Source organism: Salmo trutta, chromosome 16, assembly GCF_901001165.1.
Source record: "Salmo trutta chromosome 16, fSalTru1.1, whole genome shotgun sequence".
NCBI lineage: Eukaryota > Metazoa > Chordata > Actinopteri > Salmoniformes > Salmonidae > Salmo > Salmo trutta.
Genome location: NC_042972.1, coordinates 39,971,755 through 40,043,392, shown reverse-complemented (window position 1 = coordinate 40,043,392; position 71,638 = coordinate 39,971,755). Strand labels below are relative to the sequence as shown.

At 42.3% G+C, this 71,638-nt stretch overlaps 1 protein-coding gene across 6 annotated transcripts; it reads left to right on the top strand.

Moving 5' to 3' along the window:
* The first annotated feature begins 24,966 nt into the window (after window positions 1–24,966).
* LOC115150751 (ankyrin repeat and SAM domain-containing protein 1A) lies at window positions 24,967–70,933 on the top strand. Of its 6 annotated transcripts, XM_029694373.1 has the most exons (16): window positions 24,967–25,260; window positions 26,808–27,273; window positions 33,119–33,188; window positions 48,196–48,311; window positions 55,603–55,701; window positions 56,017–56,163; window positions 56,471–56,587; window positions 59,772–59,945; window positions 60,638–60,775; window positions 61,036–61,107; window positions 61,206–61,292; window positions 61,488–61,625; window positions 62,085–62,267; window positions 66,546–66,644; window positions 67,566–67,663; window positions 70,335–70,933. In XM_029694373.1, exons 2-16 carry the CDS (start codon window positions 26,983–26,985, stop codon window positions 70,459–70,461), a joined length of 1,956 nt encoding a protein of 651 aa, XP_029550233.1. In that variant the 5' UTR covers window positions 24,967–25,260; window positions 26,808–26,982; the 3' UTR covers window positions 70,462–70,933. The 6 variants fall into 6 exon arrangements, with proteins under 6 accessions (XP_029550233.1, XP_029550232.1, XP_029550231.1 ...); XM_029694372.1 differs by lacking the exon at window positions 24,967–25,260 and having other exon boundaries at window positions 26,641–27,273; XM_029694371.1 differs by lacking the exons at window positions 24,967–25,260; window positions 26,808–27,273; window positions 33,119–33,188 and having other exon boundaries at window positions 47,684–48,311.
* The last annotated feature ends 705 nt before the right edge of the window (window positions 70,934–71,638 follow it).

Genomic DNA, 71,638 nt, shown 5'->3' with positions numbered 1-71,638 from the left:
AGGAGTATGTTTGTCACTGGGGGTTGTGGGGAATTGTGGTGAGCACTGCTTTTTTTTGGTTTAGCATGCTACCCTGTCGTATCGTGAGTACTGTTCATTGTTTTGTTTATTGTTTTTTTTCCAGTGGATACTTTACTTGTTTTGTTAATTAAAGAAACATGAGTGTCCACACTTCTGCTGCGCCTTGGTCCTCCTTTCAAATCCACGATGGATACTGTGACACTTAGACTACCAGTTGTGTGCAAATGTATATTTTATGGATTTAGCATGGCAGTATTGCCCAAAAAATGTATACTATTTTCTTGCATCAAAGGAAGTAATAAAACCACTTCAGTTTTCCTTATAGTACTCATGGAGTGAGTACTTAACTGTCAATCTAAGGACCCGTGATGCACTCTCTTCCTCAAAGGGATTTGAACATCACTGCACTGAAATGGACAGTGTTTTAATGTACATTTACATACAGTGGGGGTCCAGAATTATTGGATACCTTGATAAAAATTAGCAAATAATCCTGTATAAAATAAATACAAATACTGAGCTATATTGTATGCAATGTTTTGGGGGGGAAAGTATATTATTTTATACTAATACAATTGCTCAGAGAAATAGATTTTGTTTAACAAGTAATACATAGAAAATCTCAAAAAGGCTCCCGAGTGGCGCAGTGGTCAAAGGCACTGCATCGCAGTGCTTGAGGCATCACTACAGACCTGGGTTCAATCCCAGGCTGTGCTGCAGCCGGCTGCGACCGGAAGACCCATGAGGCAGCGCACAATTGGCATCGTTAGGGGAGGATTTGGACGGCTGGGATGTCCTTGTCCCATTGCACTCTAGCGACTACTTATGGAGGCCCGGGCGCATGCAGTCTGACTTCGGTTGCCAGTTGTACAGTGCTTCCTCTGACACATTGGTGCAGCTGGCTTCCGGGTTAAGCAAGCAGTGTGTCAAGAAGCACTGCAGGGTTGTGTTTCGGAGGATGCATGGCTCTCGACCTTCACCTCTCCTGAGTCCGTACAGGAGTTGCAGCGATGGGACAAGACTAACTACCAATTGGGGAGAAAAAGGGGGTAAAAAGTAACAAACAAAATTCTCAAAAAGATAGGGGTCAAAATGATTGGATCCCTGCCCCTTTTTTCAATAGTCCAGCACACTCCATTTGCAAGAATATTGACTGAGCATTTTTCAAAAATGTTTTATGAAACTGGAGAACACATTGGTAGGGACTTTAAACATAATCTTTCCACATCCTTGATATCCTTCATCTGCACTTATGGATTGCCCTCTTCAATTCATATAACAGCTTTTGGGTTGAAATGGGTTCAAGTCTGGAGACTGAGATTGCCATTGCAAAATGTTGATTTTGTGGTCAATTAACCATTTCTTTGTGGATTTTGATATGTGCTTGGGGTTATTGTCTTGCTGGAAGATCCACTTGCAGCCAAGTTTCAGCCTTCTGGCAGAGGCAACCAGGTTTTTGGCTGAAATGTCCTGGTACTTGGTAAAAGTTCATGATGCTGTTGACCTGACAAGGGCCCCAGGACCATTGGAAGCAAAATTGCCCCATTACATGAAAGATCCACCACCATATTTTACAGTAGAGATTAGGTAATTTCTGCATACAGTAAGCATTGTTCTTTCAAAGGCCAAACCCACCGTTGGTGTGCATGGCCAAAGAGCTCTATTTTTGTGTCATATGACCATCGTTGTGCCTGGGAAACCGTCCATAAAAGATTTAAGGGGCCAAACCATAAGGCTATGGGCCCAAAAGTATGACAGAGCTACCCTTGAGCACTCCACTCTTTGGTATTCCTGTCATGGCATTGGACACATTAATATGCAGAATATTAAAGCTTAGAACATGCAGGGAAAGTATTCTGTTAGATATCCTCTCCACTCAGACCCTTCTCCCTCTCTTCTCTTCAAGCCATGAACAAAAAGGGTGTGAATGAGACAGAGGGGTGAAGACCCTGGAGTACTCCATGCACAGATCACTGCTCATACAAGACGACTAGTGACTGTAGGTTAGTGAATGACTTCTCCCACCCAGCTTTACCCACTAACGTTGACACAGTGTTAGTCAAGTCTCCCCTAATGTGTCTGTGATGTATCTTCTCCCTCCAATATATAGTCGATACCTTCGTCACACTTTCACACTCAGTCTCAATCAAATGTTATAGAGACTGAGCAAGTTCTAGGAACTGTTTTCATGCAGGAGGAAGTTGGAGGGAACGATTGATTATAGTATTGATTACAGGGAGAAGAGGGAGTGAGCTGTCTACCATTGCCAGACATGGGCAGCCAAAGCCTTGGCAGAGTCCCCTCCAATCCCCCCACACCCCCCTTCCTCCGTATCTCTCTCCCCTCCCTCCCTCCTTCTCCATCCCTCCCTCTCCATCCCTGCTACTACCAGCACTACTCTGTAATTTAATCCATTTTGTCATGGCTCAGGATCAATATCCATTTTCCTGGGCCTTGGGGAGGGCCTCTTGATTTGCTGTTCTCTCACAGTGGCAGGATTATCAGCCAATGAGCCGGCAGCATCCGTCGCCCCTGGGCCAGCAAGGCTACACAGAGCATGAGAGGAGAACACATAGCTTACATTTGACGCTCATGCACTCTGCGTTGTGTGACCTCTCATATGTGTTACTGGATTACACAAACATGGATATGAAGTTGTCTGAACTCTGGAGCCGGTTTATAATGTGTATATAATCACATTTGAATGCCACATACTGGTATTCTTCATATAATAATGTAATTCAGTGAGTTGGTATTTGTATTTACTATGGATCTCCATTAGCTGCAGCCAAGGCCGCAGCTACTCTTCCTGGGGTCCGGAAAAATTAAGGCAGTTATACAATTTTAAAAACATTACAATACATTAATTACAGAATTCACAACACACTAAGTGTGTGACCTCAGGCCCATACTCCACTACCACATATCTACAATGCAATAGCATGTGTACGTGTGTGTAGGGTGCGTATGTTATCATGTGTTTGTATGCATGTGTCTGTGCCTATGTTTGTGTTATTTCACAGTCCCCGCTGTTCTATAAGGTGTATTTTTCCATGCAAGCAGTAGAATGAGATTAAAAAGCATCAGTTACCTGTAGTCATGGCTCTGTGTAGTACTGTACGCCTCCCATAGTCTATTCTGGGCTTGGGGACTGTGAAGAGACCTCTGGTGGAATGTCTTGTGGGTATGCATGGGTGTTTGAGCTGTGTGCTAGTATTTTAAAACAGACAGCTCGGAACCTACAACTTGTCAACACCTCTTACAAAAATAAGTAACGAGGAAGTCAATCTCTTCCACTTTGAGCCATGAGAGATTGACATGCATGTCATTAAGGTTAGCTCTCCATGTAGTTTTAAGGGCCAGACATGCTGCCCTGTTCTGAGCCAACTGTAATTTTCCCAAGTCCCTCTTTGTGGCACCTGACCACACGAACAAACAGAAGTCCAGGTGCAACAAAACCAAGGCCTGTAGGACCTGCCTTGTTGATTGTGTTGTTAAGAAGGAAGAGCTGCGCTTTATTATGGACAGACTTCTCCCCATCTTAGCTACTGTTGTATCAATATGTTTTGACCATAACAGTTTACAATCCAGGCTAACTCCAAGCAGTTTAGTCACCTCAAGTTGCTCAATTTCCACATTATTCATTACGAGATGTAGTTGAGGTTTAGGGTTTAGTGAATGATTTGTTCCCAATACAATGCTTTTAGTTTTGGAAATATTTAGGACTAACTTATTCCTTGCTACCATTCCGAAACTAACTGCAGCTCTTCAGTGTTTCAGTCATTTCAATTGCAGTAGTAGCTGTGTAACATCTGCTTCCAACTCACACTCTCAAACACATCGATCCCCTGAACGCAACTCACTTTCCAGCCCACACTCTCAAACACATAGATTCCCTCACTCTCCAGATCCCAATCACCTGAATTCTGATCACCTGTATGTCATTTACACACACTATTTAGTTCAGTTCTTTGCACCCCATCATTGTGAGGTATTGTTTGTTTTGATACACTTTCTATTCGGAGCTCTGTTTATTTCCATATTAGTCCTCCCATGTATCGTAGTTTTTTTGCCATCCTCAATAACAATGCTTTTTTGCCTATTCCTAGCTTGTACTCAGATTTCCTGTCAACCTCTTGCCTGATCTCCCGGACTACATTATTAGCCTTTTCCCTGCCTGTACTGTTACCTTTTTGGAGTCCCTGTGTATGACCTTCTGCCTGCCCCTGGACCCAGCTACCTGCCTCCTCCTGTGGTCCTTTACTAATAAACACCTGCTGCGCCCTGCGCTTGAAACCAGCACTCTGTCTCCCATCATACTCATTACAAGCTGAGGTGTATAGTGTTGAGTCATCTGCATACATAGTCACGCTGGCCTTACTCAAAGCCAGTGGCATGTCATTAGTAAAGATTGAAAAAAGCAAGGGGCCTAAACAGCTACCCTGGGGAATTCCTGCTTCTACCTGGATTATGTTTGAGAGGCTTCCATTAAAGAACACCTGTGCTCTGTTAGACAAGTAACTCTTTGTCCACATTATAGCAGGGGATGTAAAGCCATAACACGTACATCTTTCCAGCAGCAGACTATGATTGATAATGTCAAAAGCTGCACTGAAGTCTAACAATCATTTTATCATCAATTTCTCTCAGCCATTCATCAGTCATTTGTGTAAGTGCCGTGCTTGTGGATTGTCTTTCCCTTTATGTGTGCTGAAAGTCTGTTGTCAATTTGTTTACTGTGAAATAGCATTGTATCTGGTCAAACACAATTGTTTCCAAAGGTTTACATAGGGCTGGGCATTCGATTACAGCAGGATCTCTTTTACGTAGATGTCCAATGCATATAGGCCTTTCCACTTGTATTGTATCCATTTAGCATTTGAATGACATCAAGGTTGATTTGATTAAGGCAGATCAAATTAGTAGTGGGCCATTAAAAACAGATTTTTCTCATCTTCCGCTCTCATTGATTCAAAATCAGAATGCATAAACAGTATCTGATCATCAAAGGGGGAACAATCAATGTCACCCAGTAAAGTGATGACGGCACTTTGCTAGCTCTCCTCTTTCGGAGTTGATGGAATAGACGTGTGCACCGACAGTACCACGTTATGGGGAAAGTGATTCTCTTACACCTGCTCCTCTGCCTTGTGTATCTCCATGTATTATAGATGGGCTTATTAAACATACAGTGTCAAAATTTGCATGAAACTGATTTTCTACCTCAGCCCTGTTTTTAGAAAAGTCAAAGGGACAGGTAAACAGTTTGCTTTTATAGCACAAATATTTAACAACTGTAACTACCTAAAGAGGTAGATTAAATGGGTTGTGCCTGATATGGTCGGGTTTAGTTTAGTTTATTAGTGTCACGACTTCCGCCGAAGTCGGGTCCTCTCCTTGTTCGGAGTCGCCGGTCTTCTAGCCATCATCAATTCACTTTTCATTTTCCATGTGTTTTGTCTTGTTTTTCCTCACACCTGGTTTCAATTCCCTCAATCATTTGTTGTATATTTAACCCTCTGTTCCCCCCATGTCTTTGTGTGGGATTGTTTATTGTAAGTGCTTGTGCACGTGTTGATTGGTGCGCGACGGGTTTTTGTACCCAAATGTCTTGTTATTTTTATGCAGTGGGTTTTGCTATTAAACTGCTCCGGCTATTACCAAGTTCTGCTCTCCTGCGTCTGACTTCCCTGCCACCGATTACTCACCCCTTACAATTAGGATCCACATTAGCTACTGCACATGCAGCAGCTACTCTTTCCTGGGGTCCACATAAAATGTACAAATACATGACAAAGTACAGAACCGTTATAGACAAGGACAAATTCCCCCACAAAACATGTTAACATAAAAAAAAAATTAAAAATAAGAGTTATATTGGAAAGACACCGAGACAACTAAAATTATATTTACACACTATTCATATATATATATATTTCACTATATAATGTTACATTTGATCTTTAGAAAGATGAGAAGCACTGTGATAAAGAAATATATTGTATCTGTTTTTTAAAGCTAAACTTGCTTTTTGCCTGAGTCACCTCTGGTGGCAGAGCATTCCACGATGACATGGCTCTATACATTACTGAGCGACAAATTTTTTGGGGTTTGGGTACATGAAGAAACCCATAATGGTGTGTATGGTGGGGTATGCATGTCTGTTTGAAGTGTACGTAAATAGATTATACAAGTGGTTAGGCATGTTCAACACACAAATGTTTCTTAAAACATGTTTGTTGATGTTAGTTCTATGTGTGCTGTTAAGGGCAAGGCATGCTGCTTTGTTTTGAGCCAACTGCAACTTTGCTAGGTCTTTCTATACTGCACATTGCCTAGTTAACCTTCATTAAATATTTTTTTATTTTCAATTTAAACAGGATTTTTAGGCCATATTGCCCAGCCCCATCTCGATTTTTTCTAACTTATGGGCAATTCACGATATACAGTACTAGTCAAACGTTTTTCTATATTGTAGAATAATAGCGAAGACATCAAAACTATGAAATCAAATCAAACTTAATTTGTCACCTCCACATCCGACGAGCATCAGAGCCGGTGTAGTAGGATTCAATCATAATCCTTTATTGATGCTTTGCTTGTTTGATGGTTCGTCGAAGGGCATAGCAGGATTCTTATAAGCATCCGGATTAGTGTCCCGCTCCCTGAAAGCAGCAGCTCTAGCCTTTAGCTTGATGCGGATGTTGCCTGTAATCCATGGCTTTTGGTTGGGATATGTGCTAGCAAAACAGTCTGTATCGTAGCATCCACGTCATCTGACCACTTCCGTAATGAGCGAGTCACTGGTACTTCATGCTTTAGTTTTTGCTTGTTAGCAGGAATCAGGAGGATAGAGTTACGGTCAGATTTGCCAAATGGAGGGCGAGGGAGAGCTTTGTATGCATCTCTGTGTGTGGAGTAAAGGTGGTCTAGAGTTTTTTTTTCCTCTGGTGCACATGTGACATGCCGGTAGAAATGAGGTAAAACGGATTTAAGTTTGCCTGCATTAAAGTCCCCGGCCACTAGGAGCGCCGCTTCTGGATGAGCATGTTCTTGTTTGCTTATCCTCTCTGGGCCAGTGGGACGCTTGCGTCCCACCCTAATCAACAGCCAGTGGAATCGCGTCGCGCTAAATGCAAAACCTCATAAATGCTATAACTTCAATTTCTCAAACATATGACTATTTTACACCGTTTTATAGATACACCTCTCCTGAATCGAACCACGTTGTCCGATTTCAAAAAGGCTTTACAGCAAAAGCAAAACATTAGATTATGTCAGCAGAGTACCCCGCCAGAAATAATCACACAGCCATTTTCAAAGCAACTAGCATGCATCACAAATACCCAAAACACAGCTAAATGCAGCACTAACCTTTGACAACCTTCATCAGATGACACTCCTAGGACATCATGTTACACAACACATGCATTTTTTGTTTGATAAAGTTCATATTTGTATATAAAAACAGCATTTTACATCGGAGCATGACGTTCAGAAAATCTTTTGCCTCAAATGCTTCCGGTTTACTAGCGCTACAATTTACAAAATTACTATTCGAAAACATTGTTAAAATGTAATATTGTCATTCAAAGACTTATAGATTAACATGTCTTGAATGCCATCTCTTTGCCAGATTTAAAAATAACTTTACTGGGAAATCACACTTTGCAATAAACGACGTGGTATGCCCAGAAAAAAAGTCTAGGCTATAATGTTGGAGCCATCTTGGAACGATCAACCATCAAAAGTACTATTGTAAATAATTATCTTTATCAGAGGGCACTTCTAGGAATCCCAGGTCCATAACAAATGTAGTTTTGTTCAAAAACTTTATAATTTATGTCCCAATAGTTGTCGTCAGGAATGAGCAAAAAATATATATTTCAGTTCGTTCAAACATGTCAAACGTTGTATAACATAAATCTTTAGGGGCTTTTTCAACCAGGGCTTCAATAATATTCCATTGGGATGGTTGCATTGTCTTTCAAAACGTTTCGAAAAGGGAGAGTACCCATGGGCGCCGACGTCACAATGGTAATGGCCCATCCCCTGTGACCAAGATTAACAGGCTCTCTTTCAGTCAATTTTGATAGTAGGAGACTCAAACCACTTTGTAAAGACTGGGGACATCTAGTGGAAGCCATAGGAAGTGCTAAATGATCCACAAGCCCCTGTGTGTTTCAATGGCAAATGTTTGAAGTGATATCCACACATCAGATTTCAGTTTCCTGTCAGGATTTGTCTCAGGGTTTTGCCTGCCATATGAGTTCTGTTATACTCACAGACACCATTCAAACAGTTTTAGAAACTTTAGGGTGTAATAATTATATGCATATTCTAGTTACTGGGCAGGAGTAGTAACCAGATTAAATCGGGTACGTTTTTTTATCCGGCCGTGTCAATACTGCCCCCTAGCCCTAACAGGTTTTAAGGCTTTATACATTTGAGTGCGGTCTTAGTGCCAGCATCGGTTTGTGGTGGTAAATAGATGGCTATGAATAATATAGAAGAGAACTCTTGGTAGATAGTGTGGTCTACATCTTATCATAAGGTACTCTACCTCAGGTGAGCAATAACTTGAGACTTCTTTATTATTAGACATCATGCACCAGCTGTTATTGACAAATAGACACACACCCCCACCCCTCGTCTTACCAGACGTAGCTTCTCTGTCCTGCCGGTGCATGGAAAATCCCGCCAGCTCTATATTATCCATGTTGTCGTTCATTCACGACTCTGAAATATAAGATATTAAGTTGTTAATGTCCCATTGGTAGTATAATCTTAATCGTAGGTCATCCATTTTAGTTTCCAATGATTGCACGTTGGCCAATAGAACGGATGGCAGTGGGAGTTCTCACTCGCCTACGAATTCTCAGAAGGCAGTCCAACCTCCGCCCCCTTTTTCTCAGTCTTTTCTTCACCCAAATGACCAGGATTTGGGCCCATTCCCAAGGGTAATCGCTGTTCTGATGTCCAGAAGATATTTTCGGTCGTAAGAGACGGTAGCAGGAACATTGTGTACAAAATAAGTTAAAAATAAGTTACAAACAATGCAAAAAAACTAACATAACACAGTTGGTTAGGAGCACGTAAAACGTCAGCCATCCCCTCCTGTGCCATTCTACACATATGGAATCATGCAGTAACCAAAAAAGTGTTAAACAAATCAAAATATATTTTATATCTGAGTTTCTTCAAAGTAGCCAACCTTTGCCTTGATGACAGCTTTGTACACTCTTGGCATTCTCTTAAACCAGCTTCATGAGGTAGTCCCCTGGAATGCATTTCAAGAAATCTAAATATATTTGCCAAGAGTGTGCAAAGCTGTCAAGGCAAAGGGTGGCTACTTTGAAGAAACTCAAATATAAAATATATTTTGATTTGTTTAACACTTTTTTGGTTACTACATGATTCCATATGTGTTATTTCATAGTTTTGATATCTTCACTATTATTCTACAATGTATAAAATAGTAAAAATAAAGAAAAACCCTTTTGACTGGTATCGTATATCTTAGTTTTACACAGATTTTCAAACTGTCAGCAAAAGTCTATTTAATTCAGGGCTTGTGAAGTTATACCTAGGCTAAATATAAGCCTTCTGCAACCACAAGACCCACTAATGATGAAATAATTTTATCAAAATAGTTTAACCTGCTTTTTCCCAGTAATCACTGATCTGGCTTTCAAGTTTATGAAAATGCCCTTTTTTGTTGCAAGTTTTACTAGAACCATTCATAATGCACAGTCACTAATAATGACTAAGTTCTTGTAGCAGGCATTAGGCTATATAAATCGCGTGCTAGTGCGTCGCCAGCTAATCTTTATATTTCAAGTTTAGCCAATTTGGATCTATTTTCTAACTAACAAGTTTGAACAGTTGAACTGTTATGAACACAGAAACCCAGCCTAAAACCCCAAACAGCAAGCAACTGTTTGACTTTCTCCAACTGTTTGAAAAGCATGTTAGCCTGTCCATTTGTTCAGATGTTGAAATCAAGTGGCCTACCTTATTTCACTGAATGACAACGCGTTGCCAATTCCTTATATAATTGTGTTATGCTTATAGCACATAGACTACATAGCTAGTATATTGCTACTAGGGGCACATCAATGTTCATTGAAACTCTCGTTTTAGTAGTGTCTGCTCTGCGTGCAATTTGAGTAGCTGAGACATCAGAAAAGTTAACTTCTCTATTACAGTAAAATAATGTCTCAATGTGTTTGTGTCCATATGACCGATTGTTGGACCAAACCTCAAATGCAAATTGCGAGTAGAAACCGCTTGTCAGAGAGGAAGATGTGATCTCTCAACTGTGTTGGTGTGAGAGGCAGGGGGAGTGGTTTGGTGTGTGTGAACCATAGAGGAAGAGGCGAAGTGAGAGGTTTCACTCTAGCAAAACTCTTTCCAAAATAAGGGAAATTTGTTTCTGTGGGTTTATTTTGGACCTAAGCTTGTCGCCTGCCTTCCCACCTTTGGGTCAAAGACTCCTATTATTAGGGTGGAGACATGCATTTCGTCACCATATGGAGATCTCTGGTGTAAATGGGAAGGATTGTCATGCAACTTTAACATGCAGGAGGGGTGAAGTCAGGCGCAGGAGACTAAGGTACGTGGAAAAAACATGTTTAATAAACACCAGTCCAAAAGTGCCATAAATACAAGGCAGGGTACAATAATTCCAGCAACAGGCAAGAACCCTCAAACCGAGTCGGGACGCAGCCCAGCAAACCCGTATGCCTAAACAACCGAACGGCAGAGGAAAACCCAAATCCCCAAGCTACAAAAATGACACAAATAATCCCGCACAATCCCAAACCAAAACAGACAGACTAAATACCCCCACTAATGAACTAACTCAAAACAGGTGCTAACATAAAACAGACATCACCAAATGAAAATGAAAAGGAGATCGGTGGCAGCTAGTAGGCCGGCGACAACGACCGCCGAGCGCCGCCCGAATGGGGAGAGGCGCCACCTTCTGTAGACGTTGTGACAAGGATACGCAAAGCACAGAGGAGCGAAGGAGACGAGACCAAAAGTACATGAGAACAAGCTGACAAACGTTCATAAAAATGAAAAAAATAAAATAAAATTTGATTCTTGCGATACAGATTTTGGAATATCGAAAAAAAAACATACATTTTAATTAATCGAATGAATTCGATATTTCGCCCAGCCCTAGATGCACCGGATCATATTACTGGACAGTAATCAAGATGGGACAAGATCAGCGCCTGAACTAGTACAGTTGAGTCAAAACACAAAACGCATTTTTATAACAGACATCTTCACAACAATTGTGTCAATATGGCCATTCTTCAATGGTCACACCCTTTCTGCACAATTCCAGTTGTTTAGGTCTAAGAGAATGCTTTGAACCAAATACAATGCTTTTGGTTTTAGATATATTTATGACCAGTTTATTGTTAATTACCCATTCTGACACTGACTGTAAAGCTTTGCTAAGAGTCTGTGAGCTCACTGGCTGTGGGTATGCAATCATCAGCATACATTGTCATTATACCTTCTTGTATGACATGTAGCAAATAATTTGTAAAAATAAAGAAGAGTAACAGCCCAAGTCAACTGCCCTGAGGAATACTGTACATATCTGATGTTAGAGAAACTTCCATTGAAGAATAGTCAATGAGTTCTATTGGACAAGTAACTCACCAATCATGTTATGGCAGGTGATGTAACAAGTGAGTTTTTTCGATAACAAATTATGACCAAATTCAAGAAATCAATCCTTCTCTTTCAGTATTAGATCTTCAATACATAAATATGATGGTTCACTGTTCAATATTTTCATTTCACTTCTCAGTTTGTCCACTTTACCAGTGAAATAGTCATTGAAATGATTGGCTATGTCAAAAGCTTTTGGTTTCAATTACCCATAACTTCTATGAATGATGTGTGACATGGTGAGATTGGACCCAGGTGCAGAGAAGAGACCAGACGAGGAATCAGCGGTTAATGATAAACATAATATTTTACTGAGAAACGGTAACGGAAAGATCACAGTAACACTGGGAAAACAACAAACACTAAGTCTCAAACGCACCCAGGAGAGAAACACGCACGGCACAAGCTTCAGCAAAGGACAACAGAAAACACACCTCTTTTAACAGGGAAATCATAATGCGTAAATAGGACACATCTGAGTGTCGGTAATGTCTCTAGGACGGTCTCTGCCGCCCTCTGGTGACAGGTGGAACTATGACACGATGGACATGAATTGGGTCTTTTTCCACAGTTTTTTATGTAATTCATCTTGTTTTGGTAAGATTTTTTTTGGGTTTAGTCACAACAATTCTTCATTTACAGTGTGTCAACCAATCAGCAGAGCAGCCTGACTTGTTTGCCACCTCTTTTGGTTCATATCTTTGAACCACACCATTTTTAAATACAACATCAATCAAGGGTGCTCTAACTGTTCTCAAAGTTAGTTTCTTAACAGGTGCATGTTTGTCAACAATCGGCAAGAATCATTTGACAAATACTCCAAGTTCTGCATCTGGATTCTCCTCCTTAAACACATCAGACCGACATACATTTTTCTTCAACAAAAGAGTCCAGAGAAAACACTTTGTATGATAACTTTAGGCCCTGCCTTTGGTACTTCGGCTTTCCTTCTTATTGCCACAATGCTATGGTCACTACAGCCAATGGGAACTCATAGTGCTTTGGAGCAGTGCTCTGCAGCGTTAGGGAAGATATGGTCAATACAAATGGATGTCACAGATCCAACACTATTGGTCTACACTCTACTTGGTTGAGTTATAACCTGGGTCATGTTACTGGCATTGGTCACAGTAAGAAGCTTCCTCTTGAGAGGAGAACTAGATGATAACCAGTAAATGTTCAGGTCACCAAGAAAATTATTTTCTCTGTTAGTATCTAACATCAGACACATATACTCCAGATACTGACAGTTTGCACTTGGTGGCCTATAGCAGCACCATAAAAGAAGAGGCTTCAGATGAGGCAGGTGAACCTGCAACCACAGCACTTATATTTCTTTTGTCATGAGATCCTCTCTGAGCTTTACAAAAATATGGCTCTGAATATATACAGCAACACATCCAACGTAAACATTCCTGTTGTCACGTCCTGACCAGTAAAGGGGTCATTTGTCATTGTAGTATGGTCAGGGCGTGGCAGGGGGTGTTGTTTTTGTGTGTTTTGGGGTTGGTTTATTTAGAGGGGATTTGTTCTAGTTTTCATTTTCTATGTTCGTTTTCTATGTGTGGCCGAGTATGGTTTCCAATCAGAGGCAGGTGTTTTTTGTTGTCTCTGATTGGAAGCCATACTTAGGCAGCCCTTTTTTCCTTTGGGTTTGTGGGTGGTTGTTTTCCGTTACAGTCTTTGTACCTTACGGAACTGTCGTTTTGTTGTTTATTAGTTTTTGTTTAAGTGTTCACTTTAATCTAAATAAAAGAAGATGAGCACTCAACACGCTGCGCCTTGGTCTGTCCCTTACGAAGCCTGTGACACCTGTCTTTTCTATCGATCTTATATCCTTGTATTCCTACAGATTACTAATCTCATTAACTTTCTGAGGCTACATATTTATGTTGATATGAGCTAATTTTGTCCCTTTCCTGGGTCTTATTTAAAACTGAACTCATAATGATAATAGGTTGTATTTCTAATAATTATATATCTGATATTAACAAAGACTTAATTTTTTAGCAGATTATGTTCAGCGGAAGCCTTATCTTATTCAGCTCGGCTGCAGCAGGGTGCTCTGCATAGCTGTCTTGCTGGACTGTTGGTCTCAATGGTGCAGTGGGGTGCTGTCCTGTCAGCATGGGGGGTAACGGGGTGGGGGGTGCTGTCCTGTCAGCATGATGGGTAGTGGGGTGCCGTATTGAGTGGGGGCCAATGGAGTGGGGGGATGCTGGCTTCTCTGTGCAGAGTTCTGGTCTCTCTGGGTGGAGAGCTGGGCTCCCTGGTTGAGGGGATGGTCTTTCTGGGTGAGGTGATGGTATCTCTGGGCGGAGTACTGGCCACTCTGGGTGAGGTGATGGTCTCTCTGGGCGGAGTACTGGCCACTCTGGGTGAGGTGATGGTATCTCTGGGCGGAGTATTGGCCACTTTGGGTGTAGTGATGGACACTTTAGGTGGAGTGTTGGGCTCTCTGGGTGAGGTGATGGGCTCTCTGGGAGAAGTGCTGAGCTCTCTGGGTGGAGTGCTGAGCTCTATGGGTGGAGTTCTGAGCTCTATGGGTGGATTGCTGGACTCTCTGGGTGAGGTGATGGGCTCGCTGGGAGGAGTGCTGGGCTCTGGGTGGAGTGTTGGACTCTGGGTGGAGTGCTGGATTCTCTGGGTGGAGTGCTGAGCTCTATGGGTGGATTGCTGGACTCTCTGGGTGGAGTGCTGGTTTCTCTGGGTGGAGTGCTGAGCTCTATGGGTGGATTGCTGGACTCTCTGGGTGAGGTGATGGGCTCTCTGGGAGGAGTGCTGGATGCTCTGGGTGGAGAGCTGGACACTCTGGATGTGAGGCTGTGGTGTTTCTTATTTGCTGGCTTCTTTCTTCCCATATTGGCTGTGTACTTTAGCACCCTTGCAAAGACTTTTGGTGGATGTGGTCTTGCATGTGCCTAGGGTAGATGTCTTTGAGGTGTGCCAAAAATACTTTCGGCCTTAGTGCACATTTTCTTTAGAGCTGTGCATTGTTTTCTAAAATAATATTGAATGGTACATCGCAGCGCGGGTAATGTGATGAAATTATAATTCTTCCAAGTGGCGCAGCGATCTAAGGTAATGCATCTCAGTGCTAGAGGCATCACTACAGACCCTGGTTTGATTCCAGGCTGTGTCACAACCGACTGTGATTGGGAGTCCCATAGGGAGGTGCACAATTGGCCCAGCGTCATCTGGGTTAGGGTTGGTCGGGGTAGGTCGTCATTGTAAATAAGAATTTGTTCTTAACTGACTTGCCTAGTTAAATAAAGGTTCAATAAAAATAAATAAAATAAAATACATCTCTGTAGCCATAATGGCTACTTCTGCCAAGGCTGGTGCCACACTTTCTCTCGTGTTCTTAGGTTGTTTGTTCCAGTGTGTATTATTATTGTCTTTGCTCCTATTAGTGTCATTTGAAATTACTTTGATGGCACTCTAAGTCATGGGGGACCATATTTTTCTTACCTCCATGCCAGGTAGTAGTACTCTTTCACGTAGATGTTTGCCATTGGAGTCACAGAGAATGACTCGAATCCCAGGTTGTTCTTGGAGCTGAGCTGAGGTGAGGTGGGAGTATTGGTTGAGCTAGCAGAGGTGGTAGGGAGGTTATTATTTGTTGGAGTGGGATTTTCTGGAGGAGGGTTGGTGTTGGTTGGAGAAGGATCTTCTGAAGGAGACTGGTTGGTGTTGGTTGGAGAGGAATTGGGTGAGGCGGGATCTCCTGGAGAGCTGGTGGGGGTGAGTGGGTGGAAAACAGGCGGAAGTGGGCTGGGGTTAGTGACTCTGGGTAGCTGCTCCTTCAGGGCCTGTGTGGTTTCCTATTTCCTCTCTGTTTTTCAGGGCCTGTATGATGTCCTCTCTGTTCTTCAGGGCCTGTATGGTTTCCTCTCTGTTCTCCAGGGCCTGAATGGTGTCCTCTCTGTTTTTCAGGGCCTGTATGGTGTCCTCTCTGTTTTTCAGGGCCTGTATGGTGTCCTCTCTGTTTTTCAGGGCCTGAATGGTGTCCTCTCTGTTTTTCAGGGCCTGTATGGTGTCCTCTCTGTTTTTCAGGGCCTGTATGGTGTCCTCTCTGATGGTATGTTGGTGGTTGGAGATATCCCTCCAGTGGTGTGGAGGCTGTGCTTTGGCAAAGTGGGTGGGGTTATATCCTACCTGTTTGGCCCTGTCCGGGGGTTTCATCGGATGGGGCCACAGTGTCTCCTGATCCCTCCTGTCTCAGCCTCCAGTATTTATGCTGCAGTAGTTTAAGTGTCAGGGGGCTAGGGTCAGTCTGTTACATCTGGAGTATTTCTCTTGTCTTATCCGGTGTCCTGTGTGAATTTAAATATGCTCTCTCTAATTCTCTCTTTCTCTCTTTCTTTCTCTCGGAGGACCTGAGCCCTAGGACCATGCCTCAGGACTACCTGGCATGATGACTCCTTGCTGTCCCCAGTCCACCTGGCCGTGCTGCTGCTCCAGTTTCAACTGTTCTGCCTGCGGCTATGGAACCCTGACCTGTTCACCGGACGTGCTACCTGTCCCCGACCTGCTGTTCTCAACTCTCTAGAGACAGCAGGAGCGGTAGAGATACTCTCAAAGATCGGCTATGAAAAAGCCAACTGACACTTACTCTTGAGTTGCTGACTTGTTGCACCCTCGACAACTACTGTGATTATTATTATTTGACCATGCTGGTCATTTATGAACATTTTAACATCTTGACCATGTTCTGTTATAATATCCACCTGGCACAGCCAGAAGAGGACTGGCCACCCCTCATAGCCTGGTTCCTCTCTAGGTTTCTTCCTAGGTTTTGGCCTTTCTAGGGAGTTTTTCCTAGGGAGTTTTTCCTAGCCACCGTGCTTCTTTCACATACATTGCTTGCTGTTTGGGGTTTCAGGCTGGGTTTCTGTACAGCACTTTGAGATATCAGCTGATGTACGAAGGGCTATATAAATAAATTTGATTTGATTTTGATTTGATTAAAGAATAATGATGGTGATTTATAATTTTGATACTTTTCATTGAATATGTAAGCCTAGTATAGTGTGTAATGATCTGTGATTGCTATAAACAGCCAGTGGGCATCCAAAAGGCAAATGTATTGTAGGGTAATTGACTTCTCTTTAGGATGGGTGGTATCCAGATTTTCATACCTTCATACAGTTCCTGTACCATACCGGGGTACTGTATACTGTATTACCATCAGTGCACGCAAGGGGCGCTATTTCTTTAGAAATGTAAGAAATTAAATTAATGTAGGCAGCAAGGATCTTGATCCCTGTAACCAAGAAGCTTGATCTTGACATCTAGCAACTCAGCTAGCAAGTTAGCAAACCAAATGCATAGCTGGAGACCTGAGCTGGAGATAATTTATTTGCCACATCTTAGATAGTTAGCTTATGCAGTGGTGTAGCAAGCACCCCCCTAGCTTTATTGCACCCCAAACCATAATATTTTTTTGTAACAAAATTGACGGTATTGAAAATCATACCGTCGGTATTCAAAAATAACCTGGTATATGGTATGTATGGTATACCCCCCAAGCCTGCTTCTCATACAATTGTATAGTGCTTTGTAAGTGTTTTGCTGTCCTCAATTCAAAAGTGTCACTGTTATTTTGAACAACTTAACTGAATAAAATTTTCATATGAACTCACGTCATGGAAGGACCTGAATTTTTTATCAAGGTCCTTATCACATCGTGCCGTATGTTTTTTAGTCCTCTCTGTATACAAGTAGCTATGACGAGTTTCTTCCTGTGAGTGAATTCCTGCCTTGCGAAATGGCCAGCCTGAGCCATCACACAGATACTTCCTATTCACTCTTATCACATTCTTACCAGCAAATCCAGGAAATGGTTGTTTTTAAGTTTTCAACCCCATCCTTCCTCTCCTGTGCTCTCTTCACCATCTATTCTGAACCATTCTTTCCTTTTGAACTTGGCCTGTATTTCAAGACTTTTCATGACTTCACATGTAGGTTTTCCTCAGCGGAAATGCATTGAAATGGCCACAATGACAAGCACACAATCCAATTGATTGTGATCATAGTCACGCACACATATACTGCTTTTTTTAGCCTAGCCCACAGCGCCTGGGACTGGGGGGTTAGAGTGTGAGTGCAGTGGGATTTGGGCCTCTTCCCTCTGACCCAGTTCACATGCTCTCAATGTCTCCTAGCTCCTCTCTTCAGAAGCATTAGAGAGGATCTGGTTAGCCCTACCCTTCTCACTCATGCATGGATCAACAGGGATACTGTTCCTTCACATCATCTCTTGATGGTACACTTTTCATTATGATGGTTGTTACTGGTTATGAAATTCCAACCCTCTATCACATTAGCATTGACCAGATAAAAAGAAAAGAAAAACGCATCGTTAACAGCATTTTTGCCAGAGATTTTGAATGAGTTTCCCTGTTAAATGACTGACACTTATTCTCAGTCAAGCGACATTTATTCTCTGTTCTACAGAGCATGTACATTTCTACTTCTCTGTCAATCAATACCCGTTTGGAGTGAAATTGAAAATACAAGCACTTTGCTCATCGAAATGTGTGAAACTACTTTTATCGAGCTGTGCAAGCGAGAGGATCTGTGCAGCAATATGTAGCAGCCACCTTAGTGATAGTGATGCAAGGTGGCCAATATCATTATCACCATTTTAATATCTCCTCCAGGCACTTGATCAATGACATGTTGTCATGGGCATCTATCACTGTAAAGTGACCTCGCCGTCAACCGTCAGCAATATGTATGGATTAATTACCCTGCTTTATCACTCATACCTTCAAGCGCTTCATTTTGTCTCTTCACTTGTTTCGCTCCATCTCTCTTTACTTCTATCTGGATTTAGATCTGTCCTCTCTATCTCAAATATACCACCAATGAAACTACCACTAAACTAAATTGGGATTGTGCGGTGCAGTTTGCTCAATATAGATTTCAGCAGAATGTGTTGAGGGTGGAACTGGCATTGTTCTGAAAAAAAGCTCAGAGGAAGAGCATTTGACAGGACAACAAAGAGAATAGTTAATCAGATTTGTTTCTCTTTTTCATTTTTACATTTTTCACTGTTTTAGATTTCTTTCATTTTTGTGGTGTTGATCCTCAAATCCTGCGCCAAGTGCAATATAAAAGGGAATGTGTTTAATCCAGGGATCTCCAACCCTGTTCCTGGAAAGCTGCCTTTCTCTAGGTTTTCGCTCCAACCCCAGCTTTTACTAACCCGATTCAGCTTATCAACCAGCTAATTTTTAGAATCAGGTGTGCTAGATTAGGGTTAGAGTGAAAACCTACAGAACAGTAGCTTTCCAGGAACAGGGTTGGAGAGCCCTGGAATCTGTCACTAGCCATTGTCATCACTGGCTCCTAATGGGAAATCCACAAACAAGAAACTGTGCCTAGTATTGTTTTCATAGGGCACAGAATCAAGCATGCATTTACACTGGAAACTCTGCTCTTTGCTGGCCCTTTCACACATTAACACAAACACACAGTCACAGTCATCCATTCACATAGAATACACTGAGAATACAAACAATTAAGAACACCTGCTCTTTCTATGACATAGACTAACCAGGTGAATCCAGGTCATAGCTATGATCTCTTATGGATGTCACATGTTAAATCCACTTCAATCAGTGTAGATGAAAGGTTAAAGAAGGATTTTTAAGCCTTGAGACAATTGAGACATGGATTGTGTATGTGTGCCATTCAGAGGGTGAATGGGCAAGACAAAAGATTGAAGTGCCTTTGAATGGGGTATGGCAGTTGGTGCCAGGCGCAAAGGTTTGTGTCAAGAACTGTAATGCTGCTGGGTTTTTCACGCTCAACAGTTTCCCGCGTATTTCAAGAATGGTCCACAACCCAAAGGACATCCAACCAACTTGACACAACTGTATAAAGCATTGGAGTCAACATGGGCCAGCAATCCCTGTGGAATGCTTTCGACACCTTGTAGAGTTCATGCCCCTCAATATTAGGAAGTTAGGAAGTTCCTAATGTTTACTATACTCAATCAATCAAATCAATCAAAATAAAGCCCTTTTTACATTAGCCGATGTCACAAAGTGCTGTACAGAAAACCAGTCTAAATCCCCAAACAGCAAGCAATGCAGATGTAGAAGCTTGGTGGCTAGGAAAAACTCCCTAGAAAGGCAGGAACCTAGGAAGAAACCTAGAGAGGAACCAGGCACTGAGGGGTGGCCAACCCTCTTCTGGCTGTGCCGGGTAGAGATTATAACAGTGGCCAAGATGTTCAAACATTCATAGATGACCAGCAGGGTCAAATAATAATAATCACAGAGGGTGCAACAGAGGGTGCAACAGGTCAGCACCTCAGTAGTAAATGTCAGCTGGATTTTCATAGCCGATCATTCAGAGTTAGAGACAGCAGGTGCGGTAGAGAGAGAGAGTTGAAAACAGCAGGTCCGGGACAAGGTAGCACGTCCGGTTAACATGTCAAGGTTCCATAGCCGCAGGCAGGACAGTTGAAACTGGAGCAGCAGCACGACCAGGTGGACTGCGGACAGCAAGGAGTCATCAGGCTAGGTAGTCCTGAGGCATGGTCCTAGGGCTCATGTCCTCAGAGAGAAGAGAGAAAGAAAGAGAGAAAGAAAGAGAGCGAGAGAGAGAGAGAGGAAGCAAACTTAATTCACACAGGACATCAGATAAGACAGGAGAAATACTCCATATATAACAGACTGACCCTAGCCCCCCGACACATGCACTATTGCAGCATAAATACTGGAGGCTGAGACAGGAGGGGTCGGGAGACACTGTGGCCCCTTCTGACGATTCCCCAGGACAGGGCCAACCAGGCAGGATATAACCCCACCCACCTTGCCAAAGCACAGCACCCACACCACTAGAAGGATATCGTCAACCACCAACTTACTACCCTGAGACAAGGCCGAGTATAGCCCATGAAGATCTCCCCCTCAGCAGTGTATTTATCCCTCTCATTCCCTTTCTGCATGATGGTATGGTGCCATGCTGTGCTTTGAGTTCCATTTTGCTGTAGAAGCTGCATGCTAACTCTACAAACTGGACAGTTTTATCTCAATCTCTTCATTCAAAGACTCAATCATCGACACTCTTACTGACAGTTGTGGCTGCTTTGCGTGATGTATTGTTGTCTCTACCTTCTTGCCCTTTGCACTGTTGTCTGTGACCAATAATGTTTCTACCATGTTTTGTGCTGCTACCATGTTGTGTTGCTACCATGTTGTTGTCATGTTGTGTTGCTACCATGCTGTGTTGTCATGTGTTGCTGCCTTGCTATGTTGTTGTCTTATAGGTCTCTCTTTATGTAGTGTTGTGTTGTCTCTCTTGTCGTGATGTGTGTTTTGTCCTATATTTATGTATTTAAAATGTTACAATTTGAAATCCCAGCCCCCGTCCCCGCAGGAGGCCTTTTGCCTTTTGGTAGGCATCATTGTAAATATAAAAAAAATCCTTAACTGACTTGCCTAGTTAAATAAAGGTTAAATAAAAAATGCATAAAATAAAGATTGGTATTTGGCCAGAAGCAATAACAGCAGTACATGAATCCAAGTCGATTAAAATTAAAGTAGTTAGTGTGACTAAAATAGTGGCTATGATCTCATTGTCTGAGACTGATACAGTATTTGGTGTAGTTTCCAGGCATGCCAGTCTGATGGGCCATCTGGCTTTACTGTACAGTTTGAATGAAAGAGATTGCTTCCAATACCTGTCCAGTTAAGCCACTTAAACAGGATCCCTATCAGGTTCTGATGACTGGAAGGAGGAATAAACCAAAGGTTTACAAACCCTTGTCAAGATCAGTGTGTGTCCACCTTTACATCGGATATCATTTTCTCTTGTACTGTATGTCTCTTCCACAGTTCCACAGTTTACTTCTCTTTGTTTATGAACATATTCACAAGTTTTTCAGAGGTGACCAGCCCCTTTTTGTAGAAGAAAGACATTTGTGGCATGGTATACAGTCTCGGTCTGTTAGGTTGTCGCCTCTCGTCTCTACCCTGGGATGAAAGGACACTGATAGATATCCTGTGCTGGGTCTTCAGTCAGCCATGCGTGCTCTCCTTCACATTCCTCTGCTGGGAGGTCAGGTCCATTTGTGACGGTTATGAGCCTTTCAGGACTGCCTGTCCATCTTGAACGAGCTCTGTGAGCTGGTAGATGTCTTTTGTTTTGTATTTGTGCCGACCTCCGACTTCATAGTCTTAGTGTCAGTTACCATTATCTTTTATGTTTTGTGTGTGTCTGAGTTTCTATAGATTAGAGTCATTTGATCTTGTTGTCCGATGGACAATAGGCCTACTATTTTCCTTACAATGTTGAATCATTTAACATTATTTGAAAAATGTGTTTCAGTTCAAACAGTAATTATAAGCCTACAGAACTCTTACAGATCATAATTTAATTACTGCTTCACATTTGAACGTGTATTTTCAACCGCACCACATTCAGGGCTATAAATGAATGTGCTGAGATAGAGTACATGTGACAGGTTGACTTTGTAAGAGCTTCTACGTTCTAAGAGGCTGAGAGTCAGTGTCATGGCCCAGGCAAATTCTCCAAATCCCTATTGAGGCTTGATGTGAGTTCATGGAATTCTCTCATTATTCAAAAGGATGGACTTCTCATCCTTAGCATACAGGCATAATAACCATCTAATAAACTGCAATGAAATGTATGGTTTCATTTTATACAAAGCGTCTCTTAGAGGTAGGCATTAGGCAGTGTTTTTCCTGTTTGTCCCCCTTATTTCACTAGTATGAATTAGCTTGGTTCTAAGATTCGTATTCAAGCCAAACAGCTTGCTTCACAGAAGGCAATAACATCTCTGGTTGAATATCTTTATAACACAATGGCACCCTTTCACTTCTTAGAATGAATGCAGGTCATCTGGGGCCTGTCCAGATGATGTAAAGCACGAGGTTTGCAGAGAGAAGTAATGATTTCAAGCACAAGGGAAGTAATGGAATTTCTGCAGTGTTATGAAAATGTAAATTGAGGGCCTGGGGATACATGGGTGCAAAGTACCTTCGAGACCAAATGCCCTAGGAACCCCAAAATCTAAAATGCCATTGTGAGTCAGAGCATACACAACAAACTGAAACACGGAGAGGTGCTTGCATTGCATGTGTTTACAACATGGTGCTGCTGTGTTTGCTGGCAGTGCTTTGCTTGGTTGGAGGACCGTGTTCATGAGTCATCATCTCTGCCCTGGGGTTCTGCAGCCAGATGATGGAGCAGATGTATTTCTTCTTGTTGTAGTTCCTCTAATATACCGTTAAGGCATCATTACATCTCTGTAAACATTTATTATACATCCAGAACCTTTCTAAATTCGTATAATGGTTATGAATTCTTTGTTTTTTTACACCTCAGATTTTTTTGTCATTAGTCTGAAGTTGTCATTTACAGTTGAAGTCGGAAGTTTACATACACCAATGTTGGAGTCATTAAAACTCGTTTTTCAACCACTCCACAAATTTCTTGTTAACAAACTATAGTTTTGGCAAGTCGGTTAGGACATCTACTTTGGGCATGACACAAGTCATTTTTCCCACAATTGTTTACAGACAGATTATTTCACTTATAATTCACTGTATCACAATTCCAGTGGGTCAGAAGTTTACATACACTAAGTTGACTGTGCCTTTAAACAGCTTGGAAATGTCCATAAAATGATGTTATGGCTTTAGAAGCTTCTGATAGGCTAATTGACATAATTTGAGTCAATTGGAGGTGTACCTGTGGATGTATTTCAAGGCCTACCTTCAAATTCAGTGCCTCTTTGCTTGACATCATGGGAAAATCAAAATACCTCAGAAAAAACATTGTAGACATCCACAAGTTTGGTTCATCCTTGGGAGCAATTTCCAAACGCCTGAAGGTACCACGTTCATTTGTACAAACAATAGTACGCAAGTATAAACACAATGGGACCACGCAGCCATCATACAGCTCAGGAAGGAGATGCTTTCTGTCTCCTAGAGATGAACGTACTTTGGTGTGAACAGTGCTAACCAATCCCAGAACAACAACAAAGGACCGTGTGAAGATGCTGGCAGAAACAGGTACAAAAGTATCTATATCCACAGTAAAACGAGTCCTATATTGACATAACCTGAAAGGCAGCTCAGCAAGGAAGAAGCCACTGCTCCAAAACCGGAATAAAAAAGCCAGACTACGGTTTGCAACTGCACATGGGGCCAAAGATCGTACTTTTTGGAGAAATATCCTCTGGTCTGATGAAATAAAAATAGGACTGTTTGGATATAATGACCATTGTTATGTTTGGGGGGAAAAGGGGGAGGCTTGCAAGCCAAATACCTCCATCCCAACCGTGAAGCACGGGGGTAGCAGCATCATGTTGTGGGGATGCTTTGCTGCAGGAGGGACTGGTGCACTTCACAAAATAGATGGCATCATGAGGCAGGAAAATTATGTGGATATATTGAAGCAACATCTCAAGACATCAGTCAGGAAGTTAAAGCTTGGTCTTCCAAATGGACAATGACCCCAAGCATACTTCCAAAGTTGTGGCAAAATGGCTTAAGGACAACAAAGTCAAGGTATTGGAGTGGCCATCACAAAGCCCTGACCTCAATCCAATATAACATTTGTGGGCAGAACTGAAAAAGTGTGTGCGAGCAAGGAGGCCTACAGACCTGACTCAGTTATACCAGCTATGTCAGGAGGAATGGCCTAAAATTCACCCAATTTATTGTGGGAAGGTTGTGGAATGCTCAACGAAACATTTGACCCAAGTTAAACAATTTAAAGGCAATGCTACCAAATACTAATTGAGTGTATGTAAACTTCTGACCCACTGGGAAAGTGATGAAAGAAATAAAAGCTGAAATAAATCATTCTCTCTACTATTATTCTGACATTTCACATTCTTAAAATAAAGTGGTGATCCTAACTGACTTAAGACAGGGACTTTTTACTAGGATTAAATGTCAGCAATTGTGAAAAACTGTATTTGGCTAAGGTGTATGTAAACTTCCGACTTCAACTGTACTGTACATACCAGCCCTACCCAAAGGGAAGAGGTGGGCAGGCCAGGGACTTGGCTGGCTGAGGGTACTACAGGGCAGGCGTACACAGTGCAGAACAGTGGGCACTGCTGAATGCTAAGCACGCCTTAAAAGAGAGCCCTTTGTCAGAATCCACCCCTGATGAATAGACTGCTCAGTATTTGAGAGTGTGTGGGATCTGTACAGCATTCTTCTCAAGTCATCAAGTCTGTTTGTCCATTTTAACCATTGCAATGCCTAATGGAGCAAATATCTTGACTAGAAAATATACTCTACTAATTCATGCAGGGGCTTATCCAAGACCCAGTGGAACAGCACACATTGTGGTGGAGGAATACTCCCAGACAACCCTCCCTCTGAACAGGCAGGCACCCCAGCTGTCAGTCTGAATTAGGCCAGGCCTTAGATCCCCACCACGGATCAGGACAGGACAGACTAAGTCCTCCGATAGGGAGTCAGAGTACAGGCGAAGAACGGGACGGCAGCTCCTCTCAGGATACAGTCAAGACAAAGTTTGCAGGTATGGGAAAGCTTATGAATGGGGATTTCACATGGTCTTTTGAAAGCTATTACAGTTCCTGTAAGCAGCTGTTTTTTAATGAAGTACTAACTGTCAAATTACTTACTAACTGTCGCTGTGTTTGATGAGTTTTAGAATAACAAGCACAGAGAGAGCATCCATTTTAGAACAGTCAAAAGCAGCTCGATTCTTGAAAAATTTGAAATCTGATTCTATTCTAGTGCCTTATTGGGATCCTTTTCTTTCTTTCTTTCTTTCTTTCTTTCTTTCTTTCTTTATCTCTCTCTCTGTGTCTGTATGTATATGTGTGTGTGTGTATGTGTGTGTGTGTGTGTGGTCTAACTTTACTATCATTTTGGGTTCCAAAAGACCTCACAAGGATAGTAAAACAAGGAAGATTCTGACAAGGTTATTTTAGGCATAGGGGTTAGGTTTAGGGTTAGGAGTTAGGGTTAGGGTTAGCTTTAGTTTAAGGGTTAGGGTTAGGGGTTTGGGGTTAGGGTTAGGGTTAGGTTAAGGGTTATGGTTAGGGGTTAGGGAAAATAAGATTTTGAATGGGAATAAATGTTTTCTTGCCCACTTGGATAGTAAAACCAATGTGTGTGTGTGCGTGTGTGTTTTGGGATTTTCCTCCTGTTTTTTCACTCTAGTGTCTACTTTCAGTCATACACTGAGAATACAAACATTAAGAACACCTGCCATAGATTGACCAGGTGAATCTAAGTGAACGTTATCATCCCTTATTGATGTCACTTGTTTAATCCACTTTAATCAGTGTAGATGAAGGGGAGGAGACAGGTTAAATAAGGATTTTTAAGCCTTGACACAATTGAGACATGGATTGTGTACAGTATGTGTGTCATTCAGAGGGTGGATGGGCAAGACAAAAAGACTGCAACGCTACAGGCTTTTTCTCGCTCAACAGTTTCCTGTGTGTATCAAGAATGGTCCACCACCCAAAGGACATCCAGACAACTTGACACATCTGTGGGAAGCATTGGAGTCAACATGGGCCAGCATCCCTGTGGAATGCTTTCAACACCTTGTAGAGTCCATGCCCTGATGAATTGAGGCTGTTCTGAGGGCAAAAGGGGGTGCAACTCAATATTAGGAAAGTGTTCCTAATGTTTTGTAAACTCTGTGTATGTCCTGTCGGGAATAGTCTCTCTAGCCATGTTTGTTTAAAATCCATTTGAACAATACTATGTTAGTTAAGAATAAGAAAGGAGGAAGAGAGAGAGCAAAATCAAGAGAGAGACATGCAGGGAGGGGAAGGAAAACATGAAAAAAAAGACTCTTTGAGGCAGCAGTCACTAAGGGGAGGGCAGCCGGATACAACTAGTGGGTGGCGCCTGATGATTGTATCTGAGCCATGGACACACATAGCAGCAAGCCTCTCTTTTACATACTCCCTTTCCCTAAACAGGAATAGATGTCATGTTTTAAACAGGAATAGATTTTATATATTTTAAACAGGAATGGATGTAGTAGGTGATTTTCTGTCACACAGTTTCTTACATCATCCCTTCTGTCTGGCTTTTTCTCAGAATTCACCCAGAAAACAACAATTCGGCACAGACTGAGACTCCTGGATCCTGCAGTGTTTTACAGGACTTTCTACTCTTACCAGTGGCCGCTGGAATAGGAGGAGAAACTGCTGCCTGAGGCCTGAGAACAGGGAGGCTAAGATTCTAACACTGCCACACAGGCAGCTCAACAGTCATGTCAGCCTCCCTCTTGGACGCTGATCCCATCTATGCCACGGTTGTCCACACTGCCAAGGCAAAGGCATGGGAGTCACCAGGTGCTGTAGCTGTACCTCCAGTCAGGCTGAGGCCTCCGGTGGACCTGAAGCTGACTCGCAGCCTCTCCAAGTCAGACTCAGACCTTTTTGTATCTTCCCTGAGTGAGGAGGATGGGGGTCTGAATGGCCACTGTGAGTCTGTGACCAACTGCAGCTCTGGGAAAAAACGGATGGAGAGATCACCCTCCTTCGCCTCAGAGTGGGATGAGGTAATACTCTGGGCTCTCTGGGTGGGAGGAGAGGCAGGGATTGACACTGGGAGAGTTAATGCATAGATAGGCTACCAATAGAGCTTTTTAACTCCTATAGGGGCTCGAGGTAAAGGAGGGGGAGTATTGTAATGAGGGATAAAGAGAGGAAGGAAGAAGAGTGAGAGGCAGGAGGGGAAGGGGCAGCAGTGGCGCTGACTTTACCTATACAGTCACTGCAGAATGCCTGCAGGCAAATGCTGAACGCATGAGTGGCCTGATCACTCCCACCAATACCCCATACCCCATAGCAGCCCTGGCACAAAAGGCTAATTGGGCTTGGACTGTCACTCTAGATACAGCCAGACTGCTTTCCAGGGGTCAGCCCATGCATGGTTCAATGTCTCCCCTGTTCCCACTGTTTCTCCTGCTCTCTGGAAGGCTAATGCAGGCCGCAGCCCCAGCCTCAGCACTTACTGTATGTATACAGATTCCATCCTGGTCTAAAGATGCATTGTGCTGAACTCTAGTCTAGATAGAGGTTATTGCCTCTTTTGGCTCAGCAGTCTCCCCCCTTGGCCATTCCCCCTGTTATTCCCTAGTTCCCCGGCCCTCTCTCTGCTCTCCCCTCTCTTCTCTGCTCCCTGACAGTACTGTTTACTCAGGCCCTGCTGGGTGGGGTGTCCTGTTCTCAAGGGCATCCTGTTTTGCAGCTGCCCCCGTGTGTCTGTTTCTCGTGTAGATTTTAGGGATTCATTTGGAGCAGGATGGGGGATAGGACGGAGGAACAAATACTTACTCAGACATACTCATAAGGAGCTTAACAACGGCCCGTCCCCCTCAGACAGTCCAGAGCCCGGGTCTATTACACACACACACGCACGCACACACACACACACACAGGGAGAGACAAAGCCAGCGGTCGACACACACACACACACACACACACACACACACACACACACACACACACACACACACACACACACACACACACACACACACACACACACACACACACTGTTCATAATTGTCTGAAGTCATTTATCGGTATATTTGTAATTTCTTGTCATTAGCCCGCCCTATGCTTGTCCCATTTATTTGATTTGATGTAAGGGTTATATTGAGGACATTTAAGCATAAGAGTGGTCCTCCATGCGGGAAAGCACTCTAGCAAGCAAGGGATCATCACACGGTATGCTAATGACAGGTATGATGACATCTATTATCAACAGCTTTACATCTTGAGTACATTTGTTAAATTCTTTAAAGGCACAAGTGTCCAAACCAGACATGTTAAAGATTGCATATCTCCATACCTCCACTCATTAGTGATACTCTGAATATCTCCATTCATTAGTGATACTTTGAATATCTCCATTCATTAGTGAGCGTACTTCAAATTACCTTTTTATATCAGAGAGATGATTGTGGTTGTAGTGTATGTTTGCTCATGCGTGCGTATAAGTGTATTGTGGCATGTTCTCGTCCATTTCCCTCATTGTGTTAACATTGCTCTAGTCTATTGGGAAGCTGGCTGAAAGTAATTTCAGCTTGGAAAGACTAACATGTTCAGCACATATGCTGGTTTAAGTCATTTCATAATTTATGTGGCTAGCTGGGGCAGTGATCTATTTATAATATCTAGTTTGACAAACTCACCTGACAGATTGGGTCTGCATTGGCTCACCCAGCGAAACACATCCACCTGATGTCCCCATCCCACTGCGCCAGACTGACAGAGAGCAGACTGTGTCGGGCATGTGAGCAAACATGCTTGATTGAACATCTGAATAAAAGTCTCTCCTCTCGTCATCTAGGCATGGAGCCAATGGGCAGTTCAGCTGTGAACATATTCCAAAGGTGAAACAGGAATGACAATGAGATCCATAAAAAAACTCGTCTTTGAGGTGTCCTCTTGGTTCCACCATCAGTCTATTAGTCTGTACTGTGGCCTGTCCTGAGTTAGTGATCCTGTTACATACCAATCTGGTTTAATCCCTGCCTCATATTACCTCCTGATGGCTAAACTTCACCATTCATGTGTAATATACACTACAGTTCAAAAGTTTGGGGTCACTTAGAAATGTCCTTATTTTTTAAAGAAAAGCAAAAAAAAATTGTCCATTAAAATAACATCAAATTGATTAGAAATACAGTGTAGACAATGTTAATGTTCTAAATTAATATTGTTGCTGGAAACGTCTGAATTTTTATGGAATATCTACATAGGCGTACAGAGGCCCATTATCAGCAACCATCAGTCCTGTGTTCCAATGGCACATTGTGCAATCCAAGTTTATCATTTTAAAAGGCTAATTGATCATTAGAAAACCCTTTTGCAATTATGTTAGCACAGATGAAAACTGTTGTCCTGATTAAAGAAGCAATAAAACTGGCCTTCTTTAGACTAGTTGAGTATCTGGAGCATCAGCATTTGTGGGTTCGATTACAGGCTCAAAATGGCCAGAAACAAAGAACTTTCATCTGAAACTCGTCAGTCTATTCTTGATCTGAGAAATGAAGGCTATTCCATGCGAGAAATTGCCAAGAAACTGAAGATCTCTTACAATGCTGTGTACTACTCTCTTCACAGAACAGCGCAAACTGTCTCTAACCAGAATAGAAAGCGGACTGGGAGGCTCCGGTGCACAACTGAGTAAGAGGACAAGTACATTAGAGTGTCTAGTTTGAGAAACAGATGCCTCACAAGTCCTCAACTGGCAGCTTCATTAAATAGTACCCGCAAAACACCAGTCTCAACGTCAACAGTGAAGAGGCAACTCCGGGATGCTGGCCTTCTAGGCAGAGTTGCAAAGAAAAAGCCATATCTCAGACCGGCCAATAAAAAGAAAAGATTAAGATAGGCAGAAGAACACAGACACTGGACAGAGGAACACAGGAGTGATGATAGCTGACAATGGGCCTCTGTACGCCTTTGTAGATATTCCATAAAAAATCTGCCGTTTCCAGCTACAATAGTCATTTACAACATTAGCAATGTCTACACTGTATTTCTGATCAATTTGATGTTATTTTAATGGACAAAAAATAGCTTTTCTTTCAAAAACAAGGACATTTCTAAGTGACCTCAAACTTTTGAACGGTAGTGTACCTGCAGTGAAAAGGCAATACTTATGGACCACACATTGTTATTGTGCCTAGATACTGAGAAAGGCAGGAGAAAAGTTCCATAAAGAGCGGTTGCTATTCAATCTGGCAAAGGGATTTACAGTCCAGGCTCCTAATTGCAAATTGGTAAAGTAGTTTAATGGCTATCCAGCTCAAAGCTTATAGCTGACAGTGATTCGTCATGATCTACACAGATGAGTGTATAATTAACTAATTAACTTTTGTTCATATGGGGACTTAGCTAAATTAATGGCTGTGTCTTGACTGTCTTAAATGAGTTGAATTCCCATTAAAAATAATGTGGACACTATACATTACTATACAGATTTAATCCTGAGCGATAGACCCATGAGAGGCCCTGGTTAGGGTAAGCTTCCCAACAGGTCTTCTCCCTGGGTCGTTGATGTGGGTAACAGAACACTGTGACAGCAGCATGGCATCAGCAGCAGAGATTGAAGTGCCCAGTAAGAGGATTAGCATATAGATCCCATCTGAATACAGTCTGATCACTTTTAAGAAGAGAACAATTGATTTAACAGAGTCCATCAACAGGCCCTTGACTTCATAACTGTGCTATAATATATATTTCTTTGTGGTCACCATACTTGATTATTCCCACTCACTGTCGTACTAATCAAAGGCTTGCCACTCAAGAGCTTACTGGAAAATAGTGCATATGTGCATTCTACTGTAAGACAATTCACAATTCAGTTTGAAACATCATCTATTATGTGATGCATTATGATGGTTACACTGACTAGTTTTTTGTACACATTTTCCACCGATTTGTTCTCAACTGATGTCCTGTACATCTGGAAAGTGTGATGATGTGGGACAGTTATGTAGCCTTCATTGTATTACTCTCAGGCTGAAATAATCTACCTCTTTAATTGTAATGAGATGGAATTCCTCAAAAAGCAGCTTTTGGGACGAGATAAGGTGCACTATGGGCAATGTGGTGCTGGTAAGTGTGTGATATAGAATGTAACTGGGTTAATTCAAAGTGGAATATGGGAGGTCTGTATCGCTGGAGGGAGCTGCCATGCTTCCCACGTGTCTGACTTCTAAATGAATCAAGGCTTTTCCTGAGTGTTGATGCCACTAGCAAAATGCATAGGACTTCTCAAATACTAAATATTGCATTAAATAGCCCTTTCTTTGTCTTCAGTGTAATTAGTGAAAGCAAATTCAGATTTTCATCCTCTCATAGTTGTAGAAAATACAGATTTAATCACAGGATAGAACTGTATTATGGCATTAGCTACCACTTGAACAGTTAGTGTACAGTTAGCTCCCTCCATGGCTCTGAGAAGCTCTCTTCCCATAATCCCAGTCTGTCAAGAGGAAAGGGTGCTGGAGAATGTCACACCAATTCTCACGCAAAAATACAAGGCTGAATTGTACAATATTACTGCAATATTCTTCTTGACTTTGCTTTTATAAGATACTTTTTGATCCATTCTTTTCCAAGAGAGAAGAGGTTTTAGGTCCATGATGTGCTGTATTGTTCTGTGTTAACCTCCAGGCAGGCTTGTTGTTTCTCTCTGTATACTGCATGTTTTCCCTTTCTGTTCAGAGATGGGGCAGAGAGCCTTATTTAATCTCATAAAGGTCATTTTGCAGAGAGCTTAAGCTATTTGGCCTGCCACTTTCCCCTGGGCTTCGTGCACACAAGGTTCAAATGCTTTAAATTGTGAGTGACCCTATTACCCTGCTGTGTTTTTGCTGAGTGGTGGAGGGAGTGTGAATGACCATTAAAACGCTACCAACATTTTTGTGTAAATGCTGACCAGACCGCTTGCGCACGTGCGTCCGCGTGCACCATCACGCGCATGTTGATTTTGTCCACCCACACCAGACGCAATCAGGACACGCAGGTTGGAATATCAAAATGAACTCTGAACCAACTATATTAATTTGGTGGCAGGTTGAAAAGCATTAAACATTTATGGCAATTTAACTAGCTACTTGCTGTTGCTAGCTAATTTGTCCTGGGATATAAACATTGGGTTGTTATTTTACCTGAAATGCACAAGGTCCTCTACCCTGACAATTAATCCACAGATAAAGAGTAAACCGAGTTTGTTTCTAGTAATCTCTCCTTTAGGATTCTTCTTCTTCATTGGACTTTGTATGGCAGTTGGCAACCAACTTTAAGGTGCATTACCACCACCAGCTGGACTGGAGTGTGGACCTCAGTTCATTTTTCAATCACCCATGTGGGAATATGCTCATAAAAACCAATGAGGAGATGGGTGAGGCGGGACTTGCAGCACGTCAAGTGCCACAAATAGAAAAAAGTTATATTTTAGCGCCTGGCTACATAGACACTTGTTGATGCGCGCGAGCAGTGTGGGAGCAATGATTGAATAACATGTTTGTGTACATTTATTTTGTAACGCTCGCACATGAGACACGAGCGGTGTGGTCAGCATGTTACTCTTAAACAACCCTCCTCCATTTTCAGCCCTCCTCCTCAGTCAGCCTCCATGTTCAATCAACATTATACTGTCTGTAAACAGACAGACACAAGATGTATGAGCAAATGTTGAAGCTTATTAATCAATGATTTGGCCTGTCTTAAGAAATGTTAGCAGTAAAGGGTAAGGTTACAGACACTGAAAATATACTATATTATGTTTACTTGTGTTATGGAAAGGATGAATACGTTTAATACTGCTATTGTTGAATCTTGGGGTAACCATATCTGGTTTGTTCTGCTCCTCCTCCTCAGATTGACAAGATAATGAACCTGATTGGAGCAGGCATCGAATCGTCCAATGACAAGCAGTGCGTATCCCCAGGTAAATGTTATTTATTTGCATTGTCTTGTAGGTAAATGCTGCAGTAAGCTATATGTCAGCCTTGTGATAGAGTTTTCTGGTAAAGGGTTAACCTTTACATCATTACAGGTAGAATGTGTCTTCGCTGTACAGTCTCACTAACAGCCAACAACCCTATTATCTAAGACATAAATGATAGCCGGTGGGAATTGTGGTGGAGTACCCCACCAAGGTAATGGCAGTGCTGGCAACACTGGCTGCAGTAACCCTTTGGGGGATGGTCACACTCTGACAATCAGGGAGGGGGCAGAATACTGTGGCCTTGGCGGCACAGCATCATAATGGTCTGACTGCACAGGGGGTGCCGCGGTAAAAGGGTCTCCACAGGGGACCAGCATGAGTGTGTGTTGGGGGAAGGGGGGTATCCAAGCTCCATCAGCCAGGAATATACATTGCTTATCAAATCTTCCCATCCCTGCTCAATTTTGTTAAGCCTCTCAAACAACTACAATGGTATATGCATTCACATAGCAAGTCTACTCTTGAGCTAGGCTCTGGGGATGGAACAACTGTTTGTGTATGTGTGTGCGTGAGGGCCTGTGTGAGTGTGTAGGTGGGAGTATTGGTGGAAGGGGAGAGGTGTAGATGTGTATGTGTGGATGGGGCGTGTGCTTGTATCCATCAAACAGCCGTTTCTATAGGGTAATGATGTTAGGGACCATAAAGGATGGAATCACAAGCTGTTATATAAAATAAATAATATCTGCATGCCTAAATATTGATTTTCTACTGCTTGTCCTTGATAAAGATAACAATCCTTTGTAGGAAGTGCCTACATTATTATTTTTCAATTATGGAAAGGAATTAATGTATGCGTATAAAAATTATATAATTACAGACAGTATAACCGAGGCGAAAGGGTTAGACATGCTTATGGCTACTAAACTGGTTTTGTTCTGTAAGTGGCACTTTGTGCTCTTCTCAAGTGTCCCAACCTCTTAAGGGCTCTAGGATCCATGTGTAGGGGGTGGGGGGGTCTGTCAGTCACAGGGACGACATCTCTACAGAGAGGGAAAAAAGTATTTGATCCCCTGCTGATTTTGTACGTTTGCCCACTGACAAAGAAAGGACCAGTCTATAATTTTAATGGTAGGTTTATTTGAACAGTGAGAGACAGAATAACAACAAAAATATCCAGAAAAACGCATGCCAGAAATGTTATAAATTGATTTGCATTTTAATGAGGGAAATAAGTATTTGACCCCCTCTCAATCAGAAAGATTTCTGGCTCCCAGGTGTCTTTTATACAGGTAACGAGCTGAGATTAGGACCACACTCTTAAAGGGAGCGCTCCTAATCTCAGTTTGTTACTTGTATAAAAGACACCTGTCCACAGAAGCAATCAATCAATCAGATTCCAAACTCTCCACCATGGCCAAGACCAAAGAGCTCTCCAAGGATGTCAGGGACAAGATTGTAGACCTACACAAGGCTGGAATGGGCTACAAGACCATCGCCAAGCAGCTTGGTGAGAAGGTGACAACATTTGGTGTGATTATTCGCAAATGGAAGAAACACAAAAGAACTGTCAATATCCCTCGACCTGGGGCTCCATGCAAGATCTCACCTCGTGGAGTTGCAATGATCATGAGAACGGTGAGGAATCAGCCCAGAACTACACGGGAGGATCTTGTCAATGATCTCAAGGCAGCTGGGACCATAGTCACCAAGAAAACAATTGGTAACACACTACGCCGTGAAGAACTGAAATCCTGCAGCGCCCGCAAGCTCCCCCTGCTCAAGAATACATATACAGGCCCGTCTGAAGTCTGCCAATGAACATCTGAATGACTCAGAGGACAACTGGTGAAAGTGTTGTGGTCAGATGAGACCAAAATGGAGCTCTTTGGCATCAACTCAACTCGCCGTGTTTGGAGGAGGAGGAATGCTGCCTATGACCCCAAGAACACCATCTCCACCGTCAAACATGGAGGTGGAAACATTATGCTTTGGGGGTGTTTTTCTGCTAAGGGGACAGGACAACTTCACAGCATCAAAGGGCGGATGGATGGGGCCATGTACCGTCAAATCTTGGGTGAGAACCTCCTTCCCTCAGCCAGGGCATTGACAACGGGTCGTGGATGGGTATTCCAGCATTACAATGACCCAAAACACACGGCCAAGGCAACAAAGGAGTGGCTCAAGAAGAAGCACATTAAGGTCCTAGAGTGGCCTAGCCAGTCTCCAGACCTTAATCCCATAGAAAATCTGTGGAGGGAGCTGAAGGTTCGAGTTGCCAAATGTCAGCCTCGAAACCTTAATGACTTGGAGAAGATCTGCAAAGAGGAGTGGGACAAAATCCCTGAGATGTGTGCAAACCTGGTGGCCAACTACAAGAAACATCTGACCTCTGTGATTGCCAACAAGGGTTTTGCCACCAAGTACTAAACCATGTTTTGCAGAGGGGTCAAATACTTATTTCCCTCATTAAAATGTAAATCATTTTATCACATTTTTGACATGCGTTTTTCTGGATTTTTTTGTTGTTATTCTGTCTCTCACTGTTCAAATAAACCTACTATTAAAATGATAGACTGATCATTTCTTTGTAAGTGGGCAAACGTACAAAATCAGCAGGGGATCAAATACTTTTCCCCCCCGCTGTATACAGACTTTCTTTTTTTCTACTGTGTCATTGACTTGTTTATTGTGTTATTGGCTTGTTTATTGTTTATTCCATGTGTAACTCTGTGTTGTTGTCTGTCTCACACTGCTTTGCTTTATCTTGGCCAGGTCGCAGTTGTAAATGAGAACTTGTTCTCAACTAGCCTACCTGGTTAAATAAAGGTGAAATAAAAAATTACAATTAAATTGGTGGATGTGCTTGGTGTACATATCCTGGAAAAGTTGAGCGAAGTTGCATCAATACATTTTGATAGAAAAATTAGCAAAATGGATAGAATCTTGAAACCGTGGTGAGGGAAACACCTATCCATTTACAGCAAGATTACCCTGATTAATTCTCTAGTGATATCACAGTTTACATATTTCTTCATGGCTCTAATGACTCCAGGAGAGTCCTTTTCAAACCATGCGAGAACAAAAAAAAAATTCACTTTACTTGGAATGGCAAACCAGATTAAGTTAAACGAGCATATTTACATAATGAAAAGGAGTTTTGATATTAAGGCTTTAAATCTCTCTCATAAAGCCTCCATTGTACCAACATTGTATCTAAATCCAAACTGGTTTTCGACTAAGAGAGGCCCATCCATTGTTTAAGATTGGGCTCTTTGCCTTTTTGCAGATGAAAACTTACATTTTTAGGTGGATTGACAATGGATCCCTGTTTAAAGTATCGTCCTTTTAAAAATAAGTCATACAGAGTTGGGTACAATTTCAATTTCATCCTCCAGAAAAGGCATATCTAATATTACAGCTAATAATATAGCTAAACTCCAATCTATTGATAGAAAAAATATATATATATTTTTTTTTTCACCTTTATTTAACCAGGTAGACTAGTTGAGAACAAGTTCTGATTTACAATTGCGACCTGGCCAAGATAAAGCAAAGCAGTTTGACACATACAACAACACAGAGTTACACATGGAGTAAAACAAACATACAGTCAATAACACAGTGGAAAAATAAGTCTATATACAATGTGAGCAAATGAGGTGAGATAAGGGAGGTAAAGGCAAAAACGGCCATCGTGGCGAAGTGCATACAATATAGCAAGTAAAACACTGGAATGGTAGATTTGCAGTGGAAGAAAGTGCAATTCAGAAATAGAAATAATGGGGTGCAAAGGAGCTAAATAAATAAATAAATACAGTAGGGAAAGAGGTAGTTGTTTGGGCTAAATTATAGATGGGCTATGTACAGGTGCAGTAATCTGTGAGCTGCTCTGACAGCTGGTGCTTAAAGCTAGTGAGGGAGATAAGTGTTTCCAGTTTCAGAGATTTTTGTAGTTCGTTCCAGTCATTGGCAGCAGAGAACTGGAAGGAGAGGCGGCCGAAGGAGGAATTGGCTTTGGGGGTGACCAGTGAGATATACCTGCTGGAGCGCGTGCTACAGGTGGGTGCTGCTATGGTGACCAGCGAGCTGAGATAAGGGGGGACTTTACCTAGCAGGGTCTTGTAGATGACCTGGAGCCAGTGGGTTTGGCGACGAGTTTGAAGCGAGGGCCAGCCAACGAGAGCGTACAGGTCGCAGTGGTGGGTAGTATATGGGGCTTTGGTGAAAATCAGAACAACAGTTTTCAGCTGTGCTAACATAATTGCAAAATGGTTTTCTAATGATCAATTAGCCTTTTAAAATGATAAACTTGGAGTAGCTAACACAACGTGCCATTGGAACACAGGAGTGATGGTTGCTGATAATGGGCCTCTGTTCGCCTATGTAGATATTCCATAAAAAACTGCCGTTTCTAGGTACAATGGTCATTTACAACATTAACAATGCCTACACTGTATTTCTGATCAATTTGATGTTATTTTAATGACCAAAAATGTCGATATTTCTTTCAAAAACAAGGACATTTCTAAGTGACCCCGAACTTTTGAATGGTATTGTACACTGTTCAAAAAAATAAAGGGAACACTTAAACAACACAAAGTAACTCCAAGTCAATCACACTTCTGTGAAATCAAACTGTCCACTTAGGAAGCAACACTGATTGACAATAAATTTCACATGCTGTTGTGCAAATGGAATAGACAACAGGTGGAAATTATAGGCAATTATCAAGACACCCCCAATAAAGGAGTGGTTCTGCAGGTGGGGACCACAGACCACAGACCACTTCTCAGTTCTTATGCTTCCTGGCTGATGTTTTGGTCACTTTTGAATGCTGGCGGTGCTTTCACTCTAGTGGTAGCATAAGACAGAGTCTTACAACCCACACAAGTGGCTCAGGTACTGCAGCTCATCCAGGATGGCACATCAATGCGAGCTGTGGCAAGAAGGTTTGCTGTGTCTGTCAGCGTAGTGTCCAGGGCATGGAGGCGCTACCAGGAGACAGGCCAGTACATCAGGAGACATGGAGGAGGCCGTAGGAGGGCAACAACCCAGCAGCAGGACAGCTACCTCCGCCTTTGTGCAAGGAGGAGCAGGAGAAGCACTGCCAGAGCCCTGCAAAATGACCTCCAGCAGGCCACAAATGTGCATGTTTCTGCTGAAACGGTCAGAAACAGACTCCATGAGGGTGGTATGAGGGCCCGACATCCACAGGTGGGGGGTTGTGCTTACAGCCAACACCGTGCAGGACGTTTGGCATTTGCCAGAGAACACCAAGATTGGCAAATTCGCCACTGGCGCCCTGTGCTCTTCACAGATGAAAGCAGGTTCACACTGAGCACGTGACAGACGTGACAGAGTCTGGAGATGCCGTGGAGAACGTTCTGCTGCCTGCAACATCCTCCAGCATGACCGGTTTGGCGGTGGGTAAGTCATGGTGTGGGGTGGCATTTCTTTGGGGGGCCGCACAGCCCTCCATGTGCTCGCCAGAGGTAGCCTGACTGCCATTAGGTACCGAGATGAGATCCTCAGACCCCTTGTGAGACCATATGCTGGTGCGGTTGACCCTGGGTTCCTCCTAATGCAAGACAATGCTAGACCTCATGTGGCTGGAGTGTGTCAGCAGTTCCTGCAAGAGGAAGGCATTGATGCTATGGACTGGCCCGCCCGTTCCCCAGACCTGAATCCAATTGAGCACATCTGGGACATCATGTCTCACTCCATCCACCAACGCCACGTTGCACCACAGACTGTCCAGGAGTTGGCGGATGCTTTAGTCCAGGTCTGGGAGGAGATCCCTCAGGAGACCATCCGCCACCTCATCAGGAGCATGCCCAGGCATTGTAGGGAGGTCATACAGGCACGTGGAGGCCACAAACACTACTGAGCCTCATTTTGACTTGTTTTAAGGACATTACATCAAAGTTGGATCAGCCTGTAGTGTGGTTTTCCACTTTAATTTTGAGTGTGACTCCAAATCCAGACCTCCATGGGTTGATAAATTGGATTTCCATTGATTATTTTTGTGTGATTTTGTTGTCAGCACATTCAACTATGTAAAGAAAAAAGTATTTAATAAGATTATTTATTTCATTCAGATCTAGGATGTGTTGTTTAAGTGTTCCCTTTATTTTTTTGAGCAGTATATATATTGGGAAAAAATGTACAAGAGGGTATAATATTTATGAAGAACAGTGTAAACAAGGATGGTAAAATTATGTCACACAAGCAACTAACAACAGTGTATGAAGGTATAAGACAAAATTCTAATCAACTCATCGCGGCTCTTCCACAAAATTGGAAGAGACAATTTCTTCAAGAAGAAATTAAAGAATTTGTTTTTCTGCCACCCATTAAAAGTCATAAAAGGCTTAAAATGATTAGTATAAATCGAAAAATGTATCAGTTTCACTTAAAATGTTTTATACCAATGTCGTATAAAATTCAAGTTGGCATCGGGTCTATGAACTGATATATAAAACAACAATTGATTCATAAATCTGTTCGTTTCAATTTAAGCTATTATATAAAATACTTGCTCCAAAAAGAATGCTCAATATATGGGGCATTGAACAGTCAGCCTTGTGCCATGAGGAAACAGAGCATATTTTCTGGTACTGTCCATCGGTAGCTCGCTTTTGGAGTCAGGTCCAGGAATGGTTGTTATGCCATAATAGCAGGGTCTGCAAACTGTATTCCTTAGGGGATCTGAAAAAACACGATCAGTCAATGGGAAATATCATTATACTCTTGGTTAAAGTATTTATTTTCAGGGCAATATCTGTAAAAAAACAAACAAATAGGGAGGTTCAGGACCATCGTAAGACATCACAGTGAAATGGAGGGATGTATTGCAAAAGGAAATAGCAAAATTGCAATATACTGGGACAGATGGGTTCATCTGTGGACATCGGAGGGTTGGAGTTAAGATCACAATGATTGGTGGACTGGCCGCAGTGGGTGAAAATCCAGAACTTGAAAAAAAGGAAATTAGGAATATATATGTATTTATGTACCTTAAATGTGAATGAAAATAGCTGTCAGTAGCAGTAGAAGAATTGTTGTCCGTTAGTTTACTCCAATCAGGGTAGGGGTTGGTAGGGTTGGGGGGAAAAAGTATAAATAATAAAAAAATATATATATATTGGGATTAGAAATGATGCAAACAATTAAATTGATAGTACCCACAATCTGAAATATTAAAGCTGATCTACCCCCACCGCCCCCAAAAAAGTACTATAAAATAAAAAATAATATGAAGATTTGTTTCCCCCATAAATCGAAACAAGCCAATGTGTCATTAGTTGTGTGTGCAACTTCTGTCATCTGTATGGGGTTTTTGTGGGGTGAAGTGTATTAACACTTTAAAATAAATCTAATTTAAAACTCACTTGACTGTCATTTTTCCTGTGCTGTGTCTCAATTGTGGCTGAATTGATGCTCTGCTTCATCGAGTCTGTCCTTCAGGCTGCGCTCAGGGGGAAGCCAACTGGCAATGGCTGAATTTGTTAAGATTACATTCCCAACTTGATATATGGTATCTCCATTGCGTAACAGCCTCGCTTAGATCCCTCTATAAGACTATGTACCTCAGTGAATTATGGGTAATTTTCCTATGATGATTTTTTGTAAACTCATATTGATAATGACACTCTTTAGGCTTAATGTTGTAACATGTATTGTAGGTGGGTCTAATGTACAGTATCATATGAATTAATTTGCAGAAATAGCTAGCTACCCACTGCAGGCTCACTGTGCTGGGGTCTTTTTCATAACATCATACAGCACAGATGCCTCCCTCTGATGATGTGTGCCCATTACACTGAACAGGCCTCAGTCATAACGTCCATAAATGGTCCTTGATACATAATTTATTATCATTAGTCATAACCACTGTCATGAAACTCAGCAATTTAGTTTTTCCTCTCCTTGTCACGGGTGTCGTAGGGATTAGACCAAAATGCAGCGGGAATGTATATACTCATCTTCTTTTATTCGGCAGAAAGAAGGGAAACCAAAACAAAACACACGTATACAAAAATAACGACGATAACAGTCTTGTCAGGCACACAGCTAAACAAGAAACAACTACCCACAAAATCCCATAGAAAAACACCCCTCTTAAATAGGACCTTCAATTAGAAGCAACTAGGAGCAGCTGCTTCCAATTGAAGGTCAACCCAACAAACACCACATAGAAATAGATATACTAGAACTAACATAGAAATAGACTAACAAAGAACATAGCCCAACAAACCCCGAAACACTCTAAACAAACACCACCTGCCACGTCCTGACCAAACTACAATAACAAATAACCCCTTATACTGGTAAGGACGTGACACTCCTTCACTTAAAAATATATATTTTATCCCAATTTCTTGATACCACTTGATATTGTTGATGTAGATGGTGCTACTAGACTAGTTCTGTATTTACGTTTGTCATACAGAGGACTTAGCAGGAATCTGTCACAGATTTAGCTGAGTCATAGCTTGCTGATTTTATCTCCTGATTGTACTCAGGCTTATTACTCTGTCATTGGACTTGGAGAGGGGGAGAGAGGGGGATGGGACAATGCCCCCCCCCCCCCAAGGGAGAGAGGGGGAGAGAATGAGTGAGGGAGGGAGAAGCTAAATTGTCACTCTTCTACCCTCCCTTATCCCACCATTGTAAAATAGCTCCATTTCCCCCCATTCCTTCCATCCCTCTCTCTCCCATTCCTCCCATCCCCCTCTCTCCATAGATCATTTCCCAGGGATGGCCTGGAGCCAAGTTGTGCTAATTAATTCTAAACTATACGATTTTTTAATATGAGACTGCTGTGCCAAGTTGCCTCTAGAAACATCCCTGCAATTCCATGTGGCATTTTGAATGCTTAAGCATTGTGCTGTTTGCATTTGTGGTTTGAAGGTGCTTCAATTGTCTGTTACATGAGCATTGAGTAAATGAGCTTAAAGGGAGCAGGGAGAGAGAGAGCGCTTTCCTAACAACACACAGGAGACATCCTGCAGCTCAGTTTGTGTATGCCATTCTTCTGACGTTCAAAGGAATAGAGTCCGTCTTCCATTCCCGTGAATTAATTCAACTCTGCGGCTCATTTTGGTAGAGTTGTTGATGTGTTGACAGGGAGCAAACATTCCTCTCACGCTGATAAAATAGGCAGTGCTTCATCTAGGCAGTAGAGCGTTTACCTCTCCCTAAATAGGTCTGTCTGGTTTCCCTCTGAGCCAAGTCTAGACCTAGGTAGCTTTCTCTTTCCCTATGCAAAGCACACTAGCCCAAATTGGATGTCAAGACCCATTTACCAGGCTGAGCTGGTGACCCAGTTCCCCCTAACAGTAACAGGAGCGATGGAGTGACCCTCTGTCAGTCAGTAATTAGGCTCGCTGGTCCCTGGGAGGGGTTGTCGTCCCAAATGAATGGCTGTAATTGGGTGGTGAGGGTTGGTATTTTATACAGGCGTTGTTTGAGTGATATAGTAAAGGAGCTGACATGGGTGAAGCTTGGGGGGAAGGGGGAAAGGAGAGGGGTCTGACGGAAACATAATGAGTGTTCTCCAATCTTTCCTATTTTTCATTACCATCTTATCTCCCCCACATGCACATTTCATCACCTTCACTATTCATCTTCTTCTGTGTGTCTCTTTTCTGTCTTCTCCTTTTCTCTCCCCCTCCCTTTCTCTCTATCTCAGAGTGTGTCTAATAGGAGGGCTGTCTGTTCTTGATTATGAATTATAAGCATTAGCTCTTGCTCTTAGCTTGGATGTGTGGTCACAAAGACAGGGCCCAGATTCACAAAACACTTCTTAGGCTAAAACTTAAGAAGCTTCTTAAGAAAAAAAATAAGCAGTTCATAAGATTGTTTGTAAGTGCAATTGCTCCACAATATCTTAAGATTTCATGATTTTCTTACGAACCTCTCAAATATCTTCTTACAAACTTCTTAAATATCTTCTTAAGATGATTCTCACTAGGCAACCAATTTAGCTAGCTATCTAGCTAGCAATGGCAATCATGTTAGCATATTTCGTTCTGAGATTACAATTCTAAAACATGCTCTTGAGTTTCAAATATTAAGACTGAAACTTTCAGATGAAGTTTGTGAGTGAATTAAACAATTGCTTTCATTAGCTTATTTTCTCACTGCCCTGAGTTTATGACAAGGGTTTAGCTATCTTGGAATTAAAAACATTTCCAAGAGCAAATCCAAGAGCTTTCTTTTCAAGAATCGAATTTCTTCTTAACTTTTTGCTTAAGGAGAAACATAAGAAATAACGCAAGAACATTTCCAATAACCTTTTTGAGGAATAGGAACTTTGCTCAACTTTCTAAGTCTATAGTTAAGAAAATATTGCAGTTAAGAAGGTTTTGTGAATCTGGGCCCTGACCTTTACCTGATCGTTAAGGCACAGCAACTGGGTCACAGCTGGCCAATTACGGCAGGAGCTCAATCGATTGCTCCTCACTTTGCTTCTGTAACCATCACTTCTCCTCCTCTGGCCAGCTGGCTGGGGATGTGATGTGTGAGGTGTTCACAGGCAGACTGAAAGCCTGAATAATTACTCTATGCCTGCAGCTGCATCCAGATAACACTAGTGATGGAAGCAGTAAGCTGCCCTGCGTAGGTGGGTGCTAATGCCTATTTGGATTTATGTCAATAGAAGTCTGTGTGCCCATTTGTATCATCCTGTTGCATTTCACTGTATGATTCCAGCAGTAATCTGACCTGTAAACTTCATGCATCAACTGTTTTATTCCAAAAACAGTTTGTGATATGTGCTAATGTAACAGTGTAGGTTCCGTCCCTCTCTTTGCCCCAACCCGGGCTCGAACCAGGGACCCTTGCACACATCAACAACTGACACCCCACGAAGCATCGTTACCCATCGCGCCACAAAAGCCGCGGCCCTTGCAACGCAAGGGGAAACCCTACTTCAAGTCTCAGAGCGAGTGACGTCACTGATTGAAATGCTATTAGCGCGCACCACCGCTAACTAACTAGCCATTTCACATCGGTTACACTCACCCCCGCTTTGACCTCCTCCTTTTCCGCAGCAACCAATGATCCGGGTCACGGCACCAATGTAACAGTGTAGCTTCCGTCCCTCTCTTCGCCCCAACCCGGGCTCGAACCAGGGACCCTTGCACACATCAACAACTGACACCCCACGAAGCATCGTTACCCATCGCGCCACAAAAGCTGCGGCCCTTGCAACGCAAGGGGAAACCCTACTTCAAGTCTCAGAGCGAGTGATGTCACTGATTGAAATGCTATTAGCGCGCACCACCGCTAACTAACTAGCCATTTCACATCGGTTACACTAACATGAAAACAGAAGTTCATGGAATATGTCTCTCCGGTCATCTTGTAGAATGGGGGGTATCTAATGACAAGGACTTGAGAGTCACTATGTTTGACAGTATGAGAGTCACTCTGTTTAAGCACTGTGTGTATGCGGGTGTGCGTCCGTGCGAGTGTGTGTGCAGGTGTGCATGTGTGAGTGAGCGCTGCACTGACTTGAATAAGTGTTGCCCCCAAGTCCTATCATCAAAGAGAAATGTAAATGAGTTAAAGCCAGCTGCTAATAAGCTAGCGCTTGAAAATAGTCTTTGTTTTAATATCCCTTGTTAAGCACTGGGAAGCCAAGCTTTGAAATCACTGTCCATGTAAACTCAGCAAAAAAATAAACATCCCTTTTTCAGGACCCTGTCTTTCAAAGATAATTCATAAATATCCAAATAACTTCACAGATCTTCATTGTAAAGGGTTTAAACACTGTTTTCCATGCTTGTTCAATGAACCATAAACAATTAATGAACATGTACCTGTGGAACGGTTGTTAAGACACTAACAGATTACAGACGGTAGGCAATTAAGGTCACAGTTATGAAAACTTAGGACACTAAAGAAGCCTTTCTACTGACTCTGAAAAACACCAAAAGAAAGATGCCCAGGGACCCTGCTCATCTGATCTGTGTGAACGTGCCTTAGGCATGCTGCAAGGAGGCATGAGGACTGAACATGTGGCCAGGGCAATAAATTGCAATGTCTGTACTGTGAGACGCCTAAGACAGTGCTACAGGGAGACAGGACAGACAGCTGATCGTCCTCACAGTGGCAGACCACGTGTAACAACACCTACACAGGATTGGTACATCCAAACATCACACCTGCAGGACAGGTACAGGATTGCAACAACAACTGACCGAGTTAAACCAGGAATGCACAATCCCTCCATCAGTGCTCAGACTGTCCGCAATAGGCTGAGAGAGGCTGGACTGAGGGCTTGTAGGCCTGTTGTAAGGCAGGTCCTCACCAAACATCACCGGCAACAATGTCGCCTATGGGCACAAACCCACCGTCGCTGGACCAGACAGGACTGGCAAAAAGTGCTCTTCACTGACGAGTCATGGTTTTGTCTCACCAGGGGTGATGGTCGGATTCACGTTTATCGTCGAAGGAATGAGCGTTACACCGAGGCCTGTACTCTGGAGAGGGATTGATTTGGAGCTGGAGGGTCCGTCATGGTCTGGGGCAGTGTGTCACAGCATCATCGGACTGAGCTTGTTGTCATTGAAGGCAATCTCAATGCTGTGTGTTACAGGGAAGACATCCTCCTCCCTCATGTGGTACCCTTCCTGCAGGCTCATCCTGACATGATCCTCCAGCATAACAATGACACCAGCCATACTGCTTGGTGGAAGAGTGGGGTAACATCTCACAGCAAGAACTGGCAAATCTGGTGCAGTCCATGAGGAGATCCACTGCAGTACTTAATGCAGCTGGTGGCCACAGCAGATTCTGACTGTTACTTTTGATTTTGACCCCCCCTTTGTTCTGGGACACATTATTCAGTTTATATTAGTCACATGTCTGTGGAACTTGTTCAGTTTATTTCTCAGTTGTTGAATCTTGTTATGTTCATACAAATATTTACACATGTTAAGTTTGCTGAAAATAAACGCAGTTGACAGTGAGAGGATGTTTCTTTTTCTGCTGAGTTTAGAACGGGAGAAGGGGAAAAACCTACATACCATATTTATTCCGTACAGAGGTCTGTGATCTGGGGCTCCCAGATCTGTTCCCTGCCTCTGATGGTGGTGTCCTTTCTGCACTAGCAAGATCAGAGGGCCTCTGTGCAATTCTAATCAGTGCAGAGGGTGGGAAGAGAGAACGACTGTATGGTAGAGGTAAAGTAGAGAGACATAGACTATGTGGTAGAGGGAGGAGGGTAAGAGTGGCTGTGAGCGAGAGGAGAGAGGCTATGAGTAGAGGGAGAGGGAGGGTGAGAGAGAGCGAGAGACTGTGAGGTAGGGAGAGAGGGAGGGGGATTGATATAGTGAGAGTGTGAGGCAGAGAGAGATAGAGGAAGGAACAGAGAGCTGATACGTGGAGCTGTACCCTGCTCCGTCAGGCAACATACGGCAGCCCTGCAGTGCACTGAGACTATGTGAATGAGGGAATGTGATAGAGAGCAAGAAAGAGAGCAGAAGAGAGAGAGCAAGAGGGACAGGGTAAGAGAAATCTTGAGGGATTTGGGAAAGGGGATGAGCATCAAGACTGCCTGTTGTGGATGCAGGAAGGGCACGGTTGAGGCTGCTTTCTGGGCTCGTGAGTATCCAGCATCAGGACGTTATGCCCTGTGAGGGGAGCAGTGTGGGGAGAGTGTGAGCCGAGAGCAGCTTCTTTGTGACAGTACGTGCATCAGACAGGGGATGCAGCAAAACTCTGCCCAGAGCACAGGCGCTTCTGGAGCTAGCTGTATCCACAGCGGGGGAGAGCCAGGTGGGTGGAGGGGGCTTATCGCATGGGGAGGGGGCAAACTGAACCAAGGTGGTCCTGTGGAAATCTCAGCCAAGAGTCAAGAGGCTCACCTGCGCTCTGTTGGAGCTGAGCTTGGATTTACTGGTGAGATATGATAAGAATGTTCTCTGAATGAGCCAGCCTCCAGAGGAGTGTCTATATGCTGGGAAGCACCAGGTTTACCACCAGGATCTCTGGGAACACCAAGGACATAGAGCCTCTTTTCACAGGCAAGCAGGTGGGCAGGCGCTGGAGTTTAATCAATGGGCTGGTAATTGAATTCTGATTTGATTCCATCAGTTTTTCATCAACAGTCGGGAGCCACAAGGGAGACCTGAGTTTTGATGTATGAGATTGGACTCTCATTCCGTTTGTGGAGTAAGAAAATAATCCTATAGAGAATATCATGATCCAGATTACATTAATACCTTACCTTATCATGGTTCTACCTTTATTCAATGAGCCACGTCAGAGCTCTCAGACAGGTTGTCCACTTAAGCCATGGGACTGAGACAGAGGTGACCAAGTGCTACAAAGTGTACTCTGTGGAGCTGTAACTTACTGTGGTTTATCATACCTTAGCGGAATATTATCTGTTTCAAGGATGATGATTATGATGATGGTTTAACCAGGACAAAGGACACAATGTGGAAGGTGATATCCAGTAATACTGTATCATTTTTGTGTGGAATTGAAAGTTATTTTGTTTAGTGCTTCGTGTACTGGAAATATTGACACATTTTTTGGCATAGGCAAAGTCACAAACACGTTTTTGTAGTCAAGGATGTACCTACCAAAGGGATCAATTTTCATGTCAGTAATTAGCTAAACATTTTTATGGAAGATGCCAGATTGGCTCAATCAATTGAACGTGGTGATCAATATTCAAAGGGTCTACATATCCAACTCTACCTCTACCCTTGCCTGACATTGACACTCACAGTAACGACAGTGGGTGTACAGTATACCACGGCGGGCTGGTTCCACCACTATATCTCCAGTGTAAGAGTAACCGGGCCCCTCCTGCTCTGTGGGAGCTGCCCTCCCCCAGCCTGGACCCTGTCTCCTCTGCCCTGTTGGTGCTCCTGCACTCGGCTGTGCTGGCCGAGGATGATGTGGCAATGCCATGTCTCGTCCTCGGAGTGCCGCTGCTACCGGCTGAAGGGCTTTTCCCTGCTGAAGCGCTTCCCTCTCTCGGCAGATGGGGCCTGCAGCAAAGCCCTGGACCAGCCTGTGGGAGAGTGGCTGGAGCATGTGGGGCTGCCACAGTACGAGAGCAAGCTGCTGCTTAATGGCTTCGACGACCTACGCTACATGGTGAGTCAACATGTCTAAGATATTTTCTACTTTCCATCTCTCTCCATCTCCTTTTCTCCCTCTTCACTTTCTCCATCCATCTTATTCTCTCTCTCCCAGTTTACATCTCCCTTCTATGGCACAACAAAACCTATTAACATGCCATCTCATTTACAGTAAAATCCCAGTCACCACCATCCCAACTATCTTGGCAGGCTGATTTATGTTCTACAACCTCAACCCCATGCTGGCCCAGCCAGATAGCATACAGAGTATAGCTCACCCAATCATCAGCAGATACGACAAGTGGCTGTGTTGAGGCCACAGTATGGATGTTACTTCAATTTCTGCTAACGTCAACTGCAATTCTATGAGATATATTGTGGCAAAGTTAAGATTATTTTTCAGAGGCATGAATAATTTTTGATGTAGTGACATCATGCTGTAGTGACTGTCTATTGTGATGTCATGGTCAAATTGTATACTGATTTTAAAAAACAAAATTTTTGTAGTCCTGAAAAATCTTATGTGCTTCTTGTAGATGCAGGATCTTAATTTCATTTACATTTACATTTACATTTACGTCATTTAGCAGACGCTCTTATCCAGAGCGACTTACAAATTGGTGCATTCACCTTAAGATATCCAGTGGAAAAACCACTTTACAATAGTGCATCTAAAGCTTTTTTTTTGGGGGGGGGGGGGGGGGTAGAAGGATTACTTTATCCTATCCCAGGTATTCCTTAAAGAGGTGGGGGGATCACTCTTTTGTTGCTGAGAATGTTCCTGCTCAGCAGGAAATGCAAAGGTGTAGTGTATTTGAGTTTTAAAAAGGCTTCTAAAGTTTGTAATTTACACAATTTACACAGACTTGATACACAAAAAAAAATTCAATCCCTACAAAAAATGTCCATTCATTATAATCCACATAATAATTCACATTTCCTGTTGCTGCAGGATTATTTTCCTGCTGTAGCAAACTGGCTCAAATTAAGATCCTTCATCTGTATGTGTCTTGTTTTTGAAAAGCATAGACAGATTCACCTGGCTGTGCTGTTTTAAAGTCTCTGGAATTATGAATGTACAAAACAACACTTACATTTCCACTGATTGCGTAACTCTGAAAAAGCTGTTGTAAAGGGTGAATAACATGGTCTTGAAAGTAAACACAATCGATCTGACAACACAGCTGCTTCAGTACTGTAGTCTACAGGAGGTTGCCATAGATGAGAGACTGGTCAGGGGCAACTGACTGCACCTTTTAGAGAGGTCACATAACCAATGGAAGAGGTCTGATATACTGAGTATGGACTGGGAATAGCTAGTCAGTCAGTCCAGTGTACCAATACCATAAGGTGTTAGTGTTTAAGACATGCTCCAGAACTTTGGCGACTAGTAAGTCTTTTTTTAAGCCTCCCGCTTTGGGATGGATGTGTCAATTTGTAGTTCATACATGCTTAATCTATGATCTGAATTACTGTCTAAACTCTATTAGCCACAAAATCCCTAGTTTGAAAGTGACTGTTTACTGGAAGCTGTGTAGTGCCATTTTCCCTACATTTCCCCCCACATGGGCCAGCCCCCTAGCAATTAGGGTTCTAGCCAATGAGGTTCAGCTCCTCGCTATTTGAGTGACAACTAGCAAGATGCACACACAGCAGAGCGAGAGAAAGAGCAATGACGTGGTGCACATATCTGGACATGTGATGTAATACATAATTTTTAAAAATATATATATATTTCACCTTTATTTAACCAGGTAGGCTAGTTGAGAACAAGTTCTCATTTGCAACTGCGACCTGGCCAAGATAAAGCAAAGCAGTGCGACACAAACAACAACACAGAGTTACATATGGAATAAACAAACATACAGTCAGTAACAAAATAGAAAAAGTCTATATACAGTGTGTGCAAATGAGGTAAGATAAGGGAGGTAAGGCAATAAATAGGTCATAGTGGCGAAATAATTACAATTTAGCAATTAAACACGAGTGACAGATGTGCAGAAGATGAATGTGCAAGTAGAGATACTGGGGTGCAAAGGAGCAAAAAAATAAAATAAATAAATAACAGTATGGGGATGAGGTAGTTAGACGTGATATTTACAGATGGGCTATGTACAGGTGCAATGATATGTGAGCTGCTCTGACAGCTGGTGCTTAAAGTTAGGGAGGGAGACATGAGTCTCCAGCTTCAGTGATTTTGGCAATTCGTTCCATTGGCAGCAGAGAACTGGAAGGAAAGGCGGCATAAGGAGGAATTGGCTTTGGGGGTGACCAGTGAAATATACCTGCTAGAGCGTGTGCTATGGGTGGTTGCTGCTATGGTGACCAGAGAGCTGAAATAAGGCGGGGCTTTACCTAGAAAAGACTTATAGATGAACTGGAGCCAGTGGGTTTGGCGATGAATATGAAGCGAGGGCCAGCCAACGAGAGCATACAGGTCGCAGTGGTGGGTAGTATATGGGGCTTTGGTGACAAAACGGATGGCACTGTGATAGACTGCATCCAATTTGCTGAGTAGACTGTTGGAGGCTATTTTGTAAATGACATCGCCAAAGTCAAGGATCGGCAGGATAGTCAGTTTTACGACGATATGTTTGGCAGCATGAGTGAAGGATGCTTGGTTGCGAAATAGGAAGCCAATTCTAGATTTAATTTTGGATTGGAGATGCTTAATGTGAGTCTGGAAGGAGAATTTACGGTCTAACCAGACACCTAGGTATTTGTAGTTGTCCACATATTCTAAGTCAGAACCGTCCATAGTAGTGATGCTGGACGGGCGGGCAGGTGCGGGCAGCGATCGGTTGAAGAGCATGCATTTAGTTTTACTTGCATTTAAGAGCAGTTGGAGGCCACGGAAGGAGTGTTGTATGGCATTGAAGCTCGTCTGGAGGTTAGTTAACACAGTGTCCAAAGGAGGGCCAGAGGTATACAGAATGGTGTCATCTGCGTAGAGGTGGATCAGAGAATAACCAGCAGCAAGAGCGACATCATTGATGTATACAGAGAAAAGAGTCGGCCCGAGAATTGAACCCTGTGGCACCCCCATAGAGACTATCAGAGGTCCAGACAACAGGCCCTCCGATTTGACACACTGAACTCTGTCTGAGAAGTAGTTGGTGAACCAGGCGAGGCAGTCATTTGAGAAACCAAGGCTGTTGAGTCTGCCGATAAGAATGCGGTGATTGACAGAGTCGAAAGCCTTGGCCAGGTCAATGAATACAGCTGCACAGTATTGTCTCTTATTGATGGTGGTTATGATATCGTTTAGGACCTTGAGCGTGGCTGAGGTGCACCCATGACCAGTTCGGAAACCAGATTGCATAGCGGAGAAGGTACGGTGGGATTCGAAATGGTGGGAGATCTGTTTGTTAAATTGGCTTTCAAAGACCTTAGAAAGGCAGGGTAGGATAGATATAGGTCTGTGACAGTTTGGGTCTAGAGTGTCTCCCCCTTTGAAGAGGGGGATGACCGCGGCAGCTTCCCAATCTTTGGGGAGCTCAGACAATACGAAAGAGAGGTTGAAGAGGCTAGTAATAGGGGTTGCAACAATTTCGGCAGATCATTTTAGAAAGAGAGGGTCCAGATTGTCTACTCCGGCTGATTTGTAGGAGTCCAGATTTTGCAGCTCTTTCAGAACATCAGCTATCTGGATTTGGGTGAAGGAGAAATGGGGGAGGCTTGGGAAAGTTGCTATGAGGGGTGGAAAGCATGGCCAGCCGTAGAAAAATGCTTATTGAAATTCTCAATTATTGTGCATTTATCGGTGGTGACAGTGTTTCCTAGCCTCAGTGCAGTGGGCAGCTGGGAGGAGGTGCTCTTTTTCTCCGTGGACTTTACAGTGTCCCAGAACGTTTTGGAGTTTGTGGAACAGGATGCAAATTTCTGTTTTAAAAAGCTTGCATTTGCTTTCCTAACTGTCTGTGTATATTGGTTCATAACTTCCCTGAAAAATTGCATATTGCGGGGGCTATTCTATGCTAATGCAGTACGCCACAGGATGTTTTTGTGCTGGTCAAGGGCAGTCAGGTCTGGAGTGAACCAAGGGCTATATCTGTTCCTGGTTCTAAATTTTTTGAATGGGGCATGCTTATTTAAGATGGTGAGGAAAGCACTTTTAAAGAATAACCAGGCATCCTCTACTGACGGAAAGAGGTCAATATCCTTCCAGGATACCTGGGCCAGGTCAATTAGAAAGGCCTGCTCGCTGAAGTGTTTTAGGGAGTGTTTGACAGTGATGAGGGGTGGTCGTTTGACCGCAGACCCATTATGGACGCAGGCAATGAGGCAGTGATCGCTGAGATCCTGGTTGAAGACAGCAGAGGTGTATTTGGAGGGCAGGTTGGTTAGGATGATATCTATGAGGGTGCTCATGTTTACGGATTTGCGGTTGTACCTGGTAGGTTCCTTGATAATTTGTGTGAGATTGAGGGCATCAAGCTTAGATTGTAGGATGGGCGGGGTGTTAAGCATGTCCCAGTTTAGGTCACCTAACAGTACGAGCTCTGAAGATAGATGGGGGGCAATCAATTCACATATGGGGTCCAGGGCACATCTGGGGGCAGAAGGTGGTCTATAGCTAGCAGCAACGGTGAGAGACTTGTTTCTGGAAAGATGGATTTTTAAAAGTAGAAGCGCAAATTGTTTGGGCACAGACCTGGATAGTAAGACAGAACCCTGCAGGCTATCTCTGCAGTAGATTGCAACTCCACCCCCTTTGGCAGTTCTATCTTGTCGGAAAATGTTATAGTTAGGGATGGGAATTTCTGGGATTTTGGTGGCCTTCCTAAGCCAGGATTCAGACATGGCTAGGACATCCGGGTTGGCAGAGTGTGCTAAAGCAGTGAATAAAACAAATGTAGGGAGGAAGATTCTAATGTTAACATGCATAAAACCAAGGTTTTTACGGTTACAGAAGTCAACAAATGAGAGCGCCTGGGGAATGGGAGTGATGCTGGGGGCTGCAGGGCCTGGATTAACCTCTACATCACCAGAGGAACAGAGGAGGAGTAGGATAAGTGTACGGCTAATGGCTATAAGAACTGGTCATCTCGTACGTTCGGAACAGAGAGTAAAAGAGAGTAAAACTTTCAGGGACCATAAGGCCTACTTTCAGAACTACTGGCTAAAAACCATACACAAGTACTGGAGAACCTCTTTAATAAGGTAATAATAGGATGAGGATAATGGGTCATTAGCATTGTGATGTTAATGTTAATCACTTGACTAATGTGTCTGAGGTGTAGAAGCACCAAGCAGATAATTGATTAGCTCCCTGCAGGACATATTATCCTCAGATACTTACAAGGACTTGTAGGTTGTGTCTGAAAAGGTCAGAGCAGTCAGAGAGATGTTGTAAAGGTTCAATGGTGTCCTATTGAACTGTCTGTCTGCCAAATTCATTACATCACTGCAGAGCTGATGTGTTAATTATTTTATTTGCTTGGTGGGCTGATTCTGGATCAGGAGAGCTGGTGTGCTGGGTTTTGCCCTGCATCGTTTTTGTTGAATAGTTGACATTCTCTGTGAGATATTGTTCAACCCTATCATCAAATGAATTTATAAATCACATTGAAATACAATATCATGAAGTCATGAAAAGCATAAGGGAATGGTGACTGTGCCAGAGATGCACATTAGTTGGTGAACAACTGACCTGAAAGATGCAAATATAAAGATGTCATCTTCATTAAAGAAATAGGAGAGAAATCAAATCCTCTCTCTCTTTTATACTAAAGCTCAGTTGGGAAATCTGAATGCCTCATTTTCCTGCTGACCCCAAAGGAAAGAGTGTCATAGAACAAATTCTTCATTACTGAGAAATCAGAGTTAGACTTCCCTTCAGACCTATCACTGTAGATACAGTATGACTACCATCAGAGAACACAGGCTCACATACACTCTGTAGGGATTTGTCTCTGCATGGGATGATTGCTCCAAGTGCAGCTTTTGAGGGATCATAAATAATAAACCGTTGTATCCCCATTTTCCAAATTTTTACAAGATGATAATTTTTTGTTGCTTTCATCAACCATAAATTGGTCTCTCATGTCTCGTATGGCCTACCGTTTTTCCCTTATGGGGTTTTTGGTGCTTTTTATATTGCAAATCATAAAATGCATGTTTTTTAGAGCCTCCTCATTTCATGACACCTTCCTCCTTTGTGATGAGGGACTGTATGTATCGCAGTTATGTAATAAGCAGTTATAGATATGGACAAAAATAGATATTCATTACTTAATCATATTTTCCTGATGAAGTATAAATGACAAGCTCCCATGGGACCTCCTGGAACATCCAACAATCACTTTAGTTGAAATATCTATTTCAGGCTATTCCTGAAGTCAGTCACTGCATTAGTTTGATCCTCGTTCTAGTGATAATCAGTGTGTAATTTCCTACTGTCATCCCTTGTTACTGTAACTGCTGCATTGTGCTCCAGAAACAAGCAGTGATGCCATATTTAGAAAAGACTAGCTCCACTTTAACATTCTTGGCCAGGAAGAATCAATCTGCAGCAGTCCACTGGGAAAATGCTGAGCTCCACATTTTTAAGGGTCTCCTTGTATCTTTATTCCCCCCATAAACCTGAATTAGATGACGAAGCTTGTGCCTCTTATGGAGAACTACGTAAAACAAATGGTTCACATTTATTGTTGTCAATCATTACTGTAAAGGAAAATGGGAAATGTTAAGTTATATATGCAGTGAAATTCTCATTCCTTGTCTCCAACACCACAGCTGTTTGCATACAGGCGCACACACACACACACACACACACACACACACACACACACACACACACACACACACACACACACACACACACACACACACACACACACACACACACACAGAGAGATGCGTAGTCCTAAACATTTCCCTCATAGCAAATGTAATGTCTCATTGCAACATTGCAGCTCAGATGTAAAAGCTGCTGCAGTTTTGATTGCTTTTTCCTTGGTGGTTTTTCATTAAAATAGATTGATTACATTTGGCATGCACAATTTATTTGACTCCAATGTCCTCCAATTCTTGTTTGTCTGAGGACATAAATAAGTGTGTGTGTGTGCTTTTACTTGTGTGTTCATTTGTGTTCGTGTGTGTGTGTGTGTCTGTGTCTGTGTGTATTATTGATTGCATATAGGGACCTATAGAGTGTAGGAGATGTTGTAATGTCTATGTTAATAGTTAGCTTAAGGGATTTATACGTGTTTCGGGAATACTGTGGACTTTGGGAAGTGTCTGCAGTTTGTGGTACTTGTGTAATTAATTTATGCGTGTGCATGCGTGCGTTGATGCGTGTGTAGGGCAGTAACGTGATGGAGGACACGGACCTTAGAGATATGGGAATCACTGACCCTGGCCACAGAAAGAAGATCATTCGTGCAGCACGCAGCTTGCCCAAGGTACAGTAGTTATCATCAGTCCAGGGCACTGCCTGCAACCTTGTGCCTGGTTGACCATTCATTCCTGTCTAAGAAGCCACCGTACATCAAGGTGTCAAGGAGTGTGCATTATCTATGTTTGTGCACAGTATTTTCAATCATGATAATGAAATGTATTGTAAAGTAGCTTTGATCTAGTCTGTAGCTATGTGTGGCAATAGCAATCATGTGAACAAGCCTTTTGACATTGGGTATGGTTTAAAAATCTTGAAAGAAATTATGAAATCCTGATTTTATTTGAATGTAATTTGATCTCCTTTCTGTCCCTCTTTGTAGGTGAAAGCCCTGGGCTGTGATGGCAGCACCTCTCTGTCCACCTGGTTGGATGTGCTAGGCCTCCAGGAGTACCTGCCTAACTTCCTGTCCAGTGGCTACCGTACCTTGGACTGTGTGAAGAATCTATGGGAGCTGGAGATTGTCAATGTGAGGCCAATGTTTTGTTAGTGAATTATGTAGTGCCTCAGGGAAGAGACAGCACTGTACTGAGCTTAAGGCAAAACAGATTTGAGCTGAATAATTGAGGAGAGTCCATTCTGTCTGCTTGTCTAGTGCCAGCATGGGTGTCAGACTCACTGTATACAGTCAGTTTGAGTGTATAATGTATATTTCCATTCATATTTGTTGGTTTGTACTTGTTTGTCAATATTAGTGTCTGTGTTGTTCATATGAACGTAGTCCTATGTAAGGTCTAGTAGTTATCATTGTGTCTTATCTGTGCCCGTCTCTGCAGGTGTTGAAAATCAGCCCTCTGGGCCACAGGAAGAGGATCATAGCGTCTCTGGCAGAGCGGCCCTATGAGGAGGCCCCGACCAAATCACAGATCTCTCACCGTCTCTCACAGATCAGGGTTAGTAAGAGTCCTCAGTGTCTTAAATTTAAACAATAATCCCAGCTAGCACATTTGGTTCCTTGGAAGTTGTGGGAACGTACGTTTTTGGTTTCCCACTGGATCTGGAAACGAAGCCATACGTTTCCTGACTGGTTAAAGGGAAGTGAACATTTATTTTTAGGTTGCAGGGAGGTTCAATGAACGTTTTAATCTGGTTCCTTGAAAGTTTTTCTGGGAAGTTTTATTAAAGCTCTGAGAACTAAAATTATTATTTTTAGTTTTTATAATAACTTCCTTAAAACTACTACTGAATGTTTCAATAAGACTTTTAATAACACTGTTAGCTTATTTTGTATTAACTTTTTAAAAATCCAAGTACAGATAGAAATGAATTTCCTTAGGCATTAATCATGCAAACATATTTCTTTTGAATTGTGACACAGCATCAGTGAGCTTCAAACCTATAATCTTCTGCTCTCTATGCATGGGATTAGTCCACTGCACCACCAGGATGGAGCTAGCATGCCATGTTTTATTACATATACAAAGCTGTTCCTTTTAGTGTATTAAAACAGACCCCTTTTCTAAGGAAACAAGCACTCATTAAGATGAGGTGTGTCCAATTAGTTGTCGAGGCCGTACACCTGAACACAGTTAACACGATAGAGAATAGAGAGAGTTTGTTGATGCTGAGAACAGAATCGGTGGAGGCTGCTGAAGGGAGGACGACTCATAATGATAATTGTTTGCGTTCTGAGAATGGAATGTATGTTTTTAATAACATTCTTAGAATGTTCTCTGAATGTTACTAAAGTTTTATTGTGGTTTTTATGGAAAGTTTTCATAATGTTCTCGGAACAGTTGGAGAACATGACTTTAAATAGAACCATGTGGAAACCTGTAAGAAACGTTATGCTGAATTACTGAAATTCTCACAGAAGAATGTTGTTTCTTAATGTTCTCTGAACTATATTTAAACATTCCTAATGTCAAACCAGTTGGAGAACATTCCTAGAACATTACCAATAAATTGAAGCTGCAATATGTAACTTTTTGGGTGACCCGACAATATCCATATCGAAATGTGAGTTATAGATCTGTCATTCTCATTGAAAGCAAGTTTAAAAATCAGTAGATCTGTTCTATGTGTGCTATTTCTAATCCTCCCGTTTTTAAGTTTAGTTTTTGCGTCTTCTACTTTAGGTTCCGTACACCAGCTTCAAACAGCTGAAAATACAATATTTCTGATTATGGATATATTACAGCACTTTAGATGGTACAATGATTTTCTCACTATACTATTTTCTCACTATGTTTGTCACATAAACTGAAATTAGGCGAATTATTTGAATTTTAGCAACCATGAAATGTCGGAGCAATTAAATGTAACCATGTTTGAATTTTTAGGAAACGTTCTGTTAAAACCTGTTGAGGCCAGGGGGCAGGATCTTATCCCGGTATTGGGATTCATTGTCATGTGACCATGGCGGGGAATTCAAAACTGCAAGAGTAATCATTTCAAATAATCAAATGATCAACTATTTTCCTCCATTTGAAAGATATATCTCCTAAATCTAACCACGCTGTCCGATTTTCAGAGGCTTTACGGAGAATGCATAAAGTTAGGTTATGTGAGGAGAGTACATTGACAATAGCTGCGTGTAATGTTTAGCCAATTTCAAAGAAGGGCATCAACAGACAGAAAACTAGCTAGAATTATGCACTTACCTTTGACAATCTGCATCAGATGACACTCATAGGACATTATGTTAGACAATACATGCATTTTTAGTTCCATCAAGTTCATATTTATATCCAAAAACAGCATTTACAGTCACGGTGAAATTCAGAATTTTTTTCGGCTCGAATGCTCCCAGTGAATCCAGCATTACAAATCACGGAATTACTATTCGAAAACATTGGTAAATTATAATATTGTCATTCAAAGAATAATATATTATCATCTCGTAATTGCTACCGAATGGCCAGATCTCAAAATAACTTTACTGGGAAATCACATTTTGCTATAAACTGGGTACTATGCTAACAACATAAGCTAAGCTATAAGCTAAGCTAAGCTAAACCGTTAGCATTAGCATCATCTAATATCGATAATAACATTCAAAATATCCACTTACCTTTGATTATCTCCATCAGAAGGCGCTGCCAGCGATCCCAGGTCCAGAACAAATGTGGTTTCTTTTGATAAAGTTCATAATTTATGTCCAAATAGTTAGCGTTCAGTAGGCTCCCACAAAATGAGGTGGGCAGTGTAAAGTCACGCCGAAAAGCTAAAAAAAAACTAGTAAATAATCTATTTATGTTTGTTCAAACATGTCAAACGTTGTTTAGCATTAATCTTTTGGTCCATTTTTAACGTGAAACATCAGTAAACATCAGTAATATTTTCACACAACCTATCAAGTGTCTAGAATAAACGATAATGACAAAGGCACTCTTCTCAGATTCATGCGCAGGCGCAAAAAATGAAGTGATGACGTGTCAACTTGTAAGCTTTCTAATTCGGTCTGTATTCATGACAGATGCTTCCAACAACTTTCTAAAGATCGTTGACATCTAGTGGAAGCAGTAGGAGTTGCGAACTGAATCCTTTCTCACTGTGGTATCTTTAAAACAATGACACTAAATAGTACAGTCACAAAATTCTCATTTTTTTAAATCTATTTTTCACAGGTTTTTGCCTGCAATATGAGTTTTGTTATACTTACAGACACCATTCAAACTGTTTTAGAAAATTCAGAGTGTTTTCTATCCGAATGTGTTAATAATATGCATATCCTAGCTTCTGAGTTGGTGTAGGAGGCAGTTAAAAATGGGCACATATTTTTTTCAAAATTCTCAATACTGCCCCCGTGGCCCGTAGAGGTTAATGAAATACAAAGAAAATATATATTTTTTTGTCAAGTTCCTTAAATGTGCTGAGAATGTTTCAAAGCCAAGCAACTATCCTGCACCATTCTCAGAAAGTTGTGGGAAGGTAGTATGCAAAATAACCATAGAACAATCAAGCTCTAAGAAACATGGTTCTCAGAACATTATGTGCTAGCTGGGATCTCATTTGTACTATATGCCACTACATAATGCTCTACTATCTTATTGAAATCTGTATTGTGTCACTATGTTTTCTTATCTTTCACATCCAATCAGTCATCAATCTGATCAATCAATCTGTATGTGGCAGTTTCAGGACCTGTTGTCCCAGACAGGGACCTCTCCTCTGAGTCAGATGGACCCTTCCACCAGTCGCTCCATGGATATGCTCCTGCCCTTGGGAGAGGCAGGCAGGAGGAGGAGAGCCATGGACCAGGACTGTAGCGTGTCCCTGCGCTCCTACAGCGAGAGACCCCGCTCCCACGTTAGTCCTCCTGCCAAAACGCTGTCTTTACCTGTACCTCATGAAGTAACAGAAATACAGTATGTGTCTCTGTGGTGTGCTTGGGATAATCATGTTATTAAGAGAGCTATCTGCTGCTGGGGTGATCTGAAACAGAAGCTGTTATGTGTTTAACAGATTATTGAAGTCATTCCATGCTTGTATTAAATATGCACTGAGTATATAACACATTAAGAACACCTGCTCTTTCCATGACATACACTGACCAGGTGAATCCAGGTGAAAGCTATGATCCCTTATTGATGTCACTTGTTAAATCCACTTAAATCAGTGTAGATGAAGAGGAGGAGACGGGTTAAAGAAGGATTTTTAAGCCTTGAGACATTTGAGACATGGATAGTGCATGTGTGCCATTCAGAGGGTGAATGGACAAGACAAAACACGTGAGTGCCTTTGAACGGGGTATGGTAGTAAGTACCATGCGCACCAGTTTGTGTCAAGAACTGCAAAGCTGCTGGGTTGTTCACACTCAACAGTTTCCTTTGTGTATCAAGAATGGTCCACCATCCAAAGGACATCCAGACAACTTTTGATCAGTCAAAGTGTTACAGCATCTTTTTAGTTTTAGAATCCTGTAATATTTTGTGACTAAATGTTCTGCTATAAAATCTTTGTACACTACAGCATCAATCCATGTCTATCTGTCTTTCTAGGACAGGCAGAGTGACCGACACAGGGAACCCCGTTTGACCCTCCGGCCGCCGAGCCAGTCTGCCACGTACACCACGGTCTCTGCTTGGCATCACCAGCCTGAGAAACTTATCTTAGAGTCTTGTGGGTATGAGGCCAGTGTAAGTCATGTCAATGGTCAATCTCCTGTCGTATTGTGTCAATGGAAGTCCCCTTGAATCTCGGCCACTAGAAAAGTCCTCAATCCGTGTTTGATAGTCGCTTGATGTATCAAGAATTGATAGTTCCCACTGGGCACAAACTGGTGGAATCAACGTTGTTTCCACGTCATTTCATTGAACCAACTTGGAATATACATTGAATTGACGTCTGTACCCACTGAGTTCAGAGGTACTAGGTTGTTTTGTTGCTTCTTTTCCAGTATATGGGATCAATGATTATCAGGGATCTAAGGGGGATTGAGTCCACTCAAGAAGCCTGTGCTAAAATTAGGGTAAGTCTCACTGTCATACTACAGATCAATATTCAATCACTCTATTCTAGCACTCCATATTAATATGGATCCCCTCGCCATTTTCTTTCTATTTGTAGAAGTCAAAGGACCATTCGAAAAAGGGTCCTGTTGTCATCCTCTCCATCACTTATAAAGGGGTCAAGTTCATTGATGCCGCTACTAAGGTAATGGGAGCCTGTTGGCAATGAGAGATGCATGATGAGCTCAACTGCATTATTTTTCTCTCTCGCGTTCTCATATTATTTCCCCTACAATAAAGATAGCACTGTTGGTTCGGATGAAGTCAGCGGTTGTTACTGGTCGATGGTTTTGTTCCTGTTGCTCCTCAGTTCCAACCTGTTCTTTTGTCCTCTCACCAGACAATAGTAGCCGAGCATGAGATCAGGAACATCTCCTGTGCGGCCCAGGACCCTGATGACCTCTGCACCTTCGCCTACATCACCAAGGATAGTAAGAGTGACCACCACTTCTGCCATGTCTTCAGCACTGTGGAAGTGGTGAGGAACACAATGATGACACCAGCCCAAACCCCTCAATCAATCATTCCATAAGACTATGCCAAAATACAATCACCCAATTCCCACCTTCTAAAGTACTCTGATTTGTATTATTTTGTTTCTAAATGCCATATCATAAAAGAATCTTGAACGGAAAAACTTTATTGACAAAACTGCATGCAGCTTCTTGATAAATTAAATTGCCTTAATGTCTTGATTAAGGTAATGCACCTGCTGTCATGGAAGTAACATAATATCTTGATTAGTCTCTTTTATAAGCCATGTGCCTGGCACATGACACAGCTACATCTTGATTATCTAATTAAATATTTGATTAACATAGTTCCACTGCTAATATTGACAACTCAATGATAAAAATGCAGATTGTGCCTCATTCAAAGTAGCTGTCAGTCACTACTGCAACTGTCTCTTCATTCTTTACTCTCTCCCTCGGTACAGACTCAGACCTATGAGATCATCCTGACACTGGGACAGGCATTTGAGGTGGCCTATCAGCTGGCTCTCCAGACCAAGGCCAGGCAGTATGTCCCAGTCCCCCCATCGTCTCTGGGGTCAGAGGTCATTGAGACCAAATCCAGCCGACCCACGTCACAACAATGGAGCAGCATGAGGAGATCAACAGTGAGTACCACACACTGACCACAAACAAAAAATGTACATGTAGCTGTGTGTGTGTTTCTAAATTATATGCATACTGTGTTTGTGTATGCAGTATGTACAGGTAACTGTCAAAATAAAGGAAACACCAACATAAAATGTCTTAATAGGGCGTTGGGCCACCACGATCCACCAGAACTGCTTTAATGCTGCTTGGCATAGATTCTATAAGTGTCTGGAAGTGTATTGGAGGGATACGACACCATTCTTCCACAAGAAATTCCATCATTTGGTGTTTTGTTGATGGTGGTGGAAAACGCTGTCTCAGGCACCGCTCCAGAATCTCCCATAAGTGTTCAATTGGATTGACTGAGATGCGTGCGCGTGCACATATATATATATATATATATATATATATACACACACACACACACACACACACACACACACACACACACACACACACTTTAAACCTCTTATGCTCTTTTAAGACCTCTTTCAAAGTCACTGTGATCTCTTCTTCCAGCCATGGTAGCCAAAATAATGGGCAACTGGGCATTTTTATACATGACACTAAGCATGATGGGATGTTAATTGCTTAACTATCTCAGGAACCACACCTGTGTGGAAGCATCTGCTTTCAATATACTTTGTATCCCTCATTTACTCAAGTGTTTTCTTTATTTTGTTCCGTTACGTATGTATGTGTACATGCGTAGGCATGTATGCATAAATATGCACAATCAGATAACACACAGTCCTCGTGACCAAACATTCCTCCTGATTTTAAACCACTGATCACACTATAAAAAAAAGGAAGATTTGTAGTGCGATGAAAGTGGTGACTCATTACTTTGCTACCAATCTCACCTCCCCGACTCTGAGTCACTCAGATCGGAGTAGAATTTCCTGCAGCCATACAGTATGCGAAACTTGATGAATGAATAGTCTTATTTTTTGCTAACAGGCAGGATACGTATGATATAATCTGGAAATAAAGAGAGAGAGGGAGAACTGTGCATCTCTCTGCTGGTCGCCCGGCCCCTCCACTGATTCACAGTATATTGATTGAGAATGTTACATAAATGTTTAGGTATGCCCTGGGCCATGTATGGATGTATTGGCCTTTCAGGACCCTGAATAATGAACACTCAGTGATCACAGTCACCTGAGAAAGCTGGACCGTCTGGATCGTGCATGCACACTGCTCAACATGTTTATGCATCCACGCAAATCACTATGCTTTATTATCTGCTATAAAACATAATATATTATGAGGTAATCAGTTCGCTGCATAATGCACAGGGTTGGTAGTATTTATTATCTAGTTTTAGGCAGTGGAATTCTAGGAACATCTAAAACAAGAGAACTCCATTTGAAGCTTTTAATGTAGATTAATTTCACAATTTTGAGATGACCTGTCCTTTTTTCCGATGTACTTTCATTCTTGCCAGGTATGCACTATTTTGGTCTAATGTACACTACCGTTCAAAAGTTTGGGGTCAATTAGAAATGTCAATGTTTTTTAGAAAGAAAAGCAATTTTTTTGTCCAATAAAATAACATCAAATTGATCAGAAATACAGTGTAGACATTGTTAATGTTCTAAATGACTATTGTAGCTGGAAACTGCAGATTCTTTATGGAATATCTACATAGGCGTACAGAGGCCCATTATCAGCAACCATCACTCCTGTGTTCCAATGGCACGTTGTGTTAGCTAATCCAAGTTTATCATTTTAAAAGGCTAATTGATCATTAGAAAACACTTTTGCAATTATGTTAGCACAGATGAAAACTGTTGTCCTGATTAAAGAAGCAAAAAAACTGGCCTTCTTTAGACTAGTTGAGTTTCTGGAGCATCAGCATTTGTGGGTTCGATTACAGGCTCAAAATGGCCAGAAACAAAGAACCTTCTTCTGAAACTCGTCAGTCTATTATTGTTCTGAGAAATGAAGGCTATTCCATGCGAGAAATTGCCAAGAAACAGAAGATCTCGCACAACGCTGTGTACTACTCCCTTCACAGAACAGCGCAAACTGGCTCTAACCAGAATAAAAAGAGGAGTGGGAGGCCCAGGTGCACAACTGAGCAAGAGGACATGGACATTAGAGTGAGTGTCTAGTTTGAGAAACAGACACCTCACAAGTCCTCAACTGGCAGCTTCATTAAATAGTATCCGCAAAACACCAGTCTCAACGTCAACAGTGAAGAGGCGACTCCGAGATGCTGGCCTTCTAGGCGGAGTTGCAAAGAAAAAAACGTATCTCAGACTGGCCAATCAGAAGAAAAGATTAAGATGGAAAAAGGCCAGCATCCTGGAGTTGCCTCTTCATTGTTGACGTTGTTAGCAGTTGATGTTATTCTTCAATAACATAAACTCCAAAGCAAATCAGGGGGAGAAAAATTGGTTTATTTGATAAGGACAAATCATAGATGTTATGCTGGGATGTAGATGTTCAGTCTCCCCTGTCCTCAGCTTTTCTCCACAGAACAAAGGAACAGGATGCCGTTTATAACCCCCCACCCTAGCCTGGGGTTGACCAATTAGAAGTCCTTGCAGTACAACTAGGCCAATGGCCAAATAACCAGTATCCTGCTCCAGACTCAATGTACAGAACGTAGCACACGTAGTTCTGAGTTCAGGAGTGACATTCCACAGATTCTAAACAGCTGTTGAACTGAAACCCAACTCGTACTTTCAATTCTCTATTGAGCATTAGTACTCTAGTTTTTAGTCCTCTCGTCCACTGCATTGTGTATTTATCTTAAAAATACTCTTATAAAGTTGAGACTGGTGTTTTGCAGGTACTATTTACTGAAGCTGCCAGTTGAGGACTTGTGAGGCGTCTGTTTCTCAAACGAGACATCCTAATGTACTTGTCCTCTTGCTCAGTTGTGCACCGGGGCCTCCCACTCTCTCTATTCTGGTTGGAGACAGTTTGCTCTGTTCTGTGAAGGGAGTAGTACACAGCGTTGCACGAGATCTTACATTTCTTGGCAATTTCTCGCACGGAATAGCCTTCATTTTTCAGAACAAGAATAGACTGACGAGTTTCAGAAGAAAGTTCTTTGTTTCTGGCCATTTTGAGGCTGTAATTGAACCCACAAATGTTGATGCTCCAGATTCTCAACTAGTCTAAAGAAGGCTAGTTTTATTGCTTATTTAATTTGCACAACAGTTTTCAGCTGTGCTATAATAATTGCAAAAGAGTTTTCTAATGAACAATTAGCCTTTTAAAATGATAAACTTGGATCAGCTAACACCATAGTGCCATTAGAACACTGGAGTGATGGTTGCTGATAACAGGCATCGGTATACCAATGTAGATACTCCATTACAATCAGCTGTTTCCAGTTACAATAGTCATATACAACATTAACAATGTCTACACTGTATTTCTGATCAATGTAATTGTCAGGGTTTTTAGCTGCTGGTCATTCGAGTCAAGTGCAGGAGAGCAGAGAATAGGTGATCAGGCGACTTTATTAGCCAAGAGCAACAAACAGACGGGCGCAAACAGCTACAACTCAAGCCAACCGGCAAAAGTGACAAGCGCAAAATACCATCAATAATATAACCATAAGGTTCACCAATAATTCCACAAATAGGGTACAGGCAATGCCCAGGGTGAAAAACCAGACTGGCGCGATACAACAAACACAAAACAACACAATTCCACACAAAGACATGGGGGGAACAGAGGAATATATATGTGCAGCGTGATTAGGGAATGTAAACCAGGTGTGCGGGGAACAAGACAAAACAAATGGAACAATGAAAAATGGAGCGGCGATGGCTAGAAGGCCGGTGACGTCGACCGCCGAACGTCGCCCGAACAAGGAGGGGAGCCGACTTTGGCGGAAGTCGTGACAGTAATGTTATTCTAATGAACAAAAAATGTGTTTTTCTTTCAAAAACAAGGATATTTCTAAGTGACCTCAAACTTTTGAACGGTAATGTAAATAGTGGCATAAATCACTGTGCAGTTGATCACTTTGTACTGTGCTGTACTGGATGTGTCTCGATACGGGAGGAGCCTGGCTAGTACAGTCCAGTCTAGTTGACAGATGTGATAAAGCCCTGCTATGCCAGCTGCTGTCAAGTATACATTCTTTTCTGAGATAAATCTTTATAACATTATTTGTCTACACCAGTAGGTTGTGATAAATTACCTAGGTTATTCACTTTTTATATCTTCCACCACTATGGTCAGTTCAGTGCCACTATAAATGCTCTGTCCTTCTATTTCCCTGTTTAACATTTCTTTGTTCTTGTCTTCTTGGTCCTCCTGTTTCCCAGGGTGCCCCTCTGCTAGAATGCCGCTGCTGTTACTGTCACACGTGTACTACCCACCGCCCCTCCTTCCTCCCGTTGCACTCTGTTAGCCCTGGAGTCCAGGTCCTGCTCTCTCCTCCTTTCCGCTATCCTTCATCATCCATCTGCTAACCTACCTGACGTACCTCTAACTCTGTCATCATTCCATGTCCACTTTTTGGTTTGCTTCCAGGCACTTCATCTAGCTACACAATACTTGCCCTTTTGATATGACATAGCCTACACTGAATTTCTGCCACATTCTCATAGTCATTCCATTTGAGCTGATTTAATATAAGAAGTTCTTTCTCAATATTCTTGCCTGAGGATAAGTAGGCTATACCTTAGCTTAGACTTAACCATCTATGGAAGATTCATGGCTTTGCAGTTCTGCTGCTAATGATCTAGTGCTTTAATTGCATAGCTGTGTGATCAGTATAAATAGCAACATGCTTGAGGTGGCCTATTGAGTCTTAGTCCTATATCACTAAGCTTTTGGATTCTGATGAGTTTTATATTGGACAGCTAGAATTGAATGATGGCCTTGTACACCCGAGTTTTGCATTGCCACAATGTTTTTAACTTGGGGTGTATCAGTGGTGTTTCATGTAATTAGACATACAGGACTACTAATTTAAATTAATTTATTCACATGGAACAGCTATAACGTGTGTATGGCTGTTCATGTGTTAACAGAGACTTTTGTTTGGGTGAGAGCATGTAACGAGCGCATGTTTGGATCCTTATGGTGTTTTGAAGTTTTCACTTAATTTAAAACCCAGATTAAGAGACAGATGGGACTGTGTGTGGTCTGTTAGGTCTCCAGCAGCCTGTTTTGCTATCAGACATCTCTATGTTGTGGATTGAGCCCTGGTGTCTGTGATTCTAATATCACTGGACTGTGCCTTTAATCCACTTGCACATGGGCTGAGGACTTGAGTGTGCAATGGCCTCCACCACTCCTGCAGTCTCACGCCCGTCTCTCGTCCCCCCTCCCCCCGGCAGATTGACCCTCTGGAGATGGACGCAGACATGCAATCCCTGGGCAGCGCCACCTGGCTCTTCAACCAGAGAGACTCCAACAAGCGCCCTGTCAGCACCAAGTACGAGACCACCATATTCTGAGGCTGCACCGACCTCACCCTGTCCTAGCACCCAGTTTGCCCCCTGACCTCCACTGCCCTCTCTCTCTGTCTCATGAGCCCTGTGCCTTCTCACTGTGATGGTAGCATCCCCCTGGGCTGCCCCCTCTCCTCTGCCCTGCCCTGCCCTGACCTACACAAACCTTGCACTGCTCTGACATCACACATCCCTGCAGCCCTCTCTCCTGTCCTGTTCTCACCCCTAGGCAGCCCGTTACCCTACTCCTCCTGACACTGCTGCAGCCGCTGATGGGGCCCCTTGACTTGTGGATGGACCTGGAGTGAACCTACAATGGCCCTGTTCTCTCAACCAAACTGCCTCCTCCTCCTCCTCCCCCCAACTACTCATCTGCATCCACCCCTATTACGTTTATTATCATTGAAGAGGTTGTGGCTTTTTTGTTCTCTTCCTGTCATGCTATTCTTTTCCAAGTGACTCCCTTCAGTCGAAACAATCCTGACTTTTTTTTCTGCTGAGCTACCTGTTGCATTTTTACCTGACAGTAACATGATTTGCATTGGCTGTACTGCCAATGTGAACAAGAAAATTGCAAACCTTCATAAGTTCCTCTTTTTATCTAATACCAAAGGAGTACTGCTCTTGGGCTATTATCCACAGTTTTGGTCCCATGCAGAGTGGAATAAAGAACATTATCATGTCCCAAACTCAGCCTATCCTTCCCAAACAACCTCCTCAGTCATAAACAATATTTTATCCCCTTCCCAAAGGGATTAACAATTTTTCTCATCTTTTTAATGCTGTTTATTTTTGTATTTCACTTTTTCCCCCTCAGGCAAGTTTAATATTTTTCTTTCCCCATCTGTAGCTTGTCCTGTCTTACCAGGCATCTACCACTGTGAGGCACTGTGAGGAGACATATCTAGCCTGGGATGCATGAAGGACAAAATCTATAAGACAAAAAACAATGAACAAACTTTTTTCTATGCATTTTTAATCGTACAATGATGGATCGTCAAGGAATCTTCCCTTTCCATTGATAATGGATAAAAAAACTGAACCTCAATTTCCTGTGTGATTCTGTGCACAAATGGACAGGAAAACTCTTCCATCGCTCTGCCAAGAACAGTAGTAGCCTTACTTCAATCTGGCAATCTATCAGTTTAAATCTAAATGTAATCAATTGAGCATCCTTGCCACCATCACACATTCTCCACACTTGCTGACTGCTGCACGCATCTTTCGTGGTTTAAAATACTTACAACACTTTTGAGTTGACAACACATGAACACTTTGGCTGAGCTGCAGTGAAGGTGTTGTAATGGTACAGGTTTGTCCAGATAATAATGTATATGATGCTCTGTAGCTCCACAATGTGCATGGTGCCTCACCAGTCCTTTTATTACCAAGAGAGACAGTTCGGCTCATCAGAGAACACTGTGTTAGAACATGGCACTATACCCTTTAAAACATTTTTGTTTGTTTCAAAATTATACAGTATGTATTTTGTTTAACCATTATTAAAAAGGAATGCTTTTAAAAAATAACTAGGCTTCCTGAAATGTATTTAGTGAGAGAAACCAAGGGAAATCGTAGCAACACCACAATGTATTGCCATAGTAAATACAAATTCATGACAAGTTGCCAAAACACCTCATGAAGGTACATTTGATGGCAATAATTTAATTTGCCAATTCATTGTGAAAGGTATAAGATATTCCCAATAACATTGCTTAAAAAAAAATGATATGAGGCAAGGCAGGTTGTGTTGCCGGACTCCTAGCATCTTGTCAACATTATGTGGGTTGCAATCCATGCCACTGATTCAGCATGAGGTAAAATGTGTCACTAGAAAATGAACAACAGTGCCAAGGATTCAGGCTTACTCATAGTTTGAACTTTAAATTTGAGGGATCCAAATATAATTAGATATGGTTTTATTATGCAAATTTACTTTGGGCTGAAAATATCTTTGAAACGGCATTCTTGTTTTTGCTTTCACTGTGACTAATACTGCAGGTCTACAGGAGCTATCTGTTAGTTCTATCTATTTGTGTTTTGCTCAACCTATTTTGTGTGCTGTGTTGCCTTGTGTTTGTGTCCTCCTGTGAGGATGGCCTGTTCTGTCTCTGTCCGCTGTCCTCATTCTGTGTCCCCTGCTGCAGGATATGTTATGTTTAGCCTCTCTCCAAATGACACAGGATGGCTGACAGGAGAATGAGTGTTAAGCCTTGACAGTCTCTGTGTGGTACTGTAGTTGTGTCTCATCATTGTTCTGTTCTGACTGATACTGTAGCTACCACTGATGCATGTGGCAGTATTTGTGTTTCGTCCTCTGATGCACTTGGCCCATTGAGGTGTACATATGTAGCAGTGTCTGTTTAGTTTTTTCTTATCGTTTGCCTTTTGTTTTACTTTATCCATTATTATAACACAAATACAGCACCTCATCTCATTTACATTCTCCAGCATTGTCATTTCTCGTGCACTAAGTATGTTCTTCCCTGTTATGTGTTGAAATCATGAAGACACATTCAACCTGCTCTGGTTTGGGTGCATATAAATGCCTTACATTTTAGAGAGCAGAAGCTATTTTAAGCAGACACAATGTGGTGGCATGATTTGGCTGTGCATGTTTCTGTCTTTTTTAACACCAGTGTTTTCCTTGTGTAGCTCACTCCAGCGTTCAAGTTTCCGGACACCAAGCTGTGAGTTGAAGTGGAGCAGCCAATGTGAGTGTCTGCGTGTGTGTAGACTAGAGACAGAGAGACAAACAGAGACACATGCAGCGGGTCTATGAATGACTGTTTGATAAGGTCTGCTGCCTTCTACAACCTCACCTGAATACAAAGTAACAGATAAAGGATAACCTTACACTAGCTGTCTGTCTCAACTGGGCATGGCCTGTCTCTCACTCCTATCTCGAGAAAGTTCAGTCTGAAATCTCCTCCCTGGCCTCACACTGACTGTCTTTACCTCCACTCCTTAATTCATGTAGGTACTGTAATCTACAGAATATAGACAATTAATGCTGGGTCAGTAATGACAATTTTTATTGATTTAGGTCTATTTGAGATAATCAGGTTGTTACTGTAAGGATCTAGGAGAGTCAACGAGAGTACATTCATCAAATGCAGCACTATTGTACCAGCATAAAGTGCTATGCCCATGTATTTGTGGACAGAGTATAGTTTGTCAATGATTATGTGATGTTTATTTATTCCAATTAAAAGCAAAATATACTTGAAATTAAATAGTACAATGGAAAATGTTATTCTTAAGGTATTTGTTTGTGTCTTAAGGCATATTCCTTGCATGAGAGTTTGATGGAGCTGGTAGACAATATATTCTATGAGAGTTAATCGCATCTCTTCGTCACAAAGACTAGCCCAGGGACTGGCAGAGGAGCGTACAAAGTCATATTCCCTGACTAGCAGACATTTAGAACAGAAAATATGATGGAAATAAACTGATGCATTTTTTAAATACATTATTTTCATATGGCTAACTAAGGTAGGCTAAAATACATTATTCAATGGAGAAACAACTGTTTCAAATTAGGTAGAAAATGCAACTTACAAACTCTGTACCCATGAAAAAACCTGGAAGCTTCTCCACATGTAAACTCAGCAAAAAAAGAAACGCCCTCTCACTGTCAACTACATTTATTTTCAGCAAACTTAACATGTGTGAATATTTTTATGAACATGACAAGATTCAACAACTGAGATATAAACTGAACAAGTTCCACAGACATGTGACTAGCAGAAATGGAATAATCTGTCCCTGAACAAAGGGGGGGTCAAAATCAAAAGTAACAGTCAGTATCTGGTGTGGCCACCAGCTGCATTAAGTAATGCAGTGCATCTCCTCCTCATGGACTGTACCAGATTTGCCAGTTCTTGCTGTGAGATGTTACCCCACTCTTCCACCAAGGCACCTGCAAGTTCCTGGACATTTCTGGGGGGAATGGCCCT

Coding starts and splice junctions, on each gene's coding strand:
- LOC115150751 (XM_029694371.1), top strand. CDS start 47,832: ATGGAAGATGCCAGATTGGCTCAATCAATTGAACGTGGTGATCAATAT. Junction 60,776..61,035: donor CTTGTGGGTATGAGGCCAGT/GTAAGTCATGTC, acceptor CTTCTTTTCCAG/TATATGGGATCAATGATTAT. Junction 61,293..61,487: donor TCATTGATGCCGCTACTAAG/GTAATGGGAGCC, acceptor TCCTCTCACCAG/ACAATAGTAGCCGAGCATGA.